The sequence below is a fragment of the Quercus robur genome, chromosome 3 (assembly GCF_932294415.1).
Source record: "Quercus robur chromosome 3, dhQueRobu3.1, whole genome shotgun sequence".
Lineage (NCBI taxonomy): Eukaryota > Viridiplantae > Streptophyta > Magnoliopsida > Fagales > Fagaceae > Quercus > Quercus robur.
Window position 1 is genome coordinate 9,651,069 of NC_065536.1, and position 67,905 is coordinate 9,718,973.

A 67,905-nucleotide genomic window follows, 5' to 3' on the forward strand; every position below is an offset into this window, starting at 1 on the left:
GTGTGAGATTCCATTGACCACTAAGTTCCTTTGCAGCCTGCAAAAAGTATCATCCATCGGTCCACAGCAGTGCTTTCTTCATTGTTATAGGTGTCAAACCTGAACAAAAAACCAAATATAAGGATAATGAATTTTAGGCATAATGTGCATCTAATCACATATTAACAATTTATAACAAATGTAAAGATGCAAGAAGAAAGCACTTTATAAGTAAATAGTAAACAAAACTCAGTGTCAGAACCAAGGAGAAAGCACTTTAATCCGAAACTCAGTGCAAATGTAAAGATGCAAACTTTGTAAGCAATTTATAACAAAGATGCAAACTCTAACTTTGCTATCTTTTTGGAAATTATGCAATGTACCCAAACCAAGTTCTTATCACCGATATTAATCTCTTTGGTTTTCACGTTTGACTACAAAATCAAAAAAAAAAAACTTAATTAGCACAGTAACTCACTTGACCCGATACATAGAAGTGGTTTTAATGAGAATGAGCCCACATACATTTAGCCACATAATGCAAAATTCAACTTCAATTTCAGATTCTAGACACATGGCACAAAATTAGAGTTCTAATTTGGAATTCAATTTCACACTCTCTCTGCTTCACCTATTATTTTATATATAGATTGCTTATGGTTCTTTTGTAAATAAAATTAACATTTTGGGTAATTCTACATAAGGAATCTTCCATGAAGGTTCATTAAGAGCATTTATAGCAGTGGAGCTAAATAGCTATAATGCTATTTTAGCTCCACCAAAATACCAAAAAGGGCCACGCAGCAAAGGAGCCATAGTAATAATTTTTAGCTGAACTGCTATAGTGCACATCTATCTATAGATGTGCACTGTAACAATCATCTAAAAAAAAAAAAATTATTCAGCACTCCCGATTAAAATAATGCTCCCCTGTTTATTTTTTTTCATTCTTTTATTCTTCATCTCACCGTCCTCTCTCTCATCACTCTCAAGCTCCCATCTCTCCATCTCACCTCTCTGAAACTATCTAGTTCACTCTCACCATCTCACCATCTCCCAAGCTGACCGACGCCGTCCCAATCGAAGCTCGACCCACCGTCGTCCCAGCCACCGATCACCTCAGACTGAGCCGTCCCAACCGCCCATCTCTTCAAACCGCCTTAGACCTCGCCGTCCCAACCGATCCACTTCAGGTCAGTTAAATTTTTCATCTTTTTTTTTTTTTTTGATGAATTAGTGAATTTTTTCATTTGGGTGTTCGTTGTTTTGGCTTAATTTTTCTAGGTTTGTGTCATCATTTATGGTGTTATTTTGTGGTGAAAAATGGTGTGTTGTCGGGTCAGTGAATTTTTTCATCTTTTTTTTTTTTTTTTTATGAATTAGTGAATTTTTTCATTTGGGTGTTCGTTGTTTTGGCTTAATTTTTCTGGGTGATGGCGGTGGTGGCAGCGACAGCGGCAACGGCGGTAACGGTGGCGGTTGAAGGTGGTTGTGATTGTTGTTTATTGTATAGGATATATTATTTTATTGTGATGTTTATATTATTTTATTGTGTTAAAAGCTAAAATAAATCCACTGCTGCAGCATGTATGTAGGTAAAATAAATAAAGTAACTTTTAATAGAGCTAAAAAACTAAATTTTTAGCTCCACTGCTGGAGATGCTCTAACAACTCTTTTTGACATTTCTCAAACCCAACCACGTGTGAAACCAGTCAATTGACTTCCTTCTGTCTGCTCATCCTTGCCTAAACAATAGTAAAGTGACGTACACATAATAAAATAGATTTTTTTTTTTTTTTCACAGCTCTTGAATTGAGAAACTTTTACTGCTCTTCGTTTGGGATCATTATTAACTCTTTATTTTTTATTTACCACCGTTAACAATCTGTTATATTAATGGGTGTCAAATTGTACGTGATTGCTTTATTTATTTTTTTCTTTTTCAATATTTTCTTTACATTCTGTTAAAATTTTTAATTTTGAATGGTATTGACTGAAACTGTCCAAAACCCTCAAAATGATCCAAAATGGGTCAAAATTTCATCTGAGGTGGAACATGGGGGTTATCATTATGATTTGCATACCGATCCGAGATTTTCTATTTGTTCTTGTAGGAGTGGAATGAATGATATTCAAAACTATTAAGAGTTATGTACTGTAAGTTGTAATTTAACCAAATTTGAATTATCTCATGAAAAATGTCTAGTGCACACATAGTACAAACTCTCCAAAAACAAAGGAATTGTCACAGTTTTGAAGTGTGTGTAATCCACCATACCCTTCCCTCTAGGGCTACCCAAAATTTTGAAATTTTCCTTAATATATATATATATATAATTATTTTAATATTTTCAAAGTTTAGCCCATAAAAATAAGAGTTGGCCCTCCAAATATTTGAATTAGTCTAATGATGCTCTTAAAATAAATAATTGATCGAATAGTTATAGAAACATAACTTTATTTTTTGCAATTTTTTTTATCACAAAATGTGCTCTTATATCTGTTAAATATTTGATAAAGTTAGGCACCAAACATATTTGAATCTATTTTTTTCCAACCTGTTATATGGCATGTATATGTGTGTGTGTGTGTGTGTGTGTGTGTGTGTGTGTGGGGGGGGGGGGGGGGGGGGTGTCTTGATATATATGGCCCTCAAACAAAAATTCTTGGCTCCGCACCTGCTTCCCTTGTACGGTAGCAGCATATTCCAAGAGGAGAGAGAGACATGATTCTCGTTGTGCATAAGTGCATTGGCAAATGGCCATACCCACACATGTTGCGTGGTTCTTGGCAAGAATTATAGGCTATAAGATTATCTCGACTTTAGTTGTGAAAGGAAAAATTAAAGAAGATAGGTGTTTTTTTTTTTTTTCGTGGTACATAGAAGTGGAGCATGGTAAAGAACTTGATTGATAGTTACAATTCATAAAGAATGTATGATGCACCCATGGCCATGAGGTTTTCACCTGTTGGCCTAACTTTGATTATAAGATGTTTTAGATGTATTCTTTTTCTTTTGGTATTGAACAGATCTAGAACTTATGTATATAGAAATTCCTTTATTACTTGGTATATAACTAGTTAGAGAGCTTTCATAATGGACGGATAGACATTAGTTAACCAAGCGTGAAAGTAAATAAAATCACCTATAAAAATTGATGTAATTGGGTCATTGACTCATTGTTTTAGGTGGTATTCGTGGATCTTAGAAGGGAAGGTTTGGGAGAAGTGCAAATTTACCTTTTCTGACCTAGTTATATTTTGTTTAATTAAAATAATTTAGTATATCTTTGTCTTTTCTTTCAAATATTTTTATTTGATTATTTAGCTACAATGATTTAAATAATTTAACTTGATTTAAAGAATTTTATATTCTTCTCAAATCTAAATAAAGCATGTGTAAATTTTTTAAAAGAACATGATTTGAATAGAATATTGTCTAAAATATGATTTTGGATATAGACTGACATAAGACTACATAACCTTATAGAAGAATTAAAGTATAGACTGACTATACTTTGGACCCAAACTATGGGGGTTATACATTAGCATAAAAAACTAGTTACTTTTGTGGTGTATCATGGCCTACATGTGATTCTGAGTCTAATTACAAGGATCTAGCTTGATCACAGTCATAAAATAATGAAATTTGTTAAGAATATGAAATCTAATATAGTTATTGTTTCAACTCCAACGAAATTCTTTGAAGGTTTTGAACTCATTGCAAATTACAATTTCATTTTTAAGTATTTGCATTTCATTTGTCCAAAGTTCCATTTGAACTGAACAACATTTCTAAGCTTATTAAGTTCTATTCTAATATAACAATGTAAGCTCATTTATTTTACTTGTAAATTTTCTTTATTATCTAGTTAGTTAATTAGGAGTTGGTTATTTATTGAGTTGCAAAACTCAACACCCCCCCCCCCCCCCCCCACCCCCCCCCCCGGCTTCTCTCCCTTTCAAATTCAAATCCTAAGGAATAACAAGTGTTGTGGCAGGGGTGTGCGTATGAGAGGAGTTTAGGAATACTTTGAAATAAGATTGGGCATATTTAATCTTTTATCCACTTGAAATTTGGACTTTATTTTTATTAATGCTATGGAGACTTTGAAAATTAAATTATCGGTAATTGGATTTAATTTTACATACTGATTGTTTGAGGATTCTTTTACTCTTTTATGTAGACCTTGCAAGCTTGTTAGGTGAAAAGTTTACAAGTATGTAGTCATTGTCATGCATCTAGCCTATTGGTTTGGTTGGAGGCATGACAATAAAATGGTATTAGAGTAAACCTAATATTGCTATGTGACTAGGGGGCACTACAACACAATGTGGGCCCTAATGAGAAATCAAGAATTTAAGTAGGAGAGATTGTGGTACTTAAAATTGTATAGATTTGATTGGATTGTTTAAGTGTGTGTTGTATGGGCATGTGCTGAATCTCACATTGAGTGTTTATTAAGTGAATCTTGAGTTTGTAAGTGATTACGATAAACCTCAATTGTAGCCTGACTAAGCCTTTTGGGTTATAAGTGCAAATGTGGCTAGGGCTATACTTAGGTCATTACAAAACAATTCTAAATCCCTCTTTTTTGAGTGTTACTCTTTGTGAGATCTATTTAGAGTTTTAATATGAGAGTTTTTTCTTTAATCTAAACCATTGACTCCTTGATACCACAAAGAGTTGGTATTATTTTTGCCCGAAGTTTCGGATTGTGGACAGGATTCTTTGGTGAAGGAGATTTGTGTAGAAGGATTCCAGAGGTTCTAGAACCACTACAGTAGGAAGGCAAGTGAGACGTTTGCAAGGATAACAACTTATAATAGAGATTTTAATTTCAAAGGTTTTGTAAGTAAATTTTTGTAACTCTTATTTCTAATGATTTATTTTTTACAGGGTTGGATCTATCATAATGGTTTTTCCTTTGTATAGTTTCTTCATTGGTTTTCTACTTTACTACCTTTTATTTCTTTTATTATTATTGTTTTTGAGTTGGTGATTGATAATTGAGGTTTAAATATTATCCATACTATCTGTTTAGAATAATTCATAACGTTGATAAATTTATCGGCTGCATGACTAAACAGAATTTTGGAATTTGTATCATGACTTTTTTAGTGTATGTAATATGTAAAAAACTAAATAAGATTTTTGACATTATATGATCCTCAATGGTCCAATGACATAGAGTTTGTTTCAAATTTTTTTTTTTTTTTTTTGATAACGCGTTTGTTTAAATTTTAAGTTACCGCAAAGGTATGTCCATTGCCCACGCCACGTATAATCCTTTTTTTTTTTTTTTGGTTACTTGAGGGATAACGTAGGCCCTAATGCCATATAAAGGTCATGAAGTCCAGTTTAGTCCCACTATTAATGTGAACCAGTCAACAAATAGCCATGAAACGTGTGTAGGAAATAGACTCAGTCGCTTACCTCCCCACTTGATGCCTATCTCTTTCATTTTCTCCGATTATCACAATGAGAAAGTGATGGAACATATAATTCATCCATTTCTCTGTTTTTTAGTTAGAGAAATACTCGACAATTACAAAATATATTGTGAAAATATGTTAGTAATTTAAAACATATGGTTTTAAACATTTATTATGGCTTCCTTAAAAATGAAAAAATAATAATAAATTAAATTAAATTCTCCGTCTCACACCCTCCTCCACAAATCTCAACCATGCCATCTACAAATATTTAATTATTAAAGTATTCTTGAATAAGTTTGTTATCTACAAAGATATTAATTCTCAAAAGTTTTCTTGAATGACTACCGCACACTTATAATACGATAGTCACTCCACTAGTATAAGTGATTGTGGAGTATAGAGGATAAGAGTCGGGGTTCAAGTCTCTAGGAAAACTCCACACACACCGCTTATATAGAAGCTTCTATATAAGTAGATGAAGAGTGATGCTACATAAGCCACCTTATATTGCCAAGCCTAACATAATAGAATACACATTCACTCACATTCATACTCGTCTCTCCCAAGTTCACCCAATATGAGTTACAAGCCTTTAGAGCTTTAATTCAGTCCGCTCAGGGATTGAAGAACGTAAATCATGTCAAAAAAATGAAACCTTATGCCGTCGTTTTCATTCGCGACCACAACAATATCCTCCATTCCTCCGAGAGAAAAACATCGGTTGACTCGGAAGGTGGTTCAAACCCTACATGGAACTTCAACGTTTAGTTCACCATCAACCTTGCCATAGCCAAGGAGAACTGTACGTCTTGATCTGGTTGTTAAGCTCAAGTCGCATCCTAAAACCCACGGTTTAAGGGACAAAGATATCGGTGAAGTCCGTGTGCTCATTTCGGAACTGCTGGAAGGCTTTGGTGATGATGATCGTGATGCTGCAAAAAATGAAAAACATATGAGTAAAAGTATTATTGTGACCTCAGATGGTGAGGCACAAGGCGCACTAGCTTTTTCTTATAAGTTCAGGAGGACTGTGGAGTACCCACCTACTGATCCGAATGTGAAGCAGAGGCCTAAAAGAGGTGTTAATGGCTTCGCACGTCCATTTGTTGAGGGGTCGGGAGAAGGGTTAAGCTCGGGGCTAATGAGTGTGTTGGGCACGGTGTTTTTCTATGAAGATGACACGCCTGATGATGATAATGAAGCTAGATAAATATTCTTGAAATTGGGTGTGATCAACAGTTCAAGGAATTATAGGAATCTAAAGGGTTATATGATATCTAGGTGATAATGCAAGCCCATGCACCTCAAAAGCTATGTATTGGAAAGTGGGTTAATTAGTCTTTCTGCTTTGGTGGTTTGTGCTGTTCAATTTAGTGTTTATTAGTCATTCTACGAATGTCTTCTAACGATTAGTAATCGAGTTGCAGTGTATTGCCGGTGTAACGTTGGCAGCTTTTGTAGCTGCGTGAATCTTTATTTTATCCATCAATTATCTTATGTGTTGTATTAGTCTTTTATTATTTTTTGTTAGATCTTTCCTACACCCATAAAGTTTTTATAATCAATCTTGTGTGAGAGTGCTTCTAAAGAATTTTCCGTGCAACAAACTTATATCAAAACCAAAGTTTGCTACCTAGGTGTTAAACAACTTTTGTATACTCTTTAGGGCATAGGACAATGATATTTAAGGTCTCTATAATCTTTTATATATATTTAATTTGTCCAAAAAAATGATACAGTGTGGAATAATGAAAATGATGCAGTAAAATGAAAAATGACGTGACATTATTATATTAGACAAACTGAACACATGTATCAAGCTTATATGACACTTAACAAAAAATATAGATGGAATGATTGCTTATGCAAACGGAATATAACTTCAAGGGTAAATTGTTGTGTAAGTTCAAATGAGAGCTAGGAACCAGGTGAAAAGTTGGGTTGTGTGGGAAAGAAAAAGAAAAGGAAAAAAAGAGGTATATGAGAGTGTAAAAAGCTTACCATCATAAAGATTAAAGAGATAATGGGTAAATTATACTCGTGATTGTTAAAGTTTGGGATAGATTTAATTTTGGTTATTGAAATTTAAATTTTTTTTTTTAAAAAAAAAACATGATTTGGTCCATGAAATTTCAAAAAGAGAACAATTTCATCCTTACATCTAAGGGGTTAGTTTGATTTTGGTCTCTCAAACATTTGATCAATTTGATTTTGTTCCCATAATTATGTTTTTAAAAAGGAGTAATTATTTAGTATTTTAAGAATAATAATTTTTCTATTACATAAAAGTGTTTCCTGTTAATTAAATTTATAGTGAGAACTACCATTGGAGTGAGAGGAGTGAGTGTTTCTTTCAAAGAGCACAAGATAATTTTCTCTTATGTTGTTTGATTGATTTGATCCCTAAAACATGAGGCATCTTAGCATCCGTTTAGAGCACTAGCTAGTAGCAGATTACCTAAAATTGTGTAAGGGATGAACATGGATAACCAAAAAAAAGCCCCAAAATCTACATACATAAGCTTACCCATTTCCCTCCTAAGATGGGTTTTAGTAACATTTGCTCCTTATCTCTAGGGAACATTATTCATTCCCTAAACATTTGTTTATTATTTTTGTGCCTTTGTAACTGTGATAAACTAAAGTAGGTGTTTTGAAAAGTGAGGGGAATACTTAAAAATGAATGAAGAAATAATATTTAAATGAAATAAGGTTTAGAATAAGCAATTAGATGTGGGTGAAAAGAAAAGTGGTTAGCTAAAATATGGAGAAAATTTAAGTAATTTGCTACCAATGTTTAGTAGTGTAAATAGAAAATAGATGGAGATTTTTCCATTCTCTAAATTCAGGGACCAATTACAGACTTTTTGAATTTGAAGGATCAAATTGAAATTACATTCATAGATTAAAAAATATACATATATGATTTACCCAAAAATTTAATTGATTGATGCTAAGATCAACATAAATAGTTGTGGCAAGGTATATAAAGAAGAAATATGTGTGTGTGTGTGTGTGTGTGTTTTATGCTTTTATGCACCTGGCCATGATGTGAGTTACAATAGAAATATAAGATAAGATGTGGATTTCAATTAGTTTAATTAATAAAGCTTTTTATTTTCAAATAAGAGATATTAGTTCAATTCTCAACTACATAAAAAACCAAGTAGTATCTTGGTTTGATAAACAATCATCATAAAACAAAAGTCATAGATATGGTTGTCCAAAAGTCAAGTTTGTGCCCAACCCAAACCTGACCTGATCACTTCGAGTCCCAAAACGACACCCATTGCCCAACCAGGAAGAAGCTTCAGTTTGAGTGAATTGGGTCTTTCAAGTGTCAGTCGAAGTCGGTTAACGGCAAGGAGAGTAGATTTGGCTGAAATCTTATGAATTTGTTGAGATCTCAAGATTCTCAACAAGGTCTTGTCGGATTCACTGGGATCTCGATGAGATCTCATCAAATCTTGACCAAATCTAATCAGAAAAAACCTAATACTAGCAAAGAAACACACATATCAAGGGAGAACAGCGCACGACCTATGATGGTGGAGATTGGTCGGATCTATTGGAAGCAAGTTTTCATGCGACGAGTAGCCAACCAACCCATCGAAATCAACTTCTAAGGCAAGGACCTGCCACCAACAATGTCATCAAATCCGGTCAGCTGGGACAAGTGAGGTGTTTCCACAGGCTGCTAGGAAAACCTTAGTCATAGATTCAAATTCATGCATAATAATAATAATAGTAGTCGTAGTAGTAGTAATAATGGAAAGATAAGGTACCACTAATTAAGCACTAACAAATGCGCCTTAGTTGATTACATAGTCGTGGTGAAACTCATTAGAAATTGTGGAAGCGTAAGTACGTAACAATCATAGGTAGTTATAAAGCCATGGTTACGTATTGGAAAAAATAATCTGCTTACCACTAAACGACATTCACAAACTGGCCCGTAATATCATTCTCTTTGAATAGGGTTTGGCTTCATATCAAATTAAATTATTGCTGCATGTCTTGCATTCTACCTAAAGAACTTGTTGGTATTTTAACATGACATGTAATTGAAGATTTGGTGAAAAAGATTTTACATTTTGTTGTATCTATTAAAGCCAATGTCACCACGATATGGTGAAAAGGATTTTACATTTTGTTGTATCTATTAAAGCCACCGAAACAGCCAAACAGGGGACGCTCTTGTCAAAACAAAAACAAAAAAATCAGAATATATATAATATTTCCAAATCTACACAAAAAGCACATTTTAAATGTTATTGAATTTGCTTCTCAAAGAAAAAAAATGTAATTGAATTTGCTTTCACGTGCTTTCGGACAGTTTAGGCTAAAATCAATGACTTCAATCATTCGTTAAATAAAAAATATAAAAAATCAATCAAAATTATTGAAGCAAGAGAGATGCCAAAAACCTATGATCATGATAACGACAGCCACAAGATGATGATAATGATAATATAATAATATCAAATTTTGACTTGTCCACTATATAGAATACAAGAAAGGCCTAGCTCAAGTCAAATTGGTTGACGTTTACGATTTACCGCAACCCTTTTAGGAAACAACTTGTAGTCCTAATCATAATAAGCTACTCCATGATGTTAAATAATAAAAGTAAAACAATAATTTCTCTAGTGTGCTCATGGTTATCCTGATTCCATACTAATAATAATAATCAAATCATGGTTTTACGATTTTTGTTAACAACTTTTGCTAGTGTGGTGTAGCGATAGGTCTTGTGTTCAAGTATCAGTATCGAATCATACTTCCTAATATACAAAAATCGTGATAATGAGGTTGAGTAGTGGCACGCCTTGCTATGTGCCGATGGTGCCAATTAGACTTACCAAAAAGTCCAAATAGCAACGTACCATGAAATGTAAGACAATGATTACACACACGGACTCCCTTTTTCTTTTTTTAAATAAAAAAATTATATTAATTTGTTAATAAATTATTTTTATGAAAGTTTTGATACAATTTTCATAGGAAATATAACAAACTGTAAAAATATTTAGTGTTTTTTTTCTTTTCCCATAATTTTTTTAAATTAGTATATTATAAACGAATTCCCTTGAAGCATCTAAATAGCGATGTACAATGGGACGTAGGGTAATGATTACACACGCGAACTCCCTTTTTTCTTTTTGTAAATAAAAAAATGGTATTAATTTGTTAATAAATTATTTTATGAAAGTTTTGATACAATTTTTATGGGAAATATAAAAAAATGTAAAAAAAATTTAGTTTTATTTTCTTTTCCATAATTTTTTTAAAAAAAAAGTATATTATAAATGAATTCCCTTGGAGCATCTATTAAAAAAAATTCATAATTCAAATTTATTATAATAACAACGTATTAGTGCTTGATTAAAGCCCTCATTAGATAACATCCGACAAATATTGACCACACAATTGAGAACCACAAAAGATTAGATGAACCACCTTGAGGATTAGTCATTCCTATCATTATTAACACATTCATATAACTAAGAAGGTTATTGTGGGCACAGGTGATCCGAGCACATTTTTGGACTATGGGCCCTACCCAAGAATGATTAAAGACTCAATGATGATTAAAGATCCATGTGAATATAAATAGGAAGACCGAGGAGAAAAGGAGAACTGGCATGGGAACTGGGGTTCCCGAGGAGTAAAGACATCTCGAGAATGCTTTAGGTAGTCAACCATACTGGAAAGAGGAGCTCCAAGGAAGGTAACAGAGCTGTGTCAGTAACAAAAAGAAGAAATATCTGGGAAGGTGATTGTCACCTCCATATTTAATGTACTGCACCAACTGAACTAGCCACATTTATGAAGAAATGACACCTGAATAGTGTCTTTATAGCTCCTACTACCTCTAAAAAGGTCTTGATGAGACAAGCATCCAATGGGTTCCCTAGAAATTGAACAGGTGGAAGGCTAGGATGTATTAGAGGGAACTATATAAGGAAGTGACATCCATAAAAATGGGCATGCAATACTGGAACAAGGGAGAGGAAAAAAGGAAATACAAGAACTCATTGTAAAAAGATTATACATGATCAATATATGAACAATTTGTCCTTAGACTTGCCCAAGGAGGAATTTTATGTTGAATTTATGTCTCTTACCCTTTTAGCTGGAGCCTAGTCATTCTTGCGCCTGAACTTATGTAGTTTTGTAGTTTGCTTATAAAATCCACCCTCTAACAAATATATTGTTTTGGGCTTATTGGGCTGACACACACTGTTCTATGTGGGCTTAAACCACAATTCTAGTCTTTACAGTCATGGTAATTCAACATTCATTAATTACATCCCCGAAAGTGTCATAGACTATTATAAATAGAGTAATGCTATAGATACAAATTATTTTATAATATTTTTACAAACTGCTGATGTGATTTTTTAGCATTTTTAAAATACTTATGAGTAAGTAAAAATGTAATGTTAGTTATAGACCATATTAGAACTAGTAAGAATTTATTATATCAATAGCTTTAAAAATATTGTAAAGTAGTTTATAGTTATATCATTACTCTTATAGATAGTTGCTTGTCTCAAAATTGGGTCATAGGTGGTTTTTCACTTTTTTTAGACTCTAGGCCAATCTTAAGATAGACAATTATAAATTGGATAGCAATATTGAATATTGATGCTAACGTGGATGGTTATGTTGTAGATAATTTGGTGTAAGGACTGTAAAGAAATGCGTAATAAACAATAAGAAAGGATGCAAATAATATTTTGCAAGATAACATACTTGGAACTTGTAGCAATTAGTATAAGAGTTCATTTTTAAAGACAATGGTAATGGGATCCACTTAGAAAAGAAAATAAAGAAAAATATGCATATATCTTTTTTATTTGTAAATATCAACATATAATGTAATTGATTAATGATAATACGATCCAGTGATATTTTCACTTTTTTTTTTTTTTTTTTTTGAAGTGAAGTGACATTTCCACTAAATCGGTTTTTTTTTTTTCCTTTTCTTTTCATAGATTTTGTATGATTTGAAATTTATATTATCCATTTTATGATAATTGATCCATACCATTAGACTAAAACATCAATAGATTTCCTTTTTTATGATCATAGAATTCTTATTGAGATCATTTATTCGATATAAAGATATTTTACTAATTGAATTAACTAAAAAAAAAAATTGATGTCTAGTGTTGACCCGTCTGGTGTTGACCCGTCTGGTGTTGACTCCTGTGCTGATTTACTCGTATGATGATGCTAATGATGAAGAAGTATACTGAAGCTAGGTTTGATCAAGAAGTTTGGGATCTGAAGGGAATATATATTGGAAAGTGGATTGTCCTCTGTTGTGGTGGTTGATTTGCTATTTAATTTCGTGTTGTGATAGTCATTCTTAGAAGGGAATGACTAGTGCACACAGCTAAGTATACATAAAGCAATCACAGTTGTATTTTACAAGGGAACTCCTAACATTAACTAGTCACATTTTTCAAAATTGTAACTTAAAGTCACAAGTTTCCTTGTAAATTGTATTTTGCGTGTATTATATATGTGTATACTAAAGTGTGTGTAATAAACACTACCCTTCTTAAAATATATATATCTCTGCCTCTTTGTCAAAGCACACCTTCACAAATCTCAACCGTGCCATCTACAAAGATATTATCAAAGTCTTCTTGAATAACTAAGAACTTTTTTCTTTTGGTTTTGCCTCTATTTTAGCTTTGGCTTCCTTCAAAATGAAAAATAATATGCATTTGTTCCTCAATGTTTTTGCACACAATTTGTGTAATCTTTTTGGCACTTGAATGGGGGTTTTAATTATGGAAGTTCCTAAACCTCAACACCAGGTTTCATTTCAAAAATAATGTGCGGTGATGGTTTTCATCGTTTAAAGGTTTTCTTAGGTGGAACCATCGAGCTCCAGCTAAATTCTCTGAGCATGAATACTTTACATACTATCCCTTGATTGAGAGGTTTATGTCGTTTTATTTTTTGTATTCCACGTGGAAAAGTAACCTTATTTTATTTGTAGCGTCTATTTTTGCATGGTTGAAGGATAATAAGAAACCTTAGTGGAAGATTAGTAATTAGTAATTTGCTATCAAAAAGGCCACAAAACTTTACCTGAAGTCCAGATTGATGTTGATGCGGATAATTTGTAGTCTATTTTTTTTTTCTTTTTTTAGTGATGAAGAGGACTTAATAAATAAAAGGCAAAAAAAAAATCATCAACCATAAAATAAATAAATATAAATTGAAGTAAATAGAAATGAAAACGGAAAATAAAAAATAAAAAAATGGAAGAGTAAAGAGATTGAAGAGAGTTAGTGTGAGACTATGAGAAGACTTGCATTGATTGATGAGGTATTTTGAATAAAGGTAGCTAGAAGGTAAAATATAGGAAAATAATGCAAATTGAAAAGGTGAAGTAAAGGAAGCTAACAATAAAAGTGGTAGGGTTTTGTGATGCTGATGAGTTAGGGGAGGAGAGAAATTTGAATGAAACAATGAAACATGGCCAGTCAATTTCATTTGTGGCGGGCTTTTACAAAAGTTCTTTAACAAATGCCTTTAGAACATTTTTTTAATTAACTATTTTAGAAAAAAATTTATATCACTTTTATTGAAATTAAAAAAAAAAAAAAAAAATTTCCTTTAAAAACTTTTTTGAAATAATTCATTAACGAATTCCTAAACTTTTTCCTAATTATAAAGTTTTCTTGACTAAGTCTACCATCTACGAAAGATTTTAATTTTTAAAGTCTTCCTGAATATAAGTCTGTCATCTACAAATATATTAATTAATTGTAAAAATCATCTTTGAATGTGGATTTGGTTGTTAAGCTCAAGTCACGAAGTAAAGCTCACGGTTTAAGGGACAAAGATATTGGTGAAGTCCGCGTGCTCATCTCAGAACTGCTGAAATGCTTTGGTGATGATGATGATGATGCAGCAGAAGATGAAAAACATATGAGTAAAAGCATCGTGACCTCAAACGGTGAGGCACAAGGAGCACTAGCTTTTTCTTATAAGTTCGGAAGGGCTGTGGATTACCCTCCTACCGATCCGAATGTGAAGCAGAGGCCTAAAAGAGGTGCTAATGGCTTCGCAGGTCAATTTTTTGAGGGGTTGGGGAAAGGGTTAGGCTCAGGGCTAATGGATGCGGTCACTGAGGTGGGCAAGGCGATTCTCGATGATGATGATGATAATGAAGATAAATATTCTTAAGCTCATATATGCATCTCATGAAGCTATGTATTGGAAAGTGGGTTAATTAGTCTTTCCGCTTTCGTGGTTTGTGCTGTTCATTATAGTGTTGTATTAGTCTATAAGAATCTCTTCTAGCGATTAGTAATTTAGTAATCGAGTTGCAGTGTGGTGTAATGTAGTGTTTTCAGTTATGGTGTTGGAAGTTTTTGTAGTTGCGTTAGTCTTTATTTAATCTATCATGTTATATTAGTCCTTTTAAAACTCATTTTATTAAGTTACTTGGAAGTTTCATTCAATTCAAAATCTCAGATGTAGTATCCATTTGGATACACGGCCATGTCCCTGCGTTTCACATTTTTTTATTTTTTTATTTTTTTTAGAAGAGTGTTAACTGAGTTCTAATGGGTCCCGTACATTATTCACGGGACCCACAAATCTCTTTTTCTAACAAAACTTTCATTAAAATTAGTCCTATGGGACTATTCACATATTTAAAAATTATTTTGCTAGTGTTTTTAGTTTTCAATTTTCAACGGTATCCAAACAAACCCGTATTGTTGAGTTTGGCCTAACTTATAACTCTTCCGTTTGGGACTAGGTGAAACTTATAATAAAATAAATAAGATTATTTGATAGAATTTGAATCAAGTTTGGAGATTTGACTCATTTTTTTATTTGATGCTTAATTCCTTGGTATAAAGGATAGTCTATTAGTTGTCAAATAAGTAAGTCATTAATTAGTTTTTTTGTTTAGATATTAAAATCTTATAATTCCAAAACCCTTTTTCCTTATGGATTCAAGGAACCCTTGTGAATTCGAAGTTATTTTCAGAAGTAAACGTATTTTGTTTATTGTTTTCTAGAAGTAAACGTGTTCTACTTCTTGATGCTTCCGTATCCCGCATCATATAAATAGAAAGGATTTGTGGTTTTAGTCAAAGAGTCCTCCCTTAGGGAGAGACTTTAAAGAGATAATTAGAGAGATTTGTTATTAGTGAGTATAGAAACACTTTGTAATCTATTTGTGATATATAATGAATTTATCATCGGCTACTTATGCTTATAGGTTATTATTAGACCTCGTAAGCCTCGGTTTTCTTCTCTTCTCTGTGTGATTGTGACTATTGTTCTTTTTATTTTTTTTTTAATTTGGTGTGGTCCTTTTTTTTTTAGTTTTTAGTTTTTTTTTTTATTTCCTCTGCTTGTTTGTTAGAACTTTCTCACACCCATAATAGTTGTTATAATCAATCTTGTTCGGGGTGCCTTTGGAGGTTTGTTCACTCAACAAACTTATTTCAAAACCAAAGTTTGCTACTTAGGCATTTGGATTTGTTCTCTTTGGAGATTTATTGCTAAGTGGTTCATGAATATAATCATTATAAAGAAAGATAAGTAAGCCCTCTATAAAAATTTTGGTAATTAGGACTTGTATAGTCTTTAATGTAAAATATTGAGATTAAAAAAAATTAATGGAACGAACAACTTCGACATGTGCTAAAGTTATAGATTTCTTAATCCAATAAAAGTTGGACTAAATGACAAACCTAAAGAGAAGTCAGATAAATATTGGAAGAAGATGTAGGAGTTAATATTTTGTTGATGAAGGAGATATTCTTCAAAAAAATTATGATTGCCAACTTGCTTATAAAGGTAATCACCTGAGATCAAGTTCCATCACTACTTGGAGTTGATCGATATGGATTGTACTTCTGATAAATATTATGCTTATTGGCACATTTGAAGATAACTAGCTTGGATATGATGCACTTTGTTCTTTTGGTTGGACTCTATTTTAGCTTTGGCTATTGGCACATTTGAAGGTACCTTGGGGGATATGCATTTGTTCTTCAATGTTTTTGCTCACAGTTTGTGTAACCCATTTCCTTTTGGCACATGAGGGAGGTTTTAAATATGGAAGTTCCTAAACCTCAACACCAGGCTTCACCTCAAAAATTATGTGGGGTGATGGTTTTCATTATTTTAGATTTTTTTTTTTTTAAGGTGGAACCATCGAGCTCCAGCTACATTCTCTGGACATTAATACTGTTCATACCATCACCTTGATTGAGAGGTTTATGTCGTTATTAACAAAAAAAGACAGATTTGTGTCGTTTTATTTTATATTCCGTGTGGAAAAGTAACCTTGTTTTAATTGTAGCATCTATATTTGCATAGCTGAAGGATAAGAAACCTTCGTGGAAGATTAGTTCGTAATTTGCTATCAAAAAGGCCACAAAACCTTTAAAGTCCAGATTGATGTTCATACGGATAAGAATATTGATTAAGATAGCTAAATAAGTGGAAACTTTTTTTGACTTTTTTAGTGAAGAGGACCTAAAGAAACCACAGCCACATCTGGGAAATATATAACCAGACCTGAGCTTAAAACATTTTTGTTGTTATCCACTTGTGTCTTTATCACTACCTTCGAACGTGCGTGCAGCATGCATGCATATAGGGACAAAAACCACAAACTCGCTGTAGACTTTGTTATTATGCAGTTAATTAAGGTTTCAGATACCATTTGTGGTTTATGATTTTCAACAATGCCTTAATGAGAAAAATAATGAATTTTGTTCTTTTGACCATTCTTTTCTTTTCTTTTCTTTTTTTTTTTTTTTTTGGGTTGGAATTTTTCCATCAATTTTAAGGTTGATTATGTGTTTGGCCTATAGTATAGTCATATAACTGTTTGGCATTATAAAAAATATTATAATTAATTTTCAATACCACCAAACACAAAAAATGATTTTGAGTTAATTTCAAATGAAGCTAATAAACAATAAAAAATTAATTTTTTTCATCCATGTAAAACAATAATTTCACCACGTTTTACGACTGAGTAATTCCCCACACTTTGACATTCACCGTTTCCAAAAACTATATTTTAATGATGTGGCAACAATATTTTACTCGCTATTAGATATAGTTATCAATAGTTTGGAAAAGTCTTATTTTAGTCAAACTAGCTTAACTAATAAAAATTTCTGTCACCAAATTAAAGATTTGGGGTTTAATGGAACATTCTTGTTTTTATTGAACTTGTGCTCAGTATATAAATATATATATATATATATATATATATATATATATATATATAAAGGTAGTGTAAGGTTTTAACTAGCAAGAGTCGTCTTGAAAGTGGAAAGTATGTAAATAAAATGTTATTTTTCTAATAATTAATTGTGTTCCAATTACTAGAATGTTTTGGTTGAATTTTACATGTGGTATCAAAACTAGTTATGTTAGGGCTAGAGCCAAAAAATAATAATAATTCTTGAAAAATAGTAAGAATTTACAATATAATAACAATTGTGAACCCTTATCTCGATCTCCAAAAATCTTATCTCGACCAGTAACCCAACCATGGAACTTTTGTTCCTCTTTGGTCAAGCTTTTGTGCCTCGATGACTGCCGTTGAAAACTGTTAAATTAGTATGTGAAATTGTTTAAATTAAAACCATGATTGAATATACTACTTTGTCGTTTATTCATGAGCATAAAAAGAAAATTGATTTTAGGCGTAAATGCACTTTTAGTCCCTATATTTTGGCTTTTTTTCATTTTAGTCCCTACATTTTAATTTTACCACTTTTAGTCCCTAAATTAATTAATACATTCTATTTTGGTCCTTTCTGTTAGCCCACCAACGGAAATTGCTTAGATGGCAAACTGATGCTGACGTGACCAATTAAAAAATAATAAAAAATTTAATTAGCATTAAAAAAATGTCATGTCAGCTTCTAAATAAATAAATAAGTGATTAATCAATTTTAATGAAATTAAAAAAGAAAAAAGAAAATTAAAAATAATAAAATACATCAATTCAGATTTAATTCATTTTGAACAAGAACACAATCACAAATTTAAACATCAACACAAGAACATAAAGCACAAACCCAGAACCAAACACAAAAAACACAAACTCAAATTTAAACATTAACACAAGATCATAAACACAAAGAACATAATAACAAACATAAACCAATTAAAAAGAGTAATTTAAATTTTTTCTTTTTTTTTCTTTTCATTATTTTTGGAAGAATAGAGTAACATGTTCTTCATGTTCTTCGGGAAAGAACATGAAGGTTGCCCAGAAAATTAAAATAATCAATATTTTCTTTTCTTTTATTACATTTTCTCAGCAAATAAACATGAAAAAATTCATTCAAAATCCCTTTCCTCCACCGAATCCTCCAACAAATCAAACCCATAAACCCAGAAAAATAATAAAATCTACATGAAAAAAACAAACCCAGAAATTTCAAAACCAGCAAATTTTGATTTTTTTTTCTTTATGCAATGTTTGGCACGAGAGAAAAAGCAAAAGAAACCGCCAGTGAAAAAAGCAACATTCATATTTCAAAAAACTCGTTTTCTTCCGAGCCTTCAAATCGAAGTGAATTGGAAAAAGACAAATCACGATTCAAAGAGAGAGATATAGAGAGATCTAGATGGTAGAGGAGGAGGAGGAGAGGGAAGGGAAATGACCTCGATGTCCTTGACGAGAAAGCTTCGTTCATTGGCAGAGAGTTCGTCCTAGAGGGCAAAAGTGTCTTCTTGGCCATAATCTTTGAGCCTCTCTAGCAAAGCTTTTGGTGGCTGTTGCGTCTAGGAACCGTTGTTGTTGTTGTTGTTGCTCTCACCGTCACTCTGTGTTTCTCTCATTCTCTCTCTCTTTCTCAGAGAAAATTTGCTGGTTTTGAAATTTCTGGGTTTTTTTTTTTTCATGTGGATTTTATTATTTTTCTAGGTTTATGGGTTTGCATTTGTTGGAGGATTCGGTGGAGGAAAGGGAATTTGAATGAATTTTTGCATGTTTATTTGCTAAGAAAATGTAATAAAAGAAAAGAAAATATTGATTATTTTAATTTTCTGGGCAACCTTCATGTTCTTTCCCGAAGAACATGAAGAACATGTTACTCTGTTCTTCCGAAAATAATGAAAAGAAAAAAAAAAGAAAAAATTTTAATTACTCTTTTTAATTGGTTTATGTTTGTTATTGTGTTCTTTGTGTTTGTGATCTTGTGTTAATGTTTAAATTTGAGTTTGTGTTTTTTGTGTTTGGTTCTTGGTTTGTGCTTTATGTTCTTATATTGATGTTTAAATTTGTGATAGTGTTCTTGTTCAAAATGAATTAGATCTGAATTGATGTATTTTATTGTTTTTAATTTTGTTTTTTCTTTTTTAATTTCGTTAAAATTGATTAATAATTTTTTTTTTTTAGAAGCTAACATGGCATTTTTTTAAATGCTAATTAAAATTTTTTATTATTTTTTAATTGGCCACGTCAGCATCAGTTTGCCACCTAAGCAATTTCCGTTTGTGGGCTAACGGAAAGGACTAAAATGGAATGCATTAATTGATTTAGGGACTAAAAGTGGTAAAATTAAAATGTAGGGACTAAAATGGAAAAAAACTAAAATGTATGGAATAAAAATGCATTTACACCTTGATTTTATATGCAAAACTTGAGTCAACTTGTAAGAATTAAAGAAGAGTAGCTATCTTACCTATGATTTATGCACAAGGTTGAGGTCTAGGAAGACTTGAGTCACCTAGAAGGTTTTTGTTTTTTGTTTTTTCTTTTTCTTTTTCTTTTTTTTTCAAACGGTTGAACAAGTCTTAAAACATATGGAGGTGGGAATTAAGAACCAATTTTTGTCAATTAAGAAATGTTGTGAGAGTTGGACCCCATTTAACCTTTTTGATAAATTTGAAAAAATCTATTTATTTACCACCGCAATACAAAGTTTTTGTGTGGTGGGAGTAAAAACTGGGGTTCAAAACTTTAGAAGAGAGTTTCACACCCATATTAAGGGAAACTTTTTTTACGTGGGACCAACATTCAACTCTTTTAAAAAATAAATAAATGAAATTCTTGTCACAAGTGAGAGTAAAGATATATCAACATTAATTTTCCAAATAAATTTCTTTTATGTATATTTAAACAAAGTTGATCATTTTTTATTCATTATATTGATGAGTTATGACTAAACCTAATATTAGGAAATTAATAAGTTATATATTTTTCTTACACACATGCACGCGTATATATGAGAGCTTATTAATATTAGGGGTGGCAAAGTAAGCCCAAACCTATTTACCCACCCACTCTAATTGAACCCAAACCCACCCAATTATTAGTTGGGTTAAATGGGCATCAACCCAATTAGATCCATTGATTATTGGGTTTTAACTAAAAACTCATTGAGACCCATTTAACCCAAAAACAATATACCCAAATTCAACCCAGTCCTTCCCATAAAATAAATAAATAAAAACCCAGCCCTCAAACGTTTCAGTGTTTCACAAGAGTTTTCATTTTCGTTCATTTTCTCGGCCTCCAAACACTTCTCTCTCTCTCTCTCTCTCTCTCTCTCTCTCTCTCTCTCTCTCTCTCTCTCTCTCTCTCTCTCTCTCTCTCTCTCTCTCTCATAGAGAATAATGAGGCACAACAAACACAACACAGAGACCACCGAGTCTCGCTTCTTAGGAACCATATCTGCCTCCTCCATTCGAAACCTCCTTCCCAGATCTCTCTCCAAACACTCCAAATCCAACATAGAGAACACTTCACCCTTCGATCCCAACATCCCGACCGTCCATTCCCTTTCTGCCATCGCCAAACCTCCATCGTCCAAACCACAGTTACAGTCTCTCAATTCTCATTTCCTTTTTATCACTAAACATATCTCACTAATTAATAAATAATAATCAAATAATCAAACCTGAAAGACTGAGCAATTTTGAAATTGTAGGATGAGATTATCATATCGGACGGTCTGTGTGAAGTATCGGCGCCACTAGATCCTCCAGCTTCAAAGCTTCAAAATGGTCATTTTCACTTTAATGGCATTTTGGTAATTTTGATAATTGGGTGAGTTGGGGTTTACCCATAATAATTGGGTTGGGTTGGATTTGGGTTAGAAGCAATTAGTTAAATGGGTTTTAATGGGAAAATGGGTTTAATATACCCAACCCAATTATGCCCACCCCAAACTCACCCAAACCCACCCATTTGACACCCCTAATTAATATGTTGTGGTCATATTAATTATTGGGCATTGGTAAAATATTTTTTTTATTGGATTGATGATCAATTAATATAAACTCCTAATGTTGGATAAAACCATAGGTAGACTCACCCAGAGTCATCTTGAAGCGAAGCCAAGAGAGGAACTAGACTCTGTTGCATGCTAAATGTGAGTGTGCGCATATATAGATATTCTCAAGGTGTCAAAGGTACATAAATAAAAAAGTTATTTTTCTTATAATAAATTGTGCTCTAGTCACAAAAATGTTTTTGTTGAACCTTAAACATGTTGTATTAGAACAGATTATGTTAGGACTAGAGCCGCAAAAATCAATATTCTTGAAAGATGGGAATTTAGACTTTAGAGTACATAAAAATTTTGAACCTTTAAAAAAAAAAAAAAAAAAATTGTACCTCCAGTCATCATCCGGCAATCAAACCATGGAACTTTTGTTTCTCATTGATGAAGATTTTGTTCCTCTTTTGATAGCAAAAAGTTTTAACCTTTGATAAATCCTTTAAAAATTCTCCATATATGGTTGATATTAAAAACTTATGAAGCATGTACACAGATACAACACAGCACGAGACACAACAAAGTGATATGTAATTCTTGAAAAATTAGGGGCTCGTTTACTACCGTTGTTTAAACAACAGTTTTCAATATTTAAACAAAATTATACATATTTTTACACACTTTTTCACCTACACATATTTCCAAAAAATACAAATAACATGTCCTTGATAAGTCTGACACAAACACGTGTTGAACACAAACGTATTTTAAAGTGACTGATTTTTGTTGAAAACTGTTAAGACCGAAGGTAGAATTTGTTTAAACCATGACTAAAATAGATTGCTTCGTCCCCATACCTCGTGAGCATTAAAAGAAAACTGATTTTATATGGAAGACTTGAGTCAGCTTGTAAGAATTAAAGAAAAGGCTAAAAAAAAAAAAAAAATTTAAAGAAAGGGTACCTATTTTTTGTACCTGGGACCCATGTGTGAAGCATATTTACACAAAGTTAAAAAATCAAAACATGCAATAAAAAATCAATTTGAATAAAAGGTGAACTCGCATGAAGTGCAAGTCAAGTAGTACTCAACCAATCTTGCACCAAACCCGACTTGTCGTTTCAACGGGTGCACCCACCTTTAATGGGTCCAAAAAACTCTAATTATTTGCATATTTTTACTTCAGGATTGGGCAAGTTATCAGGTTCGAGCAAATTATTGGGTCCATGTTTAATTTTCCACATAGAGTAAAAAAAAAGGGAGGTACTTGACCTAGGAAACGTGTAGGCTTGTAATCACCACTTCTTTTGGAATAGGGTCAAATAAATGATGTTGGATTTTTGTGTACCGCAAAGAAAATATATTTGAAAAGAATCAAAAGGAAAGCCTTCAAATTTTCCCTCTTTTCTCCCAAAGTACCTACAATCAATCTTTTATTACAAGGACCAAAAAAAAAAAAAAAAAAAAACTCATCTTTTTTTTATGAACCACTGAAGCTTTTATTCAAGAAACACAAACCAGAAACTACTACAAAGGACCAAAATGAGCTTGCTCCACTAAGATAACATTCAAAACAACACTTGGAGCAGAGCATTCCACAAAACAACCAGAAAAATTATACTTAAAACACCAAGAGGCTGATACATGGGCTGCCTTGTTACCTTCTCTAGGACTCCATCTGAAACCAAGGAACTGAATCTGCGAAGCCCAATTAAGAGTATCAGCAGATATGACTGAAATTCTCCAATGCACTTCATCGGAAGGAGATAGGAGAGCTTCTATACATGTTTTGGCATCGCTTTCTATAACAAACCTCGCAAGACCATGACCAGCAGCCACTCGACTCGCCCATTTAATGGCCTCCGCCTCTGCTTGGAGAGGGAAGTTGGTTTCTACTCGTTTTGACAAAGCAAAAACCAAATCCCCTCTCCAATTCCTGGAAACTAAGGCAATGAAGGAATGGTTTGACCCCTCTGCTACATCACAATTTATCTTAATGGATCCTTGTTTTGGCCTCACCAAATTAACATGACTCTCCTGGGATTTACTGAGGACACAGAAGAGAAAGCAAAACGAAGTTCTTGAAATTTATTGCTGACCACTTGTAGAGACTTGACCGAGCAAAATTCTTTTCCCTCGTGAATAAGTTGGTTTCTAGCAAACCAAAGCTGCTCCATAACCGGAGCCCCAAATAAAATGAGCTCTTCCTTGACAATGGAATCCTGAATATTAGCTGGTGGGGATAAGAGGAAGCTTATAAACTGGGCTGAGCTGGTGAAGTGCATCCCATCTGGTCTAAAACCTCAAGGACTTCCAGCCCAAAGTCGTATTTTAAAACTAAGAAGTCGCGGCCTCAACAATTTGAGAGCTTGCGCTTTATATAGTAGAGTCGCAAATAAATAACTATTTTAACTTTTGGTTTGCTTTAAGGTGATTGCTTCAACACAATACTACTTTAATTGTCCTGGGCATCCAGCGAGCCAGCAGACTGAAGAGGAATATTCACGAAATTTTTAGATCTATGAGATACAAAGCTAAAAAGAAAAAAAATATATGTGCAAAAGAAAACAATCACACAAGACAATATTTATGTAGTTCGGTAAATTTGCCTACGTCCATGAAATTGCAGGAATTTCATTATTCTCAGAGAAAAATACAAAATGTAACAGTACAATTTTCTCTCTCAAAAACAACCTCAAACCTTAATCTCCAAAATCAACAATTTTTCTATCTTGTACACAATATTCAAAATGGGCTATACAACGGGCCAAAAATTGGACTAAGCCTTAGAAAATCTCTCATTAAAAATCGTAACAATATTATTTCAGGTCGGGTTATAATCCGGATCAAACACAACTAACTTCTACAAAGCCCAACGCAGACATAGGCCACATTTTGGACCAAGTGATGCAACTAAAGACAAGGACGGAAGTCACAGAACTCCTAATACTTTTTATTATTTAAGAAAAAAATACTAACAAAAATATGATAGAAATGACAATTAAAGTAACTTCCTTATCTCAGCGTTACCATAGTATTATTTTACTCACTAAGTTGTGAATCAAAACTGTTATCGCTATCCTATAGCCACTAAAGCTAGTTGTGAATCCAACAAACATTTATCTAGTGCCCATTTTTAATGTAGTCATTTCTGTTGTTTGCTTTTACAATGCTTGTGATTTAAAAGATAATAATAATAATAATAATAAATGGTTTTTGATTAACTCTATTATGTGTTTTTGACTTCTTTAAAAAAAAAAATTGTGTTATTATACAAGTACAACAGAAATAGGATAAGGAAATTATTTATCATATCTGCATTTTCCTCGTTCAAAACTTCAAATAGTTTCTTGAGGTATGAAGGGATAAATAATCCTCCTTTTTTTAATTATTATTATTTTTAAAGGAGTTGGCTCTTGCATTTGTTCAACATCTAATCATAAGCCAGAAAAATTACAAGTTCAATGCCATATATCATTCTAATTTTAACGCTTTGACCTATTGTTAATTTTGTTCTTCTATATCAAAAAAAAAAAAAAAAAAAAAAAAAAAAAACCAACCAACCAACCAACCTTTGTTCTTCAGAGAACAGCGGGCCTTTTCAAGCTATGCATTATGGGCTTCAAGAGGTTGAGTGGACACGCCTACTCTCATCCATAGGCTTGTCTTTTGAATAATCTTATGAAGACTTTTTTTTTTTTTTTAAGCATAATGTAGGTTTTTCACCATAATACAATATAAAGATGAAAACACAACATGGCCATTAAAAAGTATTATTTGCAGATATACTTTTTATACACCCATTTAATGTCTGTATTCCATGTATGTAATCAGTATTACATCTAGTAATTTTAATTTTAAAATCGACTAAATATGAATGAGAGACATATACAAAAGTAGGGGTGGCAAAATTGGACATGATTCGTGAACCCGACACGAGATGACACGAAATTAGCAGGTTATGGGTTGAGTCTTAATGGGTTCATGTCATATTCAGATTGATACGACTAACCCGTTTAATAAACAGGTTGGGTTAGTGTTCAACATATGGAACCTGTTTGACCCGTTTAATTAAATGACATTTTACCAATATACTCTTCAAACCCTAAATATATAAACTTATTAGTTGTTTGTGGTTTATTTTCTTTGACATATTGTGATTGATTATTTGTAATATTGAGATATTTTTTAATTTTGAATGATTATTTATGATACAGTTACTCATTAGTTTTGAATTTTATATTAAAAATATTTATTTTCTTTTTTTCATAATTTTTTTTCATTTTGATAAAATCTAATAAACGAGTCAACATGACTGACCTGTTTAATAAATGGGTTGTGTTAGAGTTGAGGAATTTTGACCCGTTTAATAAACATGTCAGGTTAGTGTTGACCCATATAGTCGGATACTCATAAGTTGACACGACATGAACCCAACACACAAACACAAATTGCCACCCTTATACAGAAGATGTATATAAGAATTGTGAGAATAATATTTTCCAAGATAACATCCTAAAAATTTGGACTAATAGATGCATTGAAGACATTTTTAAAGTTAATGGCATCCTTTTCAAAAAGAAAACAAAGGGAAGAGAAAGATGCATATCTTTCACATCCGTAAATTTATAAATTCTTGGTGATCAATATTTGATGTTGTAGTTATAGTCTAATGTGATTTGTATAATAAATGGTTTGGAGATTTTCAATTTTCAGTTCAATAACACGCTTTTTAGACTCAAAAAACTGAACCAAACGAGCACTAAAGTAGATACAAAACTCTGAGATTAAATTCTTTTGTCATAAAAGTCATCGAATGCCATTTAGCAATATACAATTTGAATCAAAGATTAATGCGAGTTTACATATCCCTTCAATCAGTTAGCCATTCATGAGAGAGAGAGAGAGAGTATATTCAATGGGGCAGATTAGATTGGACCAAGTCTATCAACTTTTCCACAAAAAAGAGCCTGGGCTAGCAATAATAGATGCAAGATCCATGGACTTGGGCTAGCATCAGAGCATATGTGGCCTGCACAACCCACGTATACATTTGCCTCCCAAATGTAACACAATTTATAGTGGGCCTTTCAAATTACAGATCCACCATGACCATAAAATAAGATAAAACTGTCCAAAAATTAAAATGCAATTTACACCCTCAATTTTTTTTAGGCGTAAATGCACTTTTAGTCCCTACATTTTGACGTTTTTTCATTTTAGTCCCTACATTTTAATTTTTCCACTTTTAGTCCCTGATTCAAATTTACGCGTTCTATTTTGGTCCTTTCCGTTAAGCCACCAACGGAAATTGCTTAGGTGGCAAACTGATACTAACGTGGTCAATTAAAAAATTAAAAAAAAAATTTAATTAGCATTTCGAAAATGCCATGTCAGCTTTTTAATATAACAAAATTTATTAATGAATTTTAACAAAATTAAAAAACAAAAAACAAAATTAAAAATAATAAAACCCTTCAATTCATATCTAATTCATTTTGAACAAGAACACAATCACAAATTTAAACAACACAAACCCAGAACCAAACACAAAAAACACAAACACAAATTTAAACATTAACACAAGATCATAAACACAAACACAAACAACACAATAACAAACATAAACCAATTAAAAAGAGTAATTAAAATTTTTTCTTTTTTTTCTTTTCATTATTTTCGGAAGAACAAAGTAACATGTTCTTCGTGTTCTTCGGGGTTGCCCAGAAAATTCAAATAATCAAAATCCCTTTCCTCCACCGAATCCTCCAACAAATCAAACCCACAAACCCAGAAAAATAATAAAATCCACATGAAAAAAACAAACCCAGATAAAATTGATAAATTAAACATGAACACATTATATATTTGAACAAGAACACAAACCCAGCAAATTTAAAACCAAAAAAATTAAATTCAAACCCAGTAAAATGAAATCTGAGCCTCCAAATCTCACATCCCAGCAAACCCAAGCAACCACCAACAAATTGGCAAAACCCAACCCACCACCACTCCACTGACCACCCACACCACCAACAGATCTGAACAAAACCACCCAGCGACAACTTTCTCATCAATACATCGATACCTGGGCTTCAAAGTTGTGCAAACCACGTTAGAGCCGAACCCACTAGTCACTAGATTCAATCAATCAATCAGTAAATCTCACCTCTATCTCCTCTATCATCCTTCGCCCCCCCTCTCTCTCTCTCTCTGAAACCAAAGCCCGAAGAGCAACGAAGACCAAGATTGTCCATCGATTTGTATGTGGGACATGTTTGTTAATCTGGATTTGCTGTGTGGGTTTGAATCAGTGGTTTTGGGTTTAAATCGGCCAGCTGCTTTAAGTTTCAGTGGTTGCTGGGTTGGTTTCTTTAAGTTTCAGTGGTTGTTATTGGGGGTTTGTTTGAGTTTCGGTTGCTGGGGTTTTGTTCGCGGTGGTGGTGGATGATTTTGTTCGAGGAGTTTTGGGTGCTGCTCAACTTTAATTTTGGGTTTAGTTTTGGAATTGAATCAGAGGTTGAATACATTCACCACTGCTGCCTTACAAGTTGCCGATCTCACCGCCGTCGACCTTACATGCCGCCAACTCGCCACTGGTCTCGCTCCTCACCGATATGAGTTTCTGGGTTGTGGGTTGATTTCGTGGGTTTATGGTGTGGTTCTTTGGTTGATTTTGGATTGTGGGTTGTGATGGTGTTGATGGTGAGTTTTAGGTGGTGATCTTGTTTTATGGGTCTTAGGAGTTTATGTTTTTTTTTTTGTTAAAATTCATTAATAAATTTTGTTATATTAAAAAGCTGACATGGCATTTTTTAAATGTTAATTAAATTTTTTTATTATTTTTTAATTGACCACGTTAGTATCAGTTTGCCACCTAAGCAATTTCCGTTGGTGCTTAACGGAAAGGACCAAAATAGAACGCGTAAATTTGAATCAGGGACTAAAAGTGGAAAAATTAAAATGTAGGGACTAAAATGGAAAAACGTCAAAATGTAGGGACTAAAAGTGCATTTACGCCTTTTTTTTAAAGAAGTAGATTTTACACCATAAGATGATGGAAAACAATATCAATATACACCTTCGTTATGGACCATCACATTTTAGTTATTAATCTGTCTAAAAATAATGTTTATATTTTTTTTTTTTTACTATACTCAATTTGAAACATCTTTTTTAGATTTAAGATTCAATCCTCACATAAATCAAAAATCAGTTGATGTCTTAATCTGACAATAAAGAGCATTATAATAAACGAACGTCATATATTGAAACTCTCTTTAAAAAAGTGAGTTAGTTATAATAAATATTAATGGAAATAGCACATTGATATTTTTGTATTATTTGAGGATGTAAATGGTAAGCTTTCACAGTCAATGGACCAATTTAAATGCAAACAGACACTTTTTTTTTTTTCTTTTTTTTTTCTTTTTTTTGAGAATCAAAAGCAATCAGACACTGATTAAACAATGTAACCAAAAAAAAAAAATGTATGAAGAACATAATATCTTGCTCTAAGCTTTTGACACAAGGCCCACAGCTTTAGTAGGGTTTAGGTTTAGGGTCTAGTAAATTGTAAGTTTTTTAGTAGAACATGAAAAAAATAGTAATGATAAAAAAGGACACATAAATTTTAAGTTTTTTGATAGGGGTCCCCTTTTACGCTTTTTCTTTCTGAGTAAAAAATAAGAAAATAAAAAGAATATAATGTCTTGCTCTGAGTTTGTGACCCACTGCCCACATAGATTCGATGCTAAACTTCTCAAAATCCATCGAGATTGCAAACCTAAGCCCAATCCATTTCAATGGCTCCACCATCCTCCTGAAATTTTAACCTACTGTATGGCTCTATCCACAGAAAGACAAACCTGAAAACCGTGAAAATGCAAACACATGTGGGTATTTTTCACTTTTAGCCCTTTTCCTATTTTCATTCTTGACCAACAAAACAACTCACATGAACGTCTAGTTTTGTGTTTTTTTGCTGAATGTAAGTACAGAATATAAAAACATTTTTAATACCCAAAGATACTCTTTTTACAATATTGATGCAAATTTTTGTTGTTTAAAGGTCACCATAACTTGTGGTTTTGAACTTTGAAGGTGCTTATTAATTAACCGCCCGACAAAAATTGATTATGGGCCTCAAAAAAAAAAAATTCTGACATGTCATGTGGCATAGTGGAACTGACAAAACATGAAATTATAGCATATATATTGTTTGGCTTGAGAGAAAGAGCCACTGCTCTTAGTACAATCATTCAAGAATGTGAAAAATAAGAAAAACCAGTCGTGTAAGTAATCCAAAACGATTCTATGGAATATATAGACTTCTAAAACTACATGACAGAAACTGCCTGATCCAAGGCCATTTCAAGGACAATCACTCGTGGAGTCGTGGGACACTAAAAATAGGGTAAAAAACACATAGGGTCCATAATATTTGTCTCGAGCCCCAACAATTTCCAATTCATTAGTAAGGTTGCTATGTGCTAACTAGCCTAGTAAAGTTAGTTTAGTAGCCAGATGGGGCTTTGCTAAGTGATTGAATAGATTTAATATTTGGATTCATATTTGTTTATCTCAGGCCTCAAGGCACTCTTGATTCTCTTGAATGAATATTTATGTACTTTAGCATGCATTTGGATTAGCTTTGTACTGAAAATTTATTTGCTTATTTCTTGAAATTTGACAAAAATATGGTTGTGTATATATATTTTTTTTAATTGGGTTTGAAAAAATTATACATAAACAAATTTAAAAATAAGCTAATTAAAAAAAATAAAAATAAAAATAAAAAATAAAAAAGAAGAAGAAAGAAATAAACCCATGTAGTTGACTAGCTGCGCATCTCAATTAGTCTTTAAAATAAACAAGCTAGAAAGTAAGATTAAAGCAGCACTTTCTGCTCTTTTTCTTGGAAGATTTATAAACAAGTGAGCCTCTATCTTTTCTTTTTTTGAGCAAACTAGTGAGTCTCTTTATCTAGCTGAGTTGAGGTATTTTTTTGGTTTCATACTAATGTACAGGATTTGGGTCCAGTCCCCAGTGTAGAGAAATATCCAATGTGGTCCCTCATCAGTCACCACATAGTGTTTGTTTCAATTCCAAGTTAGCTCTAGGCCAAGCCAAATTGCCCATGTATACCGGCAGTGTATGGTGTAGGTATGACTCATCTCTCTTTTTATGGTTAGGTGAGAGACAACACAGAGCCTAATGCCTTATATAAGGTAATGAAATCAATTTTAGTCCCACCAAACCATAGATACCACTTAGTGAACCAAAAAACAGAAACATATATGAACTTCTAAGTGGAGCCATTAAAAGTGTGGGAAAGAGACTAGCAGTCTTAGCCTCCCATAATTCGACAATGAAGATCTTGATTTTTCATTGATGTGTTTCTTTTAGTTTTTTAATGGAAGATCACCATGAGAAAGTGATGGACCATCTGTTTTTTCTTCCCCCCTTTTAATTATGGGGGTTGGAGAAAACTTAGACTATCACCCTCTAAATAGTTAGACTATCACCCTCTAAATAGTTAGGCAAGTGCAACAACATTGGACCCACCTAGGGCCTATTTGCATTGTTTTGACTTGATGACTTTTAGCTACTTAAAAGCTTTTTTCAACTCTAAAATCCATGACCTCTAAAGTATCACATATTAAAAGCTTTTGAACTCTAAAATGCAATCAATACAACTGAAGAAAATGATAAGCTACTGAAGAGCAGAAAACATGCTCAGCTTTTCTCTAATAAAACGCATAAAAGGTAATAAGACAAAAAGATTGAGTCAAAATAATGAAAAAGGAAGGTTTTCAGAAGACAAGGTATGATGCATATTAACAGTGTTTTGCAGAAGAATTTATGGAGATAAGAAGAGATATGTGTACATGAATCGAGAAGTAAAGAAGGCCCAGTACAACAACTGCCAGGCTCAGGGGTTCCTTGGAGTAGCATTAAAGGCTTTCTGACTTGATCTTCATTTCACATTACCAACACCACTCAAAATAAAGGAGAAAAAGAATAAAACAAAAAGGAGAGGCAAATTTATAAGCAGAAAGTTTCATTGGATGCCTTTGATGATTTCTGTTGCAAGAACATGGGTTATGATTCTGAGATTCTCCGCATGATCTTCATCATCATATTCATGCTTCTATCATTACAATACACCCACATTTTTGTTGCTGGTTCTGTGTTAAATGCAGCAGGAGACTTAAATGCTCATGGCTTGCTGTACCTCAGAGAGGACAACGGTGATAGGATTGAAAACAACATCCAGAAAGTTTCAGGAGAAGATGAGAATGAAGAAAAGGGTGCTTTAATAGTGGAAAAGTTTAGAGCTTTACTTGGACTGAAGAGCTTCCACATAAGAAGTCCATCACATAGAGGTTCTGAACACTTGTCCCCATCACCCTCTCCATCACCATCCATTGAACCTGAAGAAGCTCCAGCTCCAGCTCCAGCTCCTGTTCATGTTCCAATGCTGCATATCCATGCCCATCCTCATCCTCCATCACACAGGTCAAGTTCAATCCCACCACACCACAAGAAACAGGATGGAGATACAGGCAGAATAAGAACAATTCTTATTGCAACCATTGTGTCTGCAGGAGCTGCTTTCTTAGTTTGTGCTCTTGGACTCATCTGGGTCTGCAGGAAACGCAGAAAAGATAGAAAGAAGCCCTCAAGAATTGTGTCAGTCTACAGCAAAAAAGGAGGCACCAGAAGTAAATTAAAGAATGTGAGTACTCAAAATTCAGCAAGCAAGGTGAGCCAAAATACTGGCCTTGATCTCTTTTACCTTAATTCATTAGGTACTGATTTAGAGCAACAGGCTTGTTATCTCAAGCAAACTTGTGAAACTGTAAACACATCATCAAATCATAGCACCCCAAAATTTACATTGCTTGAGAGGGAAGAATCAAAGAAAGAACTTTTAAGGATAGAATCCGATAATGTCAGTAGTTCTTCCACAAGGGAAATTACATCTGTTCATGAGGATAATGAGTCAATCAAATATGAATCAGATGGTGGTAACTCCTCATCTGGTGATAAAATTATTCCCATGGATTGTCATTCCTCTGATGATGAATCCTTCCATTCTTTTGGAGAATCACTTCCTTCAAATGTCAGGCATTCCAATGCTTCAGCTGGTTGTCTTAGTGAGACATCAGAAATTTTCTCTAAAGAAGAGTCACATATTAAGCCTTCCTTGGCCAACTCTACAGATTTACCAATGCCTCTAGCTACCCCAGATCTTGACTCAATTCGAGAATCAACTTCACCAACACAAAATTCACAATCTCCAAGCAATAATAAACAGGAAAAACAAACATTTGATTGTTCTTTAGAGTGTCAGAAAAGTTTAAAGTCCCCACCACCACCACCTCCTCCACCTCCACCCCCTCCTCCCCCATGTGTGACATTTTTTCCTTCTTCAACTAGAATTGCATCTAAAGCTTCATGTTCTTTCACATTGCCAAATATATCATCTCCAAGAAATTCAGCTTCTTCATCAGGATCAAACTTAACTCCACAAAGAGACTTGCCATCTTCTCCTCAAACCCCTCCAAAACAACCACAAACTCCACCTTGCATTCCACCACCACCTTGTCCACCTCCTTTTCTGAAAGGAAAGAATATCTCTGCCAAAGGCCCACCTCCTCCACCATCTCTACTGCCTCAATTTACTCCACTGGGCAAAGATGGAGCTCCATTACCAAAATTGAAGCCACTCCACTGGGACAAGGTTAGAGCTGCCCCTGATCGTTCTATGGTGTGGGATAAGCTGCGGTCAAGTTCATTTGAGTAAGTTGGTTTATTTTATTTGTTTACAATTTACTTCATCTTTCTGTATCGCATTGAACATATTATGGATAATGAAACAGGTTTGACGAGGAAATGATTGAATCACTTTTTGGATACAATCTACAAAATTCAATGAAGAGTGATGAAGCAAAGAGCAAGACTCCTTCTCCAAGCAAGCATGTCCTTGATCCAAAGAGACTACAGAACATAACTATATTGTCAAAAGCCTTGAATATGTCTGCTGAGGAAGCATGTGAAGCACTAATACAAGGTAAAACTTCTAAGCTCTAAACAATAAGTAATTGTGATCAAGTACTACTTTTCAGAATGCAGTGGTCAGGAGCATGGAGTAACAATAAATGTGAACTAAAAACACACTAATTTTATAAATGCCTAAATTAATTTGCTAGGTGAATTCTAGCACTTGGACTTTTAAGTTTGAATGTCATTTTGTAAGATTGTTGATCAAGAAATTTTGGCATTGCACTACAGTTATTTTTTTCTATTTGTTGCATGACTAATGGGAATTTTTGAAGAATGATGGCTCTTGTAGTCCTGTAGTTCCAGCAAATGGATTATTAATTGCAGATTACTAAAAATTTTCTCAAAACTAAGTTCTGGGGAGAGAGAATCAATCTCCAACATACAATTTATGGTGTTTAAACAATTTAAAGTGCAGATATACACATGCCATCACCTGATTAAAAAATTTTTACCAATGGTGGAAAGCAGGGAATGGCTTGTCTTTGCAACAACTGGAGGCATTAGTGAAGATGGTACCTAACAAGGAAGAAGAGGCTAAGCTCTGTAGCTATAAAGGAGACATTAATGAACTGGGGTCTGCTGAGAAGGTTCTCAAACTAATTCTTAGGATACCATTCGCCTTTCTACGAGTTGAAGCCATGCTCTACAGAGAAACTTTTGAAGATGAGGTGGTTCACTTGAGGAACTCTTTTTCAATGCTGGAGGTAATCATCAAATCACAACCACATCACTTTTCATCAAAACCAATGATTTCAATACAATGATCACTCTTAATCTTATTTATATTTGTTACTAGGAGGCGTGCAAAGAACTTAGATCAAGCAGGCTTTTCTTAAAGCTACTTGAAGCCGTGCTCAAAACAGGCAACCGTATGAATGTTGGAACAATCAGAGGAGGTGCTAGAGCATTTAAGCTTGATGCCCTCCTTAAACTTGCTGATGTGAAAGGAACTGATGGCAAAACTACCTTACTACACTTTGTCGTTCAAGAAATTATCCGGTCAGAGGGAATTAGAGTTTCAGATAGCATTATGGGGAGGATCAGCCAGAAAAATAAAAGTAAAACTGCTGAAGAGAAGGAAGAAGATTACAGAAGAATGGGCCTAGATCTTGTTTCTGGTCTAAGTACTGAACTCTACAATGTGAAAAAGACAGCTGCAATTGACTTGGATGTTATTGCAACCTCTGTATCAAACCTATCAGATGGAATGGCTAAACTGCAACATCTAGTACATAAAGACTTGTGTAGGGATGAACAAAATGCGAACTTTGTCAACTCAATGAGATCCTTCCTAAATTATGCAGAGAAAAATCTGAAAGAGTTGCAGGGTGATGAAAATATGGTCCTTACACATGTCAAAGAAATTACTGAGTACTTTCATGGAGACGTGAGCAAAGACGAAGCCAACCCACTTCGAATATTTGTCATTGTGAGAGACTTTCTGGGGATGTTAGACCATGTTTGCAAAGAGCTTAGAAGCTCTAAAACCCCACGTAGTCCCAATCCTCTGGCACCATTCCGGTAGGCTAAATTACTTGGTGTGTTCAAGAGATCGATACAGCCCATTACCAATCAGGTTGTAACATTTTTTTTAATATTTTTTATTTTTTTATGTAGAGCTTTGAAATATGTAGATTGAATTGTTTGCAATGGTTGATTTTAAGGGACTGTTGGGTTGAATTGAGTAGAGTAGACTGAAATGTTATTTGAGGAAATGCAATGACAATTAATAGTATATTGAAACACCTAAATGCAGATCCAAATTAGAATTCACATGTTACTGCTAGGAAAGACAAAACCAGACAGTAACAGTCATTAATTTCTGCCCTGAACAAATTTATTTTGTACTTATATTAGGGGCAGTGGCTTGTCAAGCAAATACCTGTTTAAGAGAATGTCTGAGATGATTCAATCGAACAATCTTTGTTTATGTTACTGCACAATGCTTGTTTTTATTAGGTAGTTTTTTGGCTTTTTGCCCTTTAAGCACTGTTAGTCTAATACACCATATTTTCACAACAACCTTTCTTATCAAAATTAGCACCTTATCTACTACAGAATTTTCTCCATGCAATGATTATAAACTTCGACAAGCCAGTTTCCAACCTTTTAGGTTTCACTTTTCATTATGTAAAAAATCAAGAGATTGAACTCTGTAACAAGAACATATGTAATTACTAAATTCATTAAAAAAATATTTTTTTTGACTTTGCCATGAATGCCATCCAAAAATTCTTTACTATATAAATTTCTCCTTTTCACATGCTAATAACTCGTTAAAAATAAAAAATAAAGAAAATTCAAAATTTTATAAAATAGCCCAATAAGGACCAATGTAGTCAAAAATTGTAAACTCAAAACCCTATCAACTCAATGACATTAACTATTCTCCACAATCTAGGGTTCAAATCACCCTTCCCCAATTTGCAACAATTTATACTAAAAAGAAGTCAATATATTGCAATGAATTACTATAGGGTCAAATTAGACAAATTTGTACTTCCAATCTGATCAAATTGTATGTTCTATACATATTCATACCAAGAAAACAGGGGGAAAAAAAAACAAATCTTTTATACAACAAGAAACCAAGAAATCGTTTCTTGTGCATCAAGCCAAGCCAACCTTAGGTGACCCTTTTGGCACGGTTTCTTCTACTCATGTCCTCCTCGGGTGCACATCTTTTCTTCCCATTAACTTGAACGTCTTGCCTCTCAACCTTATTAGTCTCTTGTTGTTTTCTCGGCAAAACCAACAGACCAGCACCAACATCATACGCTTTTCGACTCGACTCGTCGCTGAGAGCCTCCCATGCGGAGGTAATGATTCGAAGAGCACCATGTGCAGCCGGGGAACAAATCATATCAGGGTGCACCAACTTGACCAACTTGCAGTACTTGGATGTAATAGTGTCTACGCTGAGAGATGGGTCAGGTTTTAGGCCAAGAATTCGATAGAGATCACTGTGTCCCAACTTGTTCTTCTTAGTCTCAGCCACATAGTAAGCTCTGTAAACGGCGTAGTGCTTGTCCACGTTGTAAAAGTAAGGGTCGACTTTGTTTGCCGCAGTCGCTAGTTCATACGCCTCCTTGTGGTTTCCTTTGAGCCACTTCTCTTTGGCCATGTCTAACAACATATCAGTCATTGTTTGGTCTCAAGAGTTATTCAGGCAAAGAACAACAACAACAAACTTAGGAAAGAGAAAACAAAGATGGTTTGGTTTCAGAGTTTGATTCAGGCAAAGAACAACAACGTAGGAAAGAGAAAACAAAGAAGAAAAAGAGAGTTTTGCGGTAACTCTTAGTCTGTGAATATGGGATTGATGTTTGGAAAGATTAATTTATGTAATGCATATGTAGGTCGGTTAATTATGTGTTTCCGAGGCTTACTCGGTTAACTATTTTTTTTAAAAAAAAAAATTTGGGGTAAATAACTAAATACTCGGTTAACTAAGGCTTAATAAATATTGTAAATATTATTTTTTAAATATATTATACTCTTTTCAATTGTTGTGCATCTTATTAATATGTTACTATGTTTGCGATTGTTGAAGGGTGTAAAAACTTTTAATTTTTCAAAAATTTTACTTTTCATTTTTCTCTATCAAAATTAAAATTAAAATTAATAATTTTCCAGATAAATTTACTATTGAAATCCATTATTAAATTCAACATTGCCAAGAGAGATAGTTATCATTTCAAACATCATATTTATTCTAATACTGATTGTTTTGATTTATTTTTAGAATTAAAATTTTTAAAATACATTTTATATAAACATACGAAAAATAGTCCAATAACGTATTAAAATATATTAAAATGATAAATTCTAAAAAAAATCAAAACATAAATATTATTTGATTGATATTTAGAAATAAGAGAAGACCCTACTAAACTATAGTCTTATGCTCAAAAATGTGTTGAGATCATGGTTTCAAAAACTCAAACAGTCAAAGAATCGAAAATTAGTTCAGTTCCACCGTCGGTTTTCCCAGTTTTCCAAAACCAATTCAACTGATATGTGCATCTCAAATTTGAATAGCTCGTTCAAGTTGATACCCGGTTTTACCATGTGTTGAGATGCCTAGATTGGGTCTATTACTACAAACAACAAATTTAAACGATTTTGAAACAAATCTATTTAAACCTAAATGAGGTATTCAACAAAAACTATACTATTTAGAATTTTTATAAAAAAAAAAAAAAAAAAAAAAAATTAAAATAGTCTATCCATATGAAAAATCATTGTAGGAATGTAGCCATATTTTGCATGAATTTTATTTAACATACCAATAACATGCTTAATATTTCATGATTTTGGCATGATCATGATAGTATTAATACAATGAAATTAAACCAATAGAATTGGGGCTATATTTTGTAAAGATGTGTTTAGCAACAAAGTAAAAAAAAAAATAGAGTTTTGTGGAATGAAGCAGGTTAGTTTGCATAATTTGGTTGGAAAGAGTCATGTTTTTTTTTTTTTTTTTTTTTTTTTGCTAGGTGATTGCGGGGGCTAGAACCCCCAAGCATCACGACACCAGGGTACCTGGGTGCCAACAGGCTACTGAGGCCAATGGCGAGTTATGTTTGATATATACAATATCTAGTTATATAGTACACATTAGAATAATAACTGATGTATGTACAATTTTTTTGATTTATTGTAATGGTAAAGTGCCAGTTTTAAAAAAGAAATTATGAGTACGATAATTCTAAATAATAGTTATGAAAATTTTTGCACCAATAAACTTATTAATAAGGATGGCTACGAGATACTATTATAAATAAAAAATAAATAGAGATGGCAATAAGTTAAAGTAAGGGAATATCACATGGTAGGTAGTTTATCAGCAAAGTAAATTGGATGTATTTTATTATTGAGATGACTTTAATATATTAATAATGAGCTAAAAGAGAATTATGATTAAAAGTAAGAGTTAGAGAAAGCAAATATTTTAGAGAATGATAACAGAATTAAATTTTAAACATGAGAGTATAAAAATAATTAAAATATATATACACATTCGAGATAAAACAAGACGAGATAGGGCAAAAAAAACTCATGAGATAAGATAAGACAAAATGGAATAGGGCCAAAAGTACTCATGAGATTGAGGCATGGAAAAGACGGGATGGGACAAGAAAAATTATTTGTATTTATGAATTTTACGGTTGAGAATTTTACAATTGAGCGAGGCCTTTTTCTTTATGTTTTTTTAGTTGTATATATATATATATATATATATATATATATATATATTTTTTTTTTTTTTTTTTAATGTAAATGCAGCCCATTTGCACATCTAGTCACCAAAACTACAAATGAATCATGCTAGTATGCTATTATACTACAACACCCATATACAAAACTCTTCTAAGTTTCAATCTTTGATACTGAAGGATCAAAACAACCAAATCACATTCAATAATACATATACACTTTAATTAATTAATTCAATGAGACCAAAATGTGGAACTTGAATAAGATTGGCACTTGTTCATTGAGAGCAGCATATATATCTGCTTCAGGATAAGGTTTCTCCCCTTTAGATTTCAGAAACTTCAGACCCAGTTTTGTTGGCTCTGGGAATTTTATATGAACATGAATCTGCACGATCAGTTCATTAAAATTTAATTAATTAAAGGGCTAGCAACATACATGCATAAACATAGAAATTTAGGTACACAAACACAATTGACAATACCATGGGTGCATTCAGACACGCAAACATACATAACTTTGCTTTAAACATTCCTTTACAGTATTTTAGGAAGCAGGGACATGGACACAGTACGGGTACAATACGTTAATACGAACAATTTCTGAAAAATTATAACAAAAAACAGCTGTATGACATTAGTATGACACGAATACAACACAAATACAACATGAATACCACATTCTAAATAAAGTGTCCATACTTCCTAAATAGTAATAGTCATGTGAGCACCTACTTTCCCCCAAAAACACTGTAAAACAAGTACCCAATGTTTCTAGCGCTAACTCTGCAAACCAATTTCCAACCTTTCAGGTTTCACAAACCTCCTTCTCCTATGTAAACAGTATAATGTTTGAAATTCTGTTACAACATATTTACTTCTATTGGGAAAGGAAATGTTTCGTAAGCAATTATCATTATACACCTTTTTTTTTTCACTTTGCTATGAAAGCTAATTAAAAATTCTTCACTATTCAAATTTCAAAGATAACACTATTTCCTTTTTATACAATTACTATACCTTCATAAAAAGGTTTTTAAGAACAATTTTGCCGTTCAAGAAATTAATAAAGTTCATAGCATGGCCCAATAAGTGCCAATGCAATAAAAAATTGTAAACACAAAAACACCTTCAGAACGTGAGGAAAAAAAAAGAAGTAAAACATACTTCAATGAATTACTACAACGCAAAATAAGACCAATTTGTACTTCCAATCTTAATCTCTTTTTCACAAAAATTGCTGCTAGGAAAGAGAAAACGAGACTATAACAGCCATTATTCTAGTCTCTAGCTAATCTCGATCAACAAGACAAATCGTAGTGCTTAATTAATTCTTGCCCAAGACGAATTTATTTTGGTTCCATATTAGGAACAGTGACTTGTCAAGCATGTCTGTTTAAAAAGAATGGCTAATAAGAAAATCTAATAAATCTATGAATGTGGCACTGCACAATGCTTATTTTAATTTGATAGTTATTGCCACTTTGAGTGCTGATCCACCATATGTTCACAACAAGCACACTTATCAAAATTAATTAGCACCCTCCGTCTTTTTCAGCATTTTCTATCGGCAAGGATTATAAACTTTGCCAAACTTCCAAGGCTTTCAAAAGTTGCTTTCTTATTAAATCACAAGCCAATTTTCAACTTTTCAGGATTAATTTCACTTTCAACCTTCTCTTCTATTTAATTAAACAACCTTTCTCTGCTATGTAAACATCCTAATATGATACACTAAACCTTTTTCACTTTGCTATGAAGGCCATTTAGAAATTCTTCACTATACATTAATCATGACACTATTTTTTCTATTCATATAATTACTATATGTTAGAAACTGAAAGAATATGGACAGACACTCAATGTGAGCATGTCCCTCTATTTGCCTCAGATTGTAACATCTGAGTTATGGAGTAGTGGTATTGGACCGTTACACTACCCCACTAAGTCCACTATCCTACTCAATATTAATGGAGTGGTGTGTATATAAACACCAAAAATGGTACCCATTGAACAGTGAACGAATTCTACATTTCTCATAGTGTTTATAGAGTGTTGTGAGGCTCTTAGGTTATGAGTTATGTTTGCATCACTCTAGTAGTGTGCAACACCATCGGAGAAACGTTTTTGGTTTATGGATCATACAAACTGGAATTTAGAATGTATTTGTATAGCTAGTTTGCGTGGAGGCTAGCTCTAGACAGTATAGAACAATCTCAAAATTCCTGTGTGATCATCGGTTTAGGCCAAGAGACTATGCCAAAAAACCGATTACTTATATTCCGCTGCAAGTTTCTATTTCTTACACTATACATTCATAAAAAAAATTTATGAATGATTATGCATTTCGAGAATCAAAAATTGAAAAACTTTAACAAAGCCCAATATGAACCAATCTATATCTAATATAAGAAATGGATTTAGTTATATCATATAGAGGATGAACCATTTGTAAAAAGCACTAGAAATAAATTTTAACCACCCATTACATTATTTACAAAATATCTCACTTTATATAATAATTGAATGCAAAATGCATTATATTTCCTTAAAAAATAAAATATATATAATAAAAAAAATAAATAAATAAATAAAAAGCCTTGCAAAATTTAAAACACTTTCAAATAATAAATATAGATAGCTCAATTTAGAAATTTTAATATATTGTATCAATTGTCAACTATAGTTTGTTAAAAAATAATCACATCATTTTAGGAAAAATTTGAAACTAATACTTATAAGTCTCATCTACTATTTTCATTTTTTACTTAAAAACAATAAATCATCAATTTTTTTGCTCATTGCACAAGTTTGCAACTAGTGCCATATAAATAAATAAAATAAAAATCCCAGTAGAATATATTGCAATGAATTATTACAAAGAAAAATAAGACAAATTTGTACTTCCAATCTGATTCACCAATTACCAATCCTGATCTCTTTTTCCATGCTTATTTCCTTTTTATCAAACCCTAGCCAACCTCAAAATCAAAAGAAAAGAAAGTCCTATCAATATTCTATACATATAGATAGCAAGAAAACAAGAAATAACAAATCTTCTACATAGCAAGAAACCAAGAAATTGTTTCTTTTGTACCAACAAAAACATCATATACATCGTAGCCAAGCCAACCTTAGCCTTAGGTGACCCTTTTGGCACGGTTTCTTCTACTCATGTCCTCGATCGGATGCACATCTTTTCTGACCAATAACTCCAACATCTTGCTCTCAACCTTACTAGTCTCTTGTTGTTTTCTCAGCAAACGTAACAGACCAGCACCAACATCATACACTTCTTGACTCAACTTGTCGCTGAGAGCCTCCCATGCTGTGGTAATGATTTCAAAGATCACCATGTGCAACAAATCTTTTGCAGTATAATTGTTTTCTTTGCACAATTTTTTTTCTCTATTTTTTTGGATATATAAACCATGGTATTAAAACCACCCTGATTTCACCTCCTGTCCCTAAACACTACAAATGAATCAGGTTCTGTAATTGATTACAATCTTGGTATGCACTACTCTACTACAAGACCTATATACAAAACGCTCTTTTATAGTTAAAAAAAAAAAAAAAAAATTCTTCTCTTTTAACTTTCAATCTTTGATATTGAATTATCAAAACAACCAAATCACATATTCAATACATATGCATTTTCATTAATTCAATGACCTTGATTTGTCATCTGTATTTTGAGAGTTTTGCTTCTATTCTACCTCTGACAGTTCTCAAATCTGAGTTGTTTTTATTTGATTTTCTACTCCGTGATTTTCTTGACGTCCGGGACTTTCGTTGCTTCTGTTTACCACGGGACCCATCTGGCTTTTGTCGCATCCTTTCTAAGCGCTGACGACGAATCTCAGGATCTGCCCAGCCCTTTCCCCATTCTGTGAAAGTTGAATAAGATGTGCACTTGTTCATTGAGAGCAGCATATCTGCTTCAGGATAAACATCGAAAGTTTCATCCCCTTTAGATCTCAGAAACTCCAGTCCTAATTTTGTTGGCTCTGGGAATTTTATCTGAACATGAATCTGCACAAACAGTACTGTAAAAATTAACTAAATGAAGGGCTTGCAACATACATGCACACATAAGGAAACATAGGCACACAAACACAATACCACATGCATGGGATGCATTAAGACATGCAAGCATAAATGAACTTGTTTTAAACGTTGCTCTACAGTTTTAGGCAGGTGAGCACATATTTTCCCCGAAAACACAGTAAAACAAGTACTCAACTGTTTCTATCCCTAGTTGGAATTTGTGAGGGACAGACTTTTATGATCAACTACTAATTTTGGTTTTTAAAAAAAAAAACCTATAAGAATTTATGTTGTTGCATGACACAGATGACCAAATGTTTAGTACCCATATAATATTAGAAGACCAGACTTTATTTTTTCTTCCAGTGAAATGCAGGTGACTATTGGACCAGCAGCTGGTGAAAATTTCAGCCAAATCCTTAAGCCATGGTAGCTGAATTGTCCAAGTAATTCCCTGAGGATAAAACCTCCCAAGGTATTTGCCACTCCCATGATATAAATCGACTAAAATTTGCAGCAAACGTTATTTTCTGATTGTATATACCTTGTCATCTGCCTCTTGGATGTACCCTTTACCTTCCAGAATTCGGGCAAGACCTCGCCACCATAGCAGATCAGTTGTCACAAATTTTTGACACTACATGTAGTCAACACATTAAAACAATCAAATGGCAAAGAATTTGAAAAACGTGTTAGACAGTAAACATCATATCAAGAATCCAAGAAGCTGTGTGTGTGTGTGTGTGTGTGTGAGAGAGAGAGAGAGAGAGAGAGAGAGAATCACCAGCTCCCTTATTTTGCTGACATACGCTCTGAGATTCAACATTTCCATAGATCTCCGTTGCTTAATGTCAGTGCATGTAGTATCATCATATGAGTCATCCATGAAAGTGCTCCCCTGATATTCAACATACATCTCATTTTGGGAATAATAATAACTGTCAGCTCCAAGAGCACATGATATGTCCATCAACTACTTAGAATTTTGATACTCCAAAGTAATATTCTTGACAAGTTGGCAATCACTTCTTAAGATGGACTCATGCATTTAGTTTAATGAAATATAAATCCAATTGTAGAAAAATGTGTTCCAAAAAATACCAAGAATGATCAAAAACCCCCATCCATCATCAGATAGTCAAAAATAGTAATGTATAGCAGCTAAAATGCAGACTAATACCTAAAGAATAATAGAAGATTAGATCTTCCTACAACTTTTTTTATTTTTTTTATAAGAGATATCAACACAACTGAAATAATCATACATGATACTTACACAATTAGTAGCAATAACCCGTACTAAAAGATCCGCCTCCTCTTTCAAATTCTGCATTTGAGGAACTCCATCAGTGCACAGATCACACCTGAAAATGTAGAACAACATTAGATTGAGATTACTAACCATGACAATGTAGCAGACTAGCTAGTTGGATAATAACTATTGAGCTAGAGAAATCCTATGCCCACAACATTTTCACAACATTTTTCACAACAAATCTTATGTGGTAGGTTGTTACGGATTGTTATTGATGGGGTAGAAAAGTAAATATTAATTGTAAGTTCAAATTAGAACCAATAACAACTAACCAGCTATAATTTGTTGTGAAAATGTTGTGAACGTAACACCTCTCATTGAGTTAACCTCTATAAAATTGCTATTCCAAAAAAGAAATGATAATGGTAGATGAAAGTAATTTTTTTTTTCCTTTTGAGATGAAAGATAGAAATGAAAGTAATTAATACATACAAGAGACATGCATCATAACTAAAATCCTCTCCGAAGTACTCCACAAGTATCTTAGCCCGACAGCATGAAGTATTCATCCCATATCTGCAAGTATATCAAAATAATTTGTAATAAAATGTTCCTAAAAGTAAAAGGCAAACATGGCTTTAAGGAAATCTATTTAACATTAACCTGAAGCAATCAGATAGCATCTTATATGCTTGTTTTGTCTGATCTTCACTTCTTTTACTTGGCAAGAGTGACGGTACACGTGTTAGGTTTGCATATAGAGCTGCTTGGAAAAAACATAAACAGATTTTGCAGAAACTTTTAGAATTCATAATGACTATTCCAAAACGCATTTTGATTTTGCTTTGTATAACAGTTTACAACACACCATTCAATTATCTAAACTTCACAATATGAACAATTTCCCAAAAGGCAAGATATGGTGAAAAAGGAGTTTCAAAATTCCGGTGTTAAGCATAGAAAGCACTCATTGTATGCAAGTAAAAAAAAAATTGCAAACATTTTTTTATTGGTAAGCTACACATGCATCTTGCAAATTTTGAACTCATGACCTTTCCACCACCTGGTTTTCATAAGGGAAGGAGGTGTCATTTCATTTGAATTAGGCAACAACATACACTTCAAAAGCATAATTTATTACTCATTAAAAATTTAAAAATATAAAAAAAAGCTTACTGCAATCTGCTAATTTCCCATCCCTGCCAGCTCGACCTGCTTCTTGATAGTATGCCTCCAAACTCTGTAAGCAAATCAATGGTTAAAGCTCACAGAATCACACTACAAATACTGAAAAATTTTATAACCAGGAAAAAAATTAATAATTTTGGCAGGCACATCAGACATGCAACTTTCAACAAAGAAAAGTTCAATAATTGATATTTAGGAAATATGCAACAGTTAATGCATGGTCATTATAAATAAATATGCTTCTGCACTGGGAATATCTCATAGCAGGAAGGCCTGGAGATCATGAAACCCAGTAAATATGGCACTGGCAGCAAGATCAAACTTTAAAAAATAAAAATAAAAAAATCACCTGTGGCCAACCATAATGGATGATTCTTCGGACATTTGACTTGTCAATCCCCATTCCAAAAGCAATTGTTGCAACAACTACCTGCAGGTAGGAGAAAAAAAAAGTTGAGTACAAAATGAAAATTTCTATCTCCGTATTATTCTCATCAAATAAACTGGAGGAATGAAATAATAAAGAGATTGTGTTCTGTTGATTGATACAGCAAGAATAGGGATCAAAGATTAGTTTACATGAAACAGTATGGAATGCGAATGTCATAAGACCATAGACCAACCTCTCTAGATGAATTTTATTCAGTATTCAAGTTAATTTATATCAAAAAAAAAAAAAACTTAAACATTGCATTAATGACAAGAAAAGACAATATTTAAAATGGACAAGTCTGGTAGGACATAGAAAGGAGAAATCCATAATTTTCCTTTTAAAAAAAGCTAATAAAATGGATTACACTGTAGAAAAGAATGATTGCACATTATAACTCATGCAAAACATGATTAAGGCAGGCAAAGGCTAAACAATAACAAATAACAAGTCTGAAACAATTAAAACAGCCATTTTAGTAGCATCCACGGAGAGAAGGGTTAGGATTTCAAGTTGGAAAAGAAATAATATAGGGTACAGTATAAATAATCGACTGGAATTCAAGAAAAATAGCTAGCTGAAATTCTCAACAGCAATGTATATTTGGAACCAAAATAATGGAATCAAATACTTGTTTGAGAAGGAAGTCTTGCTGCTCTTCTAGATCAAATATTTTAGTAAACCAAACTTCAATAAAATATAAGCAGCCTCACAATCAGGTAGTACAGAAATACACACCATAGGCGGTTTTAAATTAAAGTAGGCTTAAATATGCTGCTGGTCCTCAACTTTTGGGAAGTTTTCATTTTAGTACTCAACAAATTTAGTGTTTCATTCACGCCCTTACTGTCACCTAACTGAAGGAAATTGCTGACAAAACTAATGGAATGCTTATGTGTCATTTATTATAATAAAAATATATTTAGTGGCACTTAAAAAACATCAGCATCTTAATGGAAAAAAAATCTTCATTCCTCATTTTTGAAGGGGGAAAGAGAAGAACAAAATGATTCAAAAAACCATCCCCACTTTCTTTTCCTTCACTTTCTTGGCAACCTGACAGATCACACACGCTCTCTCTTTGGATCTCATTCTCTCTCTTTCCAAACTCAATCCCCTCACTTGTTTCTCTTATACCCTCTATCTCTACAACTCAGCTCATATTCAATTCTATCACAGCTCACTCTTCCTCATCATAGCCACAGCCCTCCACTTCTAAGGTTTATCATATGACCACAAAGGCCTCGCCCTCATCCAATTCCTTCACTGCAAGTGACAATATCAACTCTCTTGTTTCCTCCGCCAAAGCTGAAAGAGCTGATTACTCTGCCATTGAAATTCTCTCTCCTTAACACCGCCTCAAGGTCATTTTTTTGGTAAAACTACCTCATGGTCATACTCTGATAATACCATTTCTTTTTCTTTCCTTTTTTTTTTCTTGTTTTTTATTACATAGTTTGGTAGCTGAGAAAATGTGGAAAAAGGAAAATAAGTTATGGTCTGTTTAGGCAGAGAGAAAACCTAGGTAAGAGAAATGCGAAGTTTGGATCTTGTAATCAAGAAATTCAAATGACTCAGAAATATATATAATTGTAAGTTAGGCTCATTTGAGTGGAAATGGAATCAGATGATTTTTGTTTTGAGTTCAGCAAATTTATTCTTTATTTCTCACATTCTCAAAACCATACAGAAAGTGGCTTTCTTAGTTTGCGTTGTATGGTAGTAACTATAGTGTTTAAGTATGCAATAGACAACACAAAGAGCTGGATGGGGTTTCATGGGAGGGGATTGATTTGTCAGGTAGGTGACAGTAAGGACAGGAATGAAACACTGTTAAAAGATTAAGGACTAAAATGAAAAATGAAATTTGTTGAGCACTGAAATGAACACACCAAAAGGTTGAAGACTAAAAGCATATTTAAGCCTCTAGATTAATATAAGTGAAAATTTTATAACAAAGACACTGTTTACACACAAATAGTAGTAAGTACTCCTTGCAGAAAAGTCTACTGATTGTGGAAACACATGCTTTATTCCTCTAAAGGTGAGAAAAGACAAAACTAAAACAATAAAATTATTAATCCAAACTAAAGTTTGAATCTCATCTAATTAACCTCTTTCAGTTAACTAAAGAAAATCAGTAATTCCACTTAGATCAAGTAAAGGGCTAAAAGTTATATTTCCAATCCACTAATATCTAGTTTCTGATTTGGACAGCAACTTGACTCTTAATAGGTAAAAGATAGATGAAAAAAGTGCATTTTAACTCAGAAAATACACTCATAAACTACATATGACATATATACATCTATCTTTTTTTTGATGAGTAACATATATACATCTATCTAGTTGTTGATAAATAACATATGACATATATATATCTATCTAGTACATGCATTAAAATAACCCAATGGCCTAAAATCAAACACAGTATATAGAAATCTAGTTATGTATCAGAGTGTCTATGCATATGCACATGCGCTCACACACAAAAAAGCCTTATGCATTTTCAGCATCTTCCATGAAAAGCTAAAATCCTTACCTCTAAAGTATTTTCATGAAATTCCTTGTGAACCCGCCGTAAATGTGATTTTGGCAACTGTGAGGAAATAAGGCCATATTAGTTCAATACCAAATGTATAAAATTTTAGGCAAAAATTCAATTTAGTCCCTCACAATGAGTCAATTTGGCCCTTCCATCCAAATCTGTTAACAAACAATAACATTTAAAGATTCTTCTTTTATTAATTATTTAAATAAAAGCATTCATGAGATGCGCCATTTACTATATCTTGTTATGTGATGCGTATTATTTTAAAATTAATATATAAAAAAAAATGTAAAATGGCTCCATTTGCTTACAGATTTGGACAGAAGGACCAGACTAAAAGTGAGGGACTAAATTGACAAAAATTAAATCTAGTAAAAATTCCATAATTGAATTTTTGCCAACATTTTTATAGGAGAAAGTAATCTACATGCTACTGGTGAGAATGTTACACAAATGATATGATATGTAAAAATTAATGAGAAGCTTAGTAGGACAACTAGGTCAAAAAGTTTCAAAATACTACCATTAGCAAGCCGGTGGAGGAAATTGGTGAAAAGGAGGGCTGTTTTAGAAAGCTAAGTTGCTAAGAGAAAAGAAAGAACGAACTAGCTCTTCAAGAGTCACACTATTGGAATAATGCCTCACAAGTAGAGATTTCTAGGATTCAATTTCAACTAATTACAATGAGGGCAGCCTTGCTTATTTATAGTTACATAAGCAAGCTTTTGATTGGTTAGGAAGTTAGTTACAAGAACCTACCATGCAGCTGCCATTTGATTGACCAAAGCCTAACAAAGTTCTCTAACTAACTGATAGGCTATTGCATTTATCACTAACAACCTATCAAATACTAACTTTCTGTTACAAGTGATAAAGGCTATTACAAGTAAAAGGATCTACTTATCATACAACATAAGATCATAGGAAACTAATGATTGTTCTTGCTGGACAGTGACAAGTAGTAACAGCTAGCTTTTAAAATGAACTGCATCACAAGCGGGGTTATGAAAGTACATTAAAAACAGGAAAGTTGCTAATGCAGATATCCACTTGATTTCCCTTTCAATTGGCATTTCATCACCCTTGTGGATTCAACAATTAGTCAAGTTTCTGCAGTATATTGTAATGGCAAACCTAGATAAATCATAATTTTGAATTTTTTAAGAAAACCCAGGTTCAGAAATATGGGAAACACAAGATAATGTCAAAAGAATTCCTGTTGGGCTAAGAGGTTGGTTAAGTGACCACACTTGCTAGTAAGTTGGGAATAAACTCTAAAATACAATGCATATAAATAAACTTCTAGTAATTGTCAAAAAATACCGATGCATTATAAGCAGCTGCCTTCACACCAAAACCACAAAGAAATTTTGCGATTTTCAATGTTTCTTTTCTAGTAGGAACATATATGATGGTTGGACCTTGTTCTAAGGGCTCATGCAGAAGTCTTAATCTTTCTTCTGGTTTACTTGGTGGATCAATTGTCTCAGATAACCCTCTCATATCCCCTTCCTCCCAAGAAGATTGTCCATAGAATTCACCAAAGGCAACTGCAAGAATAAAAGTGATTGAGATATTGAACAAAAAATCATCAATTAGCCATAATCTTGAAATTTTGTTGATAGAACATTAATAAATGACCAAAGAATAAAGCATAAGAATGGAAGACAAAATTCAAAGGTTTGTACCATCCCAATCATCCACACTCTGAAATACGTCAACATCATTTTCTAAATATTCAACTGACATCTCTTTTCCCTTTGAAGCAGTCAAACCATTTTCCTCCATTGAATCTACTTCATCAACATCTCCACCAGTATAGGAATCCTCAATTTCGTAACTATCAGAGCCATAAGATGTATCATCTAATTCTTCTGAGGTGATAGTCTGTTTCTTCTCACCAGTCTTTCTCTTTCTGACATATATGTCTATCAATTCACTGAAATCCTTTGCATAGGAAGCTGGTGAAGATGTTCTACTATGTTTTACCTGTAAATGGCAGCAAGTGAATTGTTGATATTTCTTCAGTGACAAGTAAGGATAAAGTATAATTTAAAAAAAAAAAAAAAAAAAAAAGATGATATGGAAATTATGAAGAAATTATGAGTTCAATCTAATAATTATTCAAAAAGAGTCCATTAGGAAACCCTTGAAACCATCCTCTAGCATAGTAAAATCCTAATAAAAATTGCATAGAAAGGACCAATCTGGAAAAGACATATCTCCAATAACATAATGAAAATGGAACATAAAAGAATAATATAAAAATCTCACCGAAAACCGAAGATTTGGCCTAAAAAATGAAGTAATAACAATTTTTGTTTCCTTTGACATGCACAGCGATTTAAGAATATCTTCCCGAACCCGAATTGTGGCAGTAGCAGTCAAGGCCATCAGTGGTATATCATATTTTAAGAATTTTAAATTGCAAGCACTGAAATTCTCCCGCAACACAGATAGTCGCCTGAAACATTTAAATGTGTAAGTCAAACAATTGCAAGTTTGCAACAACTCTAATCGTCTAGTACAAGAACTAGGTTGAAGAACCTCAGAGAGTGGACATTAAAACTTCAAAGGCACAGCAGATTCAAGCTGGATATTAAAGGCTCAAAGTGAATTATAAACTAAAAAGAGAAACAGTCTGAAACTAAATAGATACAAGACTTCTTCTTATTATCTTATTGAAAACATTGCAAGCAGGGTTTTCCAGGTTGAATTAAGTTAACTATGATTAGTCTCTCCTGAATTTCATTTGAACCAAATGCATGGCTAAGCCATTGGTTATTGATAATATATATTCACCAGTAGTGAAGTAATAAAATCAAACCACTGCTGTGAAATATAGATGTACAGTCATCCAGAATGGGAAGCACAAACCTGTAATCAGGCCGAAAATCATGACCCCACTTGGAAACACAATGGACTTCATCAATGGCAAACAAAGCAATTCCACGACCTTCTGCAAGCCTCTGAAGTGGTTTTATCAATCTACAAACATATGGTTTCTTTATTCTACTTGAAACAAAAAACATAAATACCTCCATACATACATATGTCTATACACACACAAACACACACATGCACGCACACACCCACACATATATATATGTATAAAAAATGATATCTTAAAGAGGAAAGCAATAGAGAATTTGATTTTGAATATGATCTGGCAGACGAGTATATTGGCCTAATTAGGTGATGAGGATCCATAGAGCCAGCCCCAATTTAATTGGTACCAACACTTAGTTGACTTTGAGTTTGACTTTTAAGAAATTAAAAACATGTTCCTCAGTAAAACACAAGTCACATGGTATGTCATCTACCTTAAAACTGTCTCTGGACAAACATATACAATGCTATACATGCCTCTCATTGCTTTCTGTTCCACAGTACTGTCAGGTTGCCCAGAACCAAGAAAGCAAGCAGAGACCCCGTGTTTTGCTAGCTTTAAGCATTGATCATGCATCAAACTAATCAAGGGTGAAATCACCACTACAACTTTCCCTGTTAATAACGCTGGAATCTGGAAACACAATGATTTCCCTGTAGAAAGTTATCATGTCCAACTAATTAGAGCCCAACAAAACTATATAATGTGTACATGTACAGACAGCAATATATTTTTAATAAAATAAATAAAAACATTACCAGACCCTGTGGCAGCAAGGACAAGACAATCTTGATGAGCTAACCAAGCAGCCAAGGCTTCCTTCTGGAAATTCTTCAAGGATGAATACCGGAAATGCTTTTGCAAGAGACTGACAACTTTCTTCTCCCAATCTGATGCAATGTCCAACTCCCAAGGGCAGTCAACTGGAAATAATTCCGACATAGTTTCCAGGTTACAATGCATGCCAGAAAGATCTTCCTTATGTTCTTCCACAGGAACCAATGCATCAGGTGGAAAACCAGTCCTGCGTTTTTTAGGTCTAGCTGTGGATTGGAAATGGTCCAGTATGCTCGACTGTCGTAGTTGACCTGAAGAAGGTAAGGAGGACAAGGTTCTTTTACCTAGATTGTTTTCATTGCTTGTGGAACATCTAGAACTACTAGATGCACCCCAACTATTTCTATGAGAATAATTTGAGAGATACTCCAGAGCATCATCAAATGATGGACCCACTGCTTTTACAGCTTCCAAGACAGAAGAATTCTGAAATCCCATCTCAATCAGTTTTGCAATGACTTCATCAGAGGATAGGCCATTTCCATCCATGGTATGAAAATGCTCTCTAGGGAAAAGAAAAAAGGGAAATTAACATCAATAAGAGGATTGATTGAGGGAAAATTAAAGATAGCTCAAGTACTAATTATCAAGAAAATCAAATAGCTACCCAAACTTGTACTTTGTATACATACACTAAACAATGACAACATTTAATTTCCTATTAGCTTCATAGCAAGTATAACCCAACACCAATTTCAAGTCAGTGACAATATAGGATATTTAGACCTACTCATATATGCCTGTAAAGTATAAACCTAACTCTATAAGAGGTATAGCCACAATCAGAGTTGAAAACCCAAGAAATAACTCCATTGAGAGGGGGGGTGGAAGAACTAAAATAAAAGAAAACCCAAAGGCTAAAGATTTAAGGCATAAAACCAAAGCATTGTAATACAGCATAATTGTCTCTTTGCTAAACCAAGTCTTTTGTGTTCATTTTATTTTTAAGGCATTAAAACAGAAAAACAACCTTAGATGTGACATTCCAAGATTTATATTTTGTTCTTTACCGCAATTTACTTAGCAACCAAACAGAAAGTCAGCAAAACCCTTTTAAACAGTCAACTCAGCAAATCATAAAAAATTGATCAAAAAAAATAGAAACTGCTACATGAAAACAACCGAGTACACAATTTCTTAAACTCCTCTGATGGTGAAAAGTCTAAGGTTATAAACACTCAACCTTTTTCTTTCCTTCATTTTCTCAACTACCAAATAACCATAACAAGAAAAAATCATCCATTCTCATTCCAATAAGTCAGCCATTCTAAATTCCATTCATCAAATTACTGAGAGATAAATATAAAAATTTATTCAGGACAACATAAAAGAAAAAACTAACCAAAAAATGGCAAAACTACTTCCATGCCATAAAACAAGCAAACATATAAGATTACCATCATTTATATCCTGCTCTTTTAGTCAATTTTCTTAGCAAACAAACAGAGAGTCAGGTAACCCTTTTTGAACACAAATATCACAAATATACAATCAAGCAAAAAAACAGTCCTACAACATGAGAAAAAAAAAAAAAATCAACTTGAGTACCCAATTTCCCAAAGTCAAACATCACGAACATTTTTCATTCTCTCTTCCTTCATTTTCTCAACAACCAATCAACACTGTATCACCCAGAAAAAAACTACAACACCAACAACTAACTTCGATTCCTCAACTAAAATTCATAATTTCCCAAAACAATGCCATCTACATTTTTTTTTTTTTTCATTCTAGTTTCTATTTATTTTTTCCTTCATTTTCTCAGCAACCAAACAATGCCATAACACAAACAAATAAGAGATAAAATAAATAAATAAATAATTCGTCCATTCCCATTCTAATTACTAAAGCATTTAACTTTTCTAATATATGAAAATAGAGATCAATATAAAACAAAACCAAACAATGCCATAACACTCCCAAAAATAAAATCTAAATAAATAAAATCTAAATTGAAATGTAAATCATAAAAATTCAAAAACAGGCACAATTATGAGAGAGAGAGAGAGAGAGAGAGAGAGATTTCTGACCTATCGATGAAGAAATGAAACCCTAAAAATACAGAGCTGTTAATTAGAGAATTTGAGCTCTCTCTTAGGGTTTACAAAATTGAAAGATAATGGGAAGCTACGACTACGAGCTTGAGTAAAAATGTCAAATTATGAACAATTTCCGCCAAATCAAATTCCCGCCAGAATTTGGGGATTTTATATTTTTACTGCTTGGCAAAAGAGAAGGGTTTTTGTACAATTTTCAATCGTTTTCGATTAAAAACCAAAACGACGTCGAAGGGTAGGTCTTGGAAGCCAGGTAGGAGCTCAGAATTTCGGGTCCATTTTTTTTATGGGCCAAGGATAAGGCCTGCTAAAGTTTATGGCCCAAAAATAAAAAGGTCCACTATAGCATTGCAAATTACTTTTCAGTTTTCTCTTTTTCATTTTTTACGGTTATAAAATGGTGGTAAACTAAAGTTACAACCTTACTCAATAATACAAATATTACTATATATTTTAAAAATCTAACCATTGAATTACATATTCTTTACGCTCTTAATACACAAATCAAATTTTGTGCCAATTGGATATTATTTACTATATGATCTCTAAGTTTATGTTTTATGCATAATTTTAAACTACAAAACTTACAATTTAAACAATTTATTGATGACATATCTATCGATCTTTAGTTTTCTAAAAATTTTGCAAGTATGGAGAATATAAGAAAAATATGTAATCTAATGGTGGATTTGTCAAAATTCACCTCTAATAAAAAGATATTGAGTAAGGTTGTAGTTTTAGGCTACAACCAATTTTGTAACTAATTTTTTTTTTTTTTTTTTTTTTTTTTTTTTTGCTATCAGGTTAATCATATCAATATCATGGTGTGTAAGGTCTAAACAAAAGTTTAGTAACCCAACCTAATAAAAACTTTTTGTCACAAATTATTCTTCTTCCTTTTGTGTTTGTATTTATAGGTTAATGATAAGTGCTCAAGCATTAATGGAAGTAGTTGCAAATGCATAGAAAAATTTAAAAAAAAAAAAATTTAAGAGAAATGCTATGTCCACAACATTTTTATAACAAATCATATGTGGCAGGTTGTTACAAGTTGTTATTAGTAGGGTATAAAAGTAATTTCAATGGTAAGTTCAAATTAAAACCAATAACAACTAACCAACTATGATTTGTTGTGAAAATATTGTGGACGTAATATCTTTCTTTCTTTTATGAAGTGAAAAATGAAAATAGCAAATGAGATTTATATGTGTTAGTCTCAAACCTTTTTTAAAATGATGTAATTATTTTCTAACAAAATATAGTTCATACAATATATTAGATTTTCAAAACTAAGCTATCAATATTTTTAGGTAATATGTAATGGGAGGGATATGGGGGCATGGAGTTTATAGGATAGGTTGGAATCTATATATATGGTATCAACAAAAATGCAGCATTCAGCTCTAGCTTTAAATTTGATTTATGGTGATATAAACCTTTTCACATCTCATCATCAGCATATGGGCTCATGACAGTAGCAATTACAATGTGCTCCACATCACAATTGACTATTGTTTTTTGGATGAATGAAAAGATTTCATTAATGAAACCTTTAACTACAACAAGCTGGTTAAGCAAGCAACAAAAACAGACCACTAACCAAGCACAACTAATTGCTTAAAAAGCAGTTCAGCCTCAACAACCACCCAGACCTACAACTTCAAATTCATCAAATGTCAGGCCTTCTAATGCTTCAGCTGGTGGTCATAGTGAGACATAAGACATTTTCCCTCTACAATAGTCACATGTTAAACCTTCTATGGCCAACTCTACAGGTTTACCAATGAATCTAGCTACCCCAGATATTAGCTCAACCCAAGATTCTTCACTAACCCAATGTCCCCAAACTCCATGCAATAACAAACAGGAGAAACAAACATTTGAATCTTCTTCAGACTGTCAGAAAAGTTTCAAGCCCCCTCCTCCTCCACCTCCACCCCCATCTGTGACATATTTTCCTTCATCTCAAACCTTTCCAATATCATCAAACACTCCATCTTGTATTCCACCACCACCACCACCACCACCATGTCCACCTCCTCGTTTAAAAGGAAAAAATAACTCTACCAAAGGCCCACCCATTCCACCTCCACCCCCATATGTGACATATTTTCCTTCTTCATCTCAAACCCCCCCAAAATCATCAAAAGCTCCATCTTCTATTCCACCACCACCATGTCCACCTCCTCTGTCAAAAGGAAACAACAACTCTGCCAAAGGCCCACCTCCTCCACCATCTCGACTGCCTCAATCTACTTCATTGGGGAAACATGCAGCTCCATTACCAAAATTGAAGCCATTCCACTGGGACAAGGTAAAAGCTGCCCCTGATCAACCTATGGTGTGGGATATGCTGCCACATTCATTTAGGTAAGTTGCTTTAGCATTACATTCTTAACAATGTTAGGATACTAAAATTTTTACTACATCAGTCCTACAAACGCCCAAAAAAAAAAAAAAAAAACTATTTATTTTATGTTGTTGAAGTAGTACAAATCACAATAATTGTCACATCATTTTATAAGCCTTTGTAGTAAGATTGGTGATAGCTTTAGAATTTTTCGTACGTTTCTTTGGCTACAATATATTTCTTCTCTTTCTGTGTAATTGAACATATTATGAATCACAAAACAGGTTGGACTAGGAAATGATTGGATCACTTTCTGGAGACAATTTAAAAACTCTTTCTGTATAATTGAACATATTATGAATCACAAAACAGGTTGAACGAAGAAATGATTGAATCACTTTTCGGAGACAATTTAAAAAACTCAATGAAGAGTGATGAAGCAAAGAAGAAGACTCCTCCAAGCAAGCATGTCTTTGAGCCAAAGAGACTACAGAACATAAGTATAGTGTCAAAAGCCTTGAATGTGACTGCTGAGGAAGTATGTAAAGCACTAATACAAGGTATAAATTAGCTTTAAAAAATAAGCAATTGTGATTGAGTGCCTATTTTTCCACATTGTGAGAACGAAGTTGTGAGGAGCATGGAATAACAATAAATGTGAACTAAAACACAGTTATTATATATGCCCCATAAATTATTTTGAGATGTGAATTCTAAGCAAATCACTTATGTTAGAATTGGACTTTCTAGTTTCAGCGTCAGTTTTTAAAGATTTTTGGTCAAGACAATAATGAAGAAGGATGGCTCCTGTCCTGTAGTCCTGTACTTCCAGCAAATGGATTATAGATTACAAATTACTAAAAAGGTTCTCATCACTTTGAGAACAGGATCCCTCTCCAAAAGTTAAGGTTTTCCAGCATATGGAGAGAGGCCATTGCAAGATCAGGATTTTATTTCTTGTATATCCGTGTGTAGACATGGTTTTCTATAGACCTTTGAATTTGTGATGTTTAATCTAAACCATGAAATGGATCCCTCCCAAAGGGAAATGATCATTCCATAACTTTTGAGGAGAGAGAATATATCTCCAACAAACAATTCATGGTGTTATATCAAGTACAAGTGCAGACATACTCATGCCATCACCTGATTATAATTTTTATCAAATGGTGGGAAGCAGGGAAAGGATTGGGTTTGCAACAACTGGAGGCATTGGTAAAGATGGTACCTACCAAGGAAGAAGAGGCTAAGCTCTCTAGCTATGAAGGAGACATTAATGAACTGGAGTCTGTAGAGAAGTTTTTCAAAGAAATACCATTTGCCTTTCTTCGAGTTGAAGCCATGCTTTACAGAGAAACTTTTGAAGATGAAGTGATTCAATTCAGGAAATCTTTTTCAATGCTAGAGGTAACCATCAATCATAAACATATCGGTTTTGATCAAAACCAACATTTCTAATACAATGATCACTTTGACTCTGATTTATGTTGTTACTAGGAGGCCTGCAAGGAACTCAGATCAAGCAGGCTTTTCTTAAAGCTACTTGAAGCCGTGCTCAAAACAGGCAATCGTATGAATGTTGGAACTAGCAGAGGAGGTGCTAGAGCATTTAAGCTTGATACCCTCCTTAAACTTGCTCATGTGAAAGGCACTGATGGGAAAACTACCTTACTCCACTTTGTTGTTCAAGAAATACTCTTGTCTGAGGGAATTAGAGTTTCAGATAGTATTATGGGGGTTGAACAGAGTGAAGAAGATTACAGAAGAATGGGTCTTGATCGTGTTTCTGGTCTGAGTACAGAACTCTCCAATGTGAAAGAGACAGCTACGATTGACTTGAATGTTCTTGCAAGCTCTGTCTCAACCCTATCAGATGGATTGGCCACACTGCAACATCTAGTACAAAAGGACTTGTGTATGGATGAACAAAATGGAAACTTTGTCAACTCAATGAGATCCTTCATAAATTATGCAGAGAAAATTCTGAAAGACTTGCAGGGAGAAGAAGATAGGGTCCTAACACATGTCAAAGAAATTACTGAGTACTTTCATGGAGATGTGAGCAAACACGAAGACAACCCACTTCGGCTATTTGTCATTGTGAGAGAATTTCTGGGCATGTTAGATCATGTTTGCAAAGAGCTTAGAAGCTCTTAAGCTTTACACTGTCCAAATTCTCTGGCACCATTCTGGTAGGTTAAATTGCTTGGTGTGTTTAAAAGATACAGCTCATCACCAATCAGTTTGTAAGTTTATTTATTTATTTATTCATGTGGAGCTTTAAACCATGCAGATTGAATTGCTTGCATGCTCTAAACAATTGATCCGGGGTTGTTGGGTTGAGTTGAGTAGAGTAGACTGAAATCTTATTTGGGGATATGTAATAACAAATAACAGCATATTCAATTAGCTAAATGCAGATCTAAATTAGAAATTAACACATGTTACTGCTTGGAAAGAAAAACCAGACTATAACAGTCATTATCCTAATCAGCAATGTCAACTAGACTATTCTACTATTCTAGTACTTAATCTTACCCAAGACAAATTTATTTTGTTTCCATACAGGGTCAGTGACTTGTCAAGGACATGTCTGAATAAAAAGAATGTCCAGGAAGATTCAACCAAAAAATCTATGTATACGGCACAGCACAATGCTTATTTTTACTTTTTAGTAGATAATTTTCGCCACTTTGTTTACTGATCCACCATATTTTCACAACAAACACTCGTATCAAAATTAGGACCTTACCTATTGCAAAAATTTCTTTCTCAAGGCAAGAATTACACACGGTTAAATGTTTCAAAAGCCAATTTCCAACCTTCTCCCCAATGTGAACATTCTGAAGTTTTTTTAGAAAGCTTGACATTCTGTTACAACTTACAACATATTTACTTCTATTTGGAATGGACTCATAAGCATCCTCATATGATACACTAAATTGTTTTTGAATTCGCTATGAAAGCTTTTAAAAATACTTCAATATATGAGTACTACACTATTTCTCCTTATACGCTTAAGTACTAATCTTGATCTCTTTTTCCAGGTTCTAGTTATTGTCCAACCATTCGAGAGCTTCTTTCAATCTTCTCCTTATCATCCAAATCAATCTTATCTGTCAACTTGTCCTTGTCTCCAATGGTGCTCCTCATGTTGTAGATGTACGTCTCCAACTCTTGTTCCTGGCATCAATTCTCTCCTTCGCCTTATTATCCTCTTCTGCAAACTGCTCGGCCTCCTTCAGCATCCTCTCAATTTCTTATCCTCTTCTGACTTCTTAGCTGCCTTTTTTCTGCTTACACATGTAAGATACCATTGGCCAACCTCAAAGGTAACCTCAATTTGGTGGACTCCCCTGCAATAAGAATCAGAACATTGGTCCGAAACCACAAGCTATAGGCTATAGTTATATAGGATATAAAAATCATTGCAATGCAGTAAACTTCTATTTCCTTGAAACTAGTGACATTACACAAATATCACCGTCCATTTTCTGTTTAGATTACCTTGGAGCAGGTGGAATGCCAGATAAATCAAACCTCCCAAGTCCACAACAATCCTTTGTCAAGCTTCTTTCACCTTTGAAGAACTGAAAATTTTCGAAGACACATTAGTCTCAAAACACTACATGCAGCATGTTTATGATAGAGTAAGGTTTCTTCATTCTTGCATGGATTCATATGTTATACCTTGATGGACACTGTGGTTTGCTGGTTGACACCCTTGTTTTTTTTTGGCTCCTTGCCATCAAAGAAAAGGCTACTTCTTCTTGGAACGTCTTTTCCTCACACGTTTTTTAGTCATTGTGTCAGTCAACAAATCCTTGCTAAAATTTCATGACGAGACACACTGACACAGACTACACCAGTTTCTTTATGGTAGCAGCATGAGATTTCTAATATGACATAAGCGTGGGATTGCCTTATTCCAATATAAAATTGGTACACTCCATGTGCTCGTCACGAAACTACTGCAAGGTTTTGGTGACATTGACGCAATAGCATAAAAACATTTGAGGAATAAGTGTTGTGAGCTTAGATGGGAAGAACCATGGAGAACCAATTTTATTTCCAAATTACTTCCTAAGCGAACATACATTTTGAAACTCACTATTTATATGGTAACTTGAATATATGGTAGTTAGAATTTTTGGAGGGAATTTATTTTAAAACTATTTTTTAAAGTAAAACATAGATGCTTCAAAGTAAAACATACCTTCTGAAACTCACTATTTTTTAAACTGTTTTTTTGGAGAGAATTTATTTTAAAACTATTTTTGGAAAACAAAATTCCATTTTTGAATTATATATCTAACCTCACTCAATATCATGGCACAACAAGCTCAATCTTACAATTCATTCCTTCAACTCATCTTTTTCATACAAAAAAACACACAAGGGCAGAGCTACATGTTAGGGTGGGGGGCTATGGCCCCTCAAAAATTTTTGAAAATATTTTTATACTATATAGATATATTTAATATTTTAAAAATTAGTCCCAAAAAAAGGACCCCCCAAATATTTGAGTTAGTCTAATAATTTTCTTAAGAAAAATTTTCCAATTGGTCATAGTAGTTATAGAGAACTAGTCGCAGACCCATGCAATGCGTGAAAATATTATTAATGGTTATTTTGTGGTCAAACTTAATTATTTGAAAGAAAAAAATTTATAATAAAAATTTGTTAAGGATCATTTTATGAATCACCAAAAGAAAATTCTTACCACATAAGTCAATAAACTACCAGTAATAAAAATAATAATAATAAAAACCCAAAAATATAAGTATAACATAATTTATCAAATTATTCAAACAAAATATTTTGAAGAAATCATTTAAATCAGCTATCAAATATTTATACGACATACGCTAAAAATTTCATAATTAAATATAGTGTAGAGTAAATATGGCTTTTACAAAAACAATGAATTCAAATTGACATAATAATACTAATAATAATAAGTAGGAAAAAAAAAAAAAAAGAAGAAGAAGAAGAAGAAGAAGAGAAACCTTAGTGTAAATTTTTGTGCAATTGAATATTTCTCTCCTGTTATGGTTTGTTCATATGTGTGTGTGTGTGTGTGTGTGTGTATAGAGAGAGAGAGAGAGAGGCGAGTAAGAATGTAATTATTATTTGAATGATTATTGTGATTGCTGATAAAAATTAATAAAAAATAATAGAAACCTAAAATGTTTTTTCCCCCCTAATAAAATAGAGGAGCCTAATTTATTGTCATTTAAAGTAATTAAAACAATAGAGAATATACTTATAGAGTGAGACATTTGTATTACCTATAAGCAAACGAAGAGTCATTCTTATAGCGTTTGATGACTTTTAGATTCAGTAAACCCATTAGAAAAGACTTTGATTTATTATTATTATTATTATTATTATTATTAGAGTCACAATTTTTAGATAGTTTATTCTGTTTTGGCAAAAATGACGTGGCAATAAAAATGAAGATCAATTGTAGCATAAGTATATTATATATCTTATCATTATTTTGGTACGATGCATCCTAATATGAAGTATTCATTATGCAAATTATTGTTCTTAATATCAACTTCAAAAATCTAGGTGGTAATGAAAAAAAAATCCACAATTGCTAGAACATTTGAATTTTTTTTAAATTATTAAATATTGGTTTTTTTTCCTTTCTTTTCATTGGAACTGATCAGTGAAGAATTTGTTCCTCTTATCATTGCCTAAATTTTTACTATCATCATTGCTGCAATAAATCCAATGAAACACACCCATTTATGAATGAAGTTTATTCTTAAATATTCATTCTTCCTTTTTTCCCCCCTACATGAACATGACCATCTTTGTTTTTTTTTTTTTTTAATCCTTCTTTTAGTCATTTTATGAAACACGTGGAAATATAGAACTACAAATATTTGGATTGCCTTCAACATTAAAATAGAGAGCAAACCACTTTCTTGGCAGCATTTCATTACAAAAGAGACAAAACAAACACACACACACGCAAACACACATAACATTGCAGTATATAAAATACTCTTGACATACCATATGGTTTGAAGGAACAAAACGATATCCCCATTTAAGAATATAGGCTTGTGGTTTTGAAAGGAGCTCTATTCTTGCAGGAGTTAAATCCAAAACCATTCCCTTTCTGGTTAAGAGAAATAGATGACATCTAATGGTTTATATATCTTCTATTCGATTTATCTCTCTGATTTTATAGGGCAGTGGCAACTGAATATTATGAACTGGTTGGATTCAATGAGAAGAGGAAGAGGCAATATATGAGGAGATGAAGAGTTTGAGGCATTAAAGAGCTTACATGGGAAGTTTAAAATAGTGGAGATAGAAAGTCATAGGTGTTATGGAAGTTGAAGTGAAAACTATAAAAGCGTTATGGAAGTTGAAGTGAAAACTGCAAAAACATTAAAATAATAATAGAAAAAGAATGGAAATAAAATACAAATTTTTTATTAATGAACATAAAATAATGACATGATTACTAATGTGGCTTAACTGAAGCGTAGTAACAATAAATGTTACGCTTCAGCTTTTAGATATATATATATATATATATATGTGTGTGTATTGTTTCTCAAATTTATTTTTTGTTGTAAAATCTCATATCTCTTAAAGTTTTGGATCATTCATTCGTTCAATCGGAAAAAAATTTACTCACAATGGTAGACAATTTGTAATTTATATTTAAAATGAAAATTTTAAGGATTTCACTATAGAAGATGGTGAAAGATGAATTTAACTCTAAAAAACATTTAATTTTAAAGATTTCACTATGAAAGATACTAAATTCTATGTGTGTACGTGTATAGATGTATGTGTTTGTGTATATGTATGAAAGTTTGTATAGACAACAAATTAGTAACACAAATCGGCCCCTCTAAACAAAAATTTTTACCTCCACCCCTGAAAAAAAAAAACATAATGGTTAAATTTGTGTGATTAAACATTTAATAAATTTATAGTTCTAGAAGACACTTCATTTATTTATTTTGATGAAAATTGGCATTGAAATCAATGAAATTGCATTTTTATGATCTTGGGGCTTTGGGAAATTTTTGAGAGTTTTGGGTATAAAAAGAATTCATGGAAAAAGGTCTAAAGGTCAAAATGTAATTGATAAGTTTTGGGTCAAATTGTAATTCAGAAATATTTTGGGGTCAAAGTATAATTTTTGGAAATTTTGGAGGCCTATGTATAATTTTGAGAAATATGGATGACCAATGTGTGATTTTAGGAAGGCTTGGGCAATTTTGTAATGAGAAATGATATGTCTATAACATTTTTACAACAAATCTTAAGTGGCAAGTTGTTACTGGTTGTTATTGTTGGGGCAAAAAAGTAAGCTTAGTGTTAATTTCAAATTTGAACCAATAACAACTAACCACCTGTGATTTGTTGTAAAAATGTTGTAAACGTAGCATCTCTCTTTTGTAATTTTTGCATGGGCCTGATGGTGTTTTCGTAATTTAGTTTGAATCTGGGTGGTCGGTGGTTTTGTTTTTTGGACTCGAAAATTTGGGCTTGAGTTTATGAAGTAGTATTGGAATGTTCCGGGTTGGGTCAATGTGGGTTTTAAGATTGGAATGGGTCTTATTTGATTATCGGATTAAGCCTGTGTAGCTAGATTTTGGTTTTGTTTGAAGTTTGAAGCTGGGCTTAGTTAAATGTGTTTGTGGCTTCAAGGGTTCGGATCTAGGCCTTAGCGCCTAAAACTGGCTGAAGAGAATTTGGGTACGTACGTATGGTCATGTCACAACTCACACGTGAGTCACATGATGTGACATGTGACTCTGAGGAAATAAGAGAGTAGTAGAGAGGATTTTAGGAATGAATGATGGGAATTTCTGAGAAAATAAGGTCTCTCCCTCGTGTGGGGGGTAAGGCCAGCATGTATAGGGCGACGGAAAAGGGGAGGAGGTGGGGTTCCTCCAATGGCAATGAAATTCGAGTTCTTTGCATTAATCCAATTCCATAACAATATGATAGTCATCCAATAATCAATGATCTCAAAATTAAAAAATTGGACACGCTCAGGTCCGGTTCAAGGTAATGTGGGATCTAAAGTGACTACTTTAAATGAGATCTATTTTTATACTTTGAATATTAATAGAATATTTATTTTAGTTTTTTCTTTTCTTTTCTTTCAGTTAAAACTTTTGTTTTAAGTAAAAAAATTACAAATTAAAACAAACTCATCGCATTACTTAATGACTATACAACTAAAATAAACATTATTTATTGAATGAAGTAACCAAATACTAAAAAATTATGATTGAAAATTTTAATAAAGTTATATAATTGATATCTCTAAATAAAAGTTGAGTATAAATTTATTTACTAGAATAAGATTAACGTGTTCTTTTAACATTTATATGTGAGAGATTAAATGATTGACCCATCCAATGAAATTTTTTTTTCTTTAACTGGTTTTTCTTTGATAAAAAACTACTTATTATTTATTAGTGAATATTTAGGGTTTGATTAATACTTTCATTGGTACGAGAATATTTCTATTTGTAAAAATTTAGGGGCATTTTCATTGGGGGCATTTTTGGTTCACCCATTAAGCTGGCACAGACAAGCTCAATAAATTGTCAGGACAATTACACAGATTTATTAAAAGATAAATATCATGGGACCAATTAAAATAAATGTGAAACTGTCGACCCAATTAAAAATAGTGACTAGACTATGTAAGGTTTTTTTTTTTTTTTTTTTTTTTTTTTGTGGGGTGGGGGCCTAAAACATGAGTGTATTTGTGCTTGTGTTTGTGTTAAACATTGAAAATGCTGACATATTCATGCCATCACCTGATTATAATTTTATCAAATGGTGGGAAGTAGGTAATGGTTTGGGTTTGCAACAACTGGACGCATTGTTGAAGATGGTACGGACCTACCAAGGAAGAAGAGGCTAAGCTCTCTAGCTATGATGGAGACATTAATGAACTGATGGAGACATTAATGAACTGCAGTCCGTAGAGAAGTTTTTCAAAGCAATTCTTAGAATACCATTCGCCTTTCTACGAGCTGAAATCTATGCATATTGCACCAAAAAATCTGTAGAATTTGATTTATGGTCATATGTGTCATGCTTTCTTAACTCAAAATCACAAACATCATCAGCATATGACATCACTATGTGCACCGCATCACAATTGAAATAAATAAATTATGTAACAAAGAAAATTCAGATTACTAGAAAATTATGTATATATTCTTGAAATTTTTGAACTCGAGGAATAATAACCAGTAATGAGCATTTTTGGCTAACTACTAACAAATTTTGCAGGTCAGAAAAAAATAAAAATAAAAACTCAACAAATTTGAACCCTATGCTCCAAGCATTCTACAACTCATCGTTTGGTTCCTCATCCTCAGCTCCAGTAGAGCTTCCACCACTCTTTTCATAAACTTGTTTTATAACTGGATTGCATACTTCTTCAACCTCTTTCAATTTCTCATCAAAATCTTCCTTCTCTGCGTTCTGGTTATCATCCAACCATTCAAGAGCTTCTTTCAATGCGCTCTCAATCTTCTCCTTATCGTCCGAATCAATCTTATCTGCCAACTTGTCCTTGTCACCAATGGTGCTCCTCATGTTGTAGATGTAAGTCTCCAACTTGTTCCTGGCGTCAATTTTCTCCTTCACCTTCTTATCCTCTTCTGCAAACTCCTCAGCCTCCTTCACCATCCTATCGATTTCATCCTGGCTCAAACGCCCCTTGTCATTAGTGATGGTGATGGATTCTGACTTCTTAGCTGCCTTGTCTTCTGCTTTCACATGTAAGATACCATTGGCATCAACCTCAAAGGTAACCTCAATTTGGGGGACTCCCCTGCAATGAGAATCAGAACATTGGTCAGAAACCAAAAGCTATAGTTATATAGGATTTAAAAATCATTGAAATGCAGTAATCTTCTGTTTCCTTAAAGCTAGTGACAATAGACAATTATAGCAGTCCATTTCTGTTTTAGATTACCTTGGAGCAGGTGGAATGCCAGATAGATCAAACCTCCCGAGTTCACGACAATCCTTTGTCAAGCTTCTTTCACCTTCGAAGACCTGAAAATTTTCAAAGTCACATTAGCCTAACAACACCAAATACAGGATGCTTATAATAGATTAAGGTTTCTTCATTCTTGTATGTATTCATGTCATACCTTGATGGACACTGTGGTTTGCTGGTCTTGATAAGTGGTGAAGATTTGAGACTTCTTAGTTGGGATAACAGTATTCCTCGGGATCAATTTTGTCATCACTCCACCAGCCGTTTCAATACCCAGACTCAAAGGAGCAACATCAAGCAAGAGAATGCCTACAAAAAAACCAAAGAGGGAAAATCTCATATTAGTTTGTCACCAATATGCCAAATCCATGAATATCAAACAACAAATTAACATTAAAATAAAATCATACCTCCAGTTTCTTCCCCGCCTTCACCGCTGAGGATTCCACCTTGAACTGCTGCACCATAGGCAACAGCCTCATCAGGATTCACACCCTTGTTTGGCTCCTTGCCATCAAAAAAGTCTTTCAACAGCTGTTGTACCTTGGGAATTCGGGTGCTTCCTCCAACTAGGACAATCTCATTTATATTTGTTTTCTTCACTCCTGCATCTTCCAAAGCCTTCTTCACTGGCCCCATTGTCTTCTTAAACAAGTCCATGTTCAACTCCTCAAACCTTGCCCTTGTTAAAGGCTCTGAGAAATCAATACCATCTACAAGAGACTCAATCTCAACTCGGACTTGGTGTTGGCTACTCAATGCTCTCTTTGCTCTCTCACATTCCCTACGAAGCTTCCCAAGAGCCTTGTTATCCTTGCTGATATCTTTGTTGTACTTCTTTTTAATCAACTTGATGAAGTAATCCATCACTCTGTGGTCAAAATCCTCTCCTCCCAAGTGGGTGTCTCCACTAGTAGCAAGAACCTCAAACACACCATTGTCAATGGTCAAGATGCTAACATCAAAAGTACCACCACCAAGATCATAAACCAAAATGTTCATCTCTCCTCCTTTCTTGTCCAGACCATAGGCAATAGCAGCAGCAGTAGGTTCATTGATTATCCGAGCCACATTCAACCCGGCAATGATGCCTGCGTCCTTTGTGGCTTGCCTCTGTGCATCATTGAAATAGGCTACAAGAAGCAACAGATATAAAACCATTAGACCATGAAACATAGATAGAGACATAGCAATCACAAGTTCACAACTCTTATAAATATCAACCAAAAATCTATCCTTTTTACATTGGTTATGCTGTACTGTTTTGCAGCTTTTCCTATAAATAATATCTTAAAAATTCAACATGCACTAATCCTAGAG

General features: G+C 33.2%; 4 protein-coding genes across 4 annotated transcripts in view; 2 read left to right on the plus strand and 2 right to left on the minus strand.

Annotated features, from left to right (window-relative positions):
* The first annotated feature begins 31,347 nt into the window (after positions 1 to 31,347).
* On the plus strand, positions 31,348 to 35,520 carry LOC126716969 (formin-like protein 11). Its single transcript, XM_050418043.1, has 4 exons — positions 31,348 to 33,476; positions 33,557 to 33,747; positions 34,209 to 34,444; positions 34,537 to 35,520. Exons 1-4 carry the CDS (start codon positions 31,768 to 31,770, stop codon positions 35,263 to 35,265), a joined length of 2,865 nt encoding a protein of 954 aa, XP_050274000.1. The 5' UTR covers positions 31,348 to 31,767; the 3' UTR covers positions 35,266 to 35,520.
* A 6,330-nt stretch (positions 35,521 to 41,850) lies between these two features.
* Positions 41,851 to 54,409, minus strand: LOC126716970 (ATP-dependent DNA helicase Q-like SIM). Its single transcript, XM_050418044.1, has 16 exons — positions 54,194 to 54,409; positions 52,085 to 52,668; positions 51,760 to 51,979; positions 51,314 to 51,424; positions 50,711 to 50,900; positions 50,125 to 50,425; positions 49,760 to 49,986; positions 48,428 to 48,484; positions 45,805 to 45,885; positions 45,444 to 45,507; positions 44,931 to 45,030; positions 44,760 to 44,843; positions 44,289 to 44,376; positions 43,797 to 43,910; positions 43,557 to 43,649; positions 41,851 to 42,997 (listed from the first exon to the last, which is right to left on the minus strand). The coding sequence occupies exons 2-16, from the start codon at positions 52,650 to 52,652 to the stop codon at positions 42,647 to 42,649; spliced, it is 2,649 nt and encodes an 882-aa protein (XP_050274001.1). The 5' UTR covers positions 52,653 to 52,668; positions 54,194 to 54,409; the 3' UTR covers positions 41,851 to 42,646.
* A 1,468-nt stretch (positions 54,410 to 55,877) lies between these two features.
* On the plus strand, positions 55,878 to 58,858 carry LOC126716971 (formin-like protein 11). Its single transcript, XM_050418046.1, has 4 exons — positions 55,878 to 56,590; positions 56,943 to 57,130; positions 57,751 to 57,977; positions 58,068 to 58,858. The coding sequence occupies exons 1-4, from the start codon at positions 55,980 to 55,982 to the stop codon at positions 58,725 to 58,727; spliced, it is 1,686 nt and encodes a 561-aa protein (XP_050274003.1). The 5' UTR covers positions 55,878 to 55,979; the 3' UTR covers positions 58,728 to 58,858.
* Positions 58,859 to 65,770: 6,912 nt separating this feature from the next.
* The window catches only part of LOC126716972 (heat shock 70 kDa protein BIP1-like), a 3,962-nt gene continuing 1,827 nt past the window's right edge, over positions 65,771 to 67,905 (minus strand). Inside the window, exons 4-7 of the mRNA XM_050418047.1 lie at positions 66,996 to 67,718; positions 66,740 to 66,894; positions 66,559 to 66,641; positions 65,771 to 66,414 (exon numbers count right to left, since the gene is read on the minus strand). Of these exons, the coding sequence (XP_050274004.1) occupies positions 65,925 to 66,414; positions 66,559 to 66,641; positions 66,740 to 66,894; positions 66,996 to 67,718 (1,451 nt within the window). The 3' untranslated portion in view covers positions 65,771 to 65,924. The remainder of the gene's footprint in view (positions 66,415 to 66,558; positions 66,642 to 66,739; positions 66,895 to 66,995; positions 67,719 to 67,905) is intronic.

What these genes read in the sequence shown, in the direction of transcription:
- LOC126716969 (XM_050418043.1), top strand. Translation starts at nt 31,768, where the DNA reads ATGGGTTATGATTCTGAGATTCTCCGCATGATCTTCATCATCATATTC. An exon ending in CTGCGGTCAAGTTCATTTGA is followed by an intron (nt 33,477 to 33,556) that starts GTAAGTTGGTTT and finishes ATAATGAAACAG; the next exon opens with GTTTGACGAGGAAATGATTG. An exon ending in ACTCTTTTTCAATGCTGGAG is followed by an intron (nt 34,445 to 34,536) that starts GTAATCATCAAA and finishes ATTTGTTACTAG; the next exon opens with GAGGCGTGCAAAGAACTTAG.
- LOC126716970 (XM_050418044.1), bottom strand. Translation starts at nt 52,652, where the DNA reads ATGGATGGAAATGGCCTATCCTCTGATGAAGTCATTGCAAAACTGATT. An exon ending in GATTTTCGGCCTGATTACAG is followed by an intron (nt 50,901 to 51,313) that starts GTTTGTGCTTCC and finishes TAAATGTTTCAG; the next exon opens with GCGACTATCTGTGTTGCGGG. An exon ending in TCCATTATGGTTGGCCACAG is followed by an intron (nt 45,508 to 45,804) that starts GTGATTTTTTTA and finishes ATTTGCTTACAG; the next exon opens with AGTTTGGAGGCATACTATCA.
- LOC126716971 (XM_050418046.1), top strand. Translation starts at nt 55,980, where the DNA reads ATGGCCAACTCTACAGGTTTACCAATGAATCTAGCTACCCCAGATATT. An exon ending in ATGCTGCCACATTCATTTAG is followed by an intron (nt 56,591 to 56,942) that starts GTAAGTTGCTTT and finishes ATCACAAAACAG; the next exon opens with GTTGAACGAAGAAATGATTG. An exon ending in AATCTTTTTCAATGCTAGAG is followed by an intron (nt 57,978 to 58,067) that starts GTAACCATCAAT and finishes TGTTGTTACTAG; the next exon opens with GAGGCCTGCAAGGAACTCAG.